At 36.0% G+C, this 72,089-nt stretch overlaps 1 protein-coding gene and 2 long non-coding RNA genes across 4 annotated transcripts; 1 reads left to right on the plus strand and 2 right to left on the minus strand.

The window, feature by feature from the left end:
* Positions 1-13,445: 13,445 nt before the first annotated feature.
* On the plus strand, positions 13,446-24,978 carry LOC149782832 (uncharacterized). Its single transcript, XR_016414470.1, has 2 exons — positions 13,446-13,900; positions 22,416-24,978. It is a non-coding gene; the product is annotated as an uncharacterized LOC149782832 (long non-coding RNA).
* On the minus strand, positions 20,295-33,338 carry LOC149782833 (aquaporin AQPcic-like). Of its 2 annotated transcripts, none has more exons than XM_089934357.1 (4): positions 33,172-33,338; positions 29,919-30,715; positions 28,278-28,358; positions 20,295-22,102 (listed from the first exon to the last, which is right to left on the minus strand). In XM_089934357.1, exons 2-4 carry the CDS (start codon positions 30,570-30,572, stop codon positions 21,977-21,979), a joined length of 861 nt encoding a protein of 286 aa, XP_089790483.1. In that variant the 5' UTR covers positions 30,573-30,715; positions 33,172-33,338; the 3' UTR covers positions 20,295-21,976. The 2 variants fall into 2 exon arrangements, with proteins under 2 accessions (XP_089790483.1, XP_089790482.1); XM_089934356.1 differs by lacking the exon at positions 20,295-22,102 and adding an exon at positions 24,662-27,162 and having other exon boundaries at positions 33,172-33,327.
* An 11,564-nt stretch (positions 33,339-44,902) lies between these two features.
* On the minus strand, positions 44,903-66,756 carry LOC149782834 (uncharacterized). The gene is made up of 5 exons (XR_016414630.1): positions 66,157-66,756; positions 65,516-65,637; positions 54,933-55,047; positions 45,466-45,572; positions 44,903-45,013 (listed from the first exon to the last, which is right to left on the minus strand). It is a non-coding gene; the product is annotated as an uncharacterized LOC149782834 (long non-coding RNA).
* Between the last annotated feature and the right edge of the window lie 5,333 nt (positions 66,757-72,089).

The raw sequence follows: 72,089 nt of genomic DNA on the forward strand, positions 1-72,089 counted from the left end.
GACAGCTTTTGAGACCTGCAAACAAAACATTCCGCGATAAATTATACGCCACCAATGATGTGCATTATTTTGCATAAAGTGTCTGATGACGTCATCACAATGCACTGGAATGGTAAACAACTTTAACATACTCACGTTTTATTGTTGACAATTAACACGACCTTCTCGTCAAGTTGTATAAATTTGCAATCAGTTATACTGTTTATATTTCATTTACACGAGTAGTGCAGCATAAGTAACCGATGTAAACCTGCCATATAAAACGTTTAGTGCATGTTATACCTGTATACATGTATCTGTAATTAGTCAAACTGCTTCACGTATTAAGCATTCACCTGTCTTACGCAGCTACTCTTTGAAGATCCCGTAAACCACGTAACCGAAGAAACAAACCCGTATTAGGCACCTATCTTTAGAGGTCACTTTTTTCACTTCCAAGACGTAGCTGCTGAAGGTCACTTTTCCCACTTCCAAGAGGTGACTGCTGAAGACAGGTTTGACTATTACACACACAAATTTTTAGCTGCTATCAATATATATATATATATATATATATATATATATATATATATATATATATATATATATATATATATATATATATATATATATGATGCAAAGAATGTGTCAAACATACAGGTTATCAGATATCAGAAAAGTAACTTATCTGTGTGATTGTATTACGCAGTTAGATAGCGGAATGATGTCTAACTTCGCGTGAGCTTGACCCGATATCCTTCCGCTATCAAAGAGGTGATAGAGCGCCACAGATCAAGTTACTGTACTGAAGATGAGTTTATTGTCGATCCGAAAGATTATTTCCGAATAAAAAGACAACATTGTTATAATGTTGTTCTTCATCTTTTACTTTTGATTCCATCTATCCACTCACATTATACATTGCATCTAACCTCGGAAACGGGAGGTCGTTTTGATTCCAAGACCGGCCGAGCTGCCTCGCTAGGCGCTCAGCATTAAGAGGTTAGTGCTAGGACTTGTCGGCCTGGTGTCAGGTTAATGTGATTGGGTGGGACATCATGCTACATGTCTGTTGCATGATGCCCCAGTGCTAGACATCACTATAAACTGCCTCACTGCAGATATCGTAGCGATATGACTGAAACATTGCTAAAGCTACATTAAAAATCCTAACCACACGCACACATTGCCTCTAAATATATTTACCTTTATGCGACCGTTGTTAGGTGACGGCATCCTTAACAGTTCTGAATCTCAATCTGTATCAGTCAGATTACAGCAAGTACAGCACAGTGCTAATTTCATTTCAGAGACAGTTTATGTTGGGAGATTAATACAGCAGAACCTAGGGATTTCAGGTCAAATTCTTTGTTCGAGTTTTTGACTGTTATATATTTCTGGTGTCTCAGCCATGAGAATGTATTCCATCTTGAACAAATTTATAGACTGAGTTCTACCTTCTATTTGATTTACTGACGTTTGTAGTTTCGAACTTTTACCGTTTTTTTTTATAAGTCACAAACACACACACCAAAAAATTATTTGGCGAGTTTGAAAATGTTTTCATATGAGCAAAATGTAACATTTTTATTTCAAATGACAGTGTTTAATTATTCGAGAAACTGTTGAATGCATTACGGTAAATACATCTGCATTCCGTTTTTAGAACGTTACGCTCGTGTCTTGTTAGATGCTGAGGTTCAAAACAGTCGGGGGCCCCGAGTGGCCGATTGGTCTAAAGCGCTCTCCGTCACGGATCACTGCCATCTCACCGCTGTCTGCGTAGATTCGAGTCTCGGGCTCGGCCAATGTGGATATGTGAGAAAGCTTGCCGGTAGGTTCTCATGGGTCGGTGGTTCTTCCCGGTGTTTTCCCGGGTTCTTCCTCCACCATTAATACTGGCCGCCATGTATAGCCTATCTTGTGCTGAAAAATGGCATTAAACCCTATAACAACAACAAAAAATCAAAACAGTCGATTGTTAGAAAGAGGCAGTGGGTGTTACATTTATATGTCGAAAGCAAAGCACGCATAAGTCAATCACTTCGTGTAGTGAATAGTAGGTAACTATCTACAGTAGGCAAAATCTTTAGCATATTCAGTGTAGCCATTGGTCACGTCACTGTCTGAAAACCAGTCACATGTTTGTTGTCACTAACTTTTTTTCTGTGCACGAAGTCGTCGGTTGTTTTACATTTCCACCAGCACCATTTTAAAATTCACCCAGGGTAATTGTTTTATCCTCAACAGCCACCGAGTAGAGTCTATTAATAGTACTGACAAAACTTTGTGAAGTTCTGAATATACAGGTATTCGTGAATACAGTCGCATTGAAATTAATTAACAGCACTGCCACCTATGCCGGTTATTATCGTTATGTCCCGGACAATACATTAGATTGGTTTGTCTATAATGGTTGTTCTGGTCACAATTCCTGCAAAACCAAGACCAAACGGTGGTCGCGACGGTGATTCCATAAATAACATCTATCACCAAACACGCATGTTTATATTTCATTAACAACGCGGTTCTCTTAGTGATTTCATGCAGTTGTTGTTCCGCTTCGATTATTTTCTCGCATCGGCAGCACTGAGGATCTACCATACATCTTCTATTAATAATATGATCGCGTAGTATTAATGTTTGACAATGTTGCCATTTTCTAGTGTAACACGCAAACGCACGTTTAACATTTTTACAGGTAAAACTGCCATGCAATTACAGAAGATATGTACCTGGTGAATATTTAAGTCTCCGGCATTTGTTCGTTCTGTGGACCAGCACCACTTTGATATAGAACCATACTGATTATGTCATTTAATGGTGCTTAACGTGATCGTTCACGTCTTCGAACAAACACTGATGCATTGACAAGTGCGTCCTTGTTAAATAATAGTCTAATGTTCACTTTTTTGGTTTAGTTATTATCGGTGCAACATAATCAACCTTAATGCAGTCGAAGTGGATTTGTTAGTGAACTCCACTTCCTTGTTGCAGAAACACTCCTAAAGTGTCTTCATGCCTGATAGTACAGTCAACAACCGGGAATTTTCAAGTGCAGAATACAACGATTCCAAGCTCGCTTCCATTTAGTATTGGTACATAAGGTACTCCTAGCTGTTGACTTAAATTTAGCCCGTAACAAAATTATATTTCAGTGTATACGTTTTTTTTTATAAAAAAAATAAAGTGTTCAAGAAGATTTGCATCGACACGTTGAACAGAATCACTATTGATAATGGTATGATTGGTTAGCTTATTCCATAGTCCGTCGAAAGATTCCGGAACTAATCACAGCGATCGATCAATTACATATAATGATAAATTTATTCTTAAACACAAACGCCATGGAGATTGAGATACCTGCCTTGATTCATACTGAGTCATTCGAACTGAATTTCATCTGCCGTGTCTAATGATAATGGTGTTGTTGGGCGCTTAAGTACACTCAACGCTTTAACAAAAATATATACATGTACGGTTCGTTCAGCCTAGTTTGTAATGGCAGAGATATATAAAAAGAGCAGTTGTAATCCTCTTCTCTCTGTCTCTCCAGCTTCTTTGAGTCATCAACCGTAGCACGCTTGTCTGTTGAATTTTCCATCTGCGTGGTACATATATAGGGCTATTTTTCCATTCTAAAATATATATATATAAATACGCAACCTAAATATTTGTCGGGCTTTTACCTTTAGGATCGAGCAATGATCCCCACTATTAATATAGTCTTATCGTAATTAAACAGATCTAAGGCTAAAATGAGTCAGTTTGCAACCTGACGCTGATACACAACCCTATTACCAGGAAATTAATGACTTCCACTATGGACTATTTCATAAATAAACCATGCTACTCCCTTGTGGACCATATATTACTAACTGGACTATCTGTCGGTCAGCATGTGCCAATTTTCCGATTGAAACATATTCATAACTTAATTACACGAATGAATTAATGGAGTTCACGTCTTGTCCTAGCATCATTACTTGCTACCTAGCAATTCCTTGACATCACATTTCCAGACATAGTAAAATCAATTCTTAGCGTACATGATGCATATCATTTAAGAGAGATAAATTCACATGTTCACACCAATTCATATCAATGAAATATTGTATGGCATTCTTAAAATACATGAGTCATATAACATTCAAGAAAAATGCCTGCAAACCATTAACGTAAAATTGCTGTATGAATTTAGAATGAATAAATCCAACAATTAATTCCAAATGATATCAATAAAAGAAATGTAGGTGATTGATACAACCCTTGTAATTTCGGAGACTCGCTTTCCTTTCTATGCAGCCGAATCTCTCTTTTACGTGTCCCTCTTTCTTTTATTTTCGTTATTATTAGTATTTGAATACCTTGTGTGTTTTCTCCGTTTTACTCTGTCGTACTTTTCTCACATTGATATAAGACAGTGATAGGAAATTACATCCACTGGATACTTTATCGCTATGTGTGCATTGGAACAAAATTAATTCCTATATAATTCCTTTTGCAAATGGTTAAAATAAAATAAACAGGTGCACAAGCTTATATATCTTATTACCAGATTACATACTTGAAATTGAGAGTATTATTTTTAATATCTATGAACGAAACACCGCAAGAAAATGGGAATGATCATCATCACACGTGGCTAATATTTCGCCAGGTCTTTAATATACAAAAAGGGAAATACGCATTTACAGTTTTAAAAAATTTGGACCTGGATTAGGCCATACAGAAATGAAAAATGTGCTCCTGGATTAGGCCATACCCTTAGCTGTATAAATTGGAAGCGTGGTGATACATAGTATCAGGCCATTTACATAATTATAGTTTTTTCCCTTCTGTATCACACTGTTGGTTACACTGATATTGTTGTTTGCACAAGCAATTATTGAGTGTCAAATCTGTACACGTAACACTGTCTACATGTTTCCTGAAGAAAATGTTGAGTTACAGCGCATGGATACTTGTGCACAAAATCTTCCACAATGATTATGCTTGGAAGTTTCACTGAAACTAACCCGCTGGCTGGATTATATTTGTAAATTTACACATTAGAGAGTGTCTTCTTGAAGGTTAAGGGAGGCTGTGGTTTGGAGTAGTGCATATTTGTCCCTCGCCAATAATTTGTCCATGATGCAGAATAGCTGTTTGTAGCTTGTACTCTCAGTGATTTTGTACTGAAGTAAGTGGATTGTGCTGCATGAACTATATTTGTAATATTCCTTTTGGCAGCGTCATAAGTATTGGTGGCACGCAGCTTGTCACCTATACTGTTGTAACATGACGCACATTTCTTGACTGAGACCCTACTGGATGTTTCAGAGGCGTGCTTATAAAGCATTGAACGCCAGTAGATGTGGAGTAGTTCATCAGTGTGAGTTTGTAGTAATGTCATTGGTTAGGTGCGTTTCGCTGATCGAGCCGATGTTATGTTTTGAGGTGTAAACATGTGGCGGGTCAGGGACAAACATATTAAAGTGACATATGATACATGTTCACGGGATACAGTAGTAGCTCTCAATCCCAGACACTCTGCCAGGTCAGTCTGCTAATTTTGTCCGTGATAAAGTGAAAGCTATCAGAGATTAACTTGATAGCATTATACAACCTGACCCATCCTTACCATACAGCTATGATACAGAATTTCAGCAACTCCCTTTCACAACTTTCAGCCTATATCTACTTTTTTCTACAAATGGTTCTAAAGAAGTATGTCCCCAAGGCATGTGAACTTCATCCAGTTGCTACAACACTGCTTTCTGAGTCTTTGGATGTTATACTGCCTGCTTTGACGACGTCATAAATACATCTCTTTCTGCTTGTGTTTTTCCATCACTTTCTAAAACTGTTATTGTAAAGCCCCGATTGAAAAAGTTGCCCCTTACCCCAAACGACCTGAAAATGTAACGACCAGTCCCTAACCTCTCATTCATGTCAAAAGTGTTAGCAAAACTTATTCTGTCTCAGACAGCATCTCACTTATATTTACATAATCCCTTCAGTAAGGTTCGTCGGCTTATCGCCCCTGTCACAGCAATGAAACTGATTTCCTGAACGTTAATGCTGATCTTCTATCTGATTTGATGGTGATAAGATTTCAGTTCTCACACTCCTTGATGTATCCACATCCTTCAATACAATTGACCATTATATCTTACTTCACCGTATGCAACATGTTTTTGACACCCACATTACTGCTTTATTATGGTTCAAGTCATCCCTAACTGAAAGAAACCTAATTGTTTCTGTACATGGTAAACATTCCAGCCCAGATAATCTTTGCTACGGTGTTCCACATGGTTCTGTTCTAGGGCCAAGTCTCTTCATTCTATGTACACAGTCGCTATCAAGTGTTCTAAATTGCCATCTATTGTCCCACCAGTTGTATGCTGACGACACTCAACTGTAAAAATCTAGCTGTTCAAATGAAGCTGCTTCCAGCATCCAAATCATTACCAAGTGCGTCTCTGATGTTAAGTCATGGATGAGGTATAATAAACTACAAAAGAATGATGATACAACTGAAGCCATGCTTGTTGCCTCACAACGAATAGCTAAAGCAGAACATGTGCCAGAATCAATTAATATCAGTGACATTCCCATTAAATTAATACAGCCAAATCTTGGTGTTACTTTTGATACCTCTATCTCTCTCTCTCTCTCTCTGCACCAACATCTCTTGAACACTTGCAGAGCAGCATACCTGGAGCTGAGACGCATCAGGACCATTCGCAATCTTCTCAAAGCTGATTCTACAAAAACCATTGTGTCCTCATTAGCACTCTCTAGACTAGACTGTGGTAACACTCTTCTTTCTGATCTGTCACTGCGTCTTTTGCAGAAACTTTAAAAGGTCCAAACCACTGCAGCTAAGACCATTCTTAAAGCACAAAGACGGTCCAAAACACTGCAGCTAGGTTCATTCTTAGAGCACAAAGAAATGAACATACCACCATAATTACTCACAAACTACACTGGCTACCTGTTCGCCATAGAATCAAACACAAACTCTCTTCTCTCTGTTACATTTCGATAACCGTCTCTGGCCCGAAGTGCTTCTCCGATCCCACTCATGTGTACAATCGAGTTACAAGCTTGCGTCCATCACGACCCAGCTACTTGAATTCAATTACTTCTAGATCTCAGACTCAAAGAGACCATGATCACATTCAAGAATGGTCTAAGACACGTCGTTTCCATCAGGAAGAATTGATTTCACATTCATCCATTTGACATTATGTTTAGAATATGTACTGTAAACTCATTTTGTGTTTTAGATTATTTTTGTAAACCCATTTATATGTTTCATGTTGTTATTTTATGTACTAATTAATTTGTTGTTTTTTTATGTATGTGAGACATTTTCATGTGTTTTATGTTATCTGTATGCAAAGTGTTCTTATGCCCTTTTGTGTCAACTTGACGCTATAAATCGCTTAGAGCTGTCTAAAAGATTAAGCCCTCAAATAAGTCGTCATTATTATTATTATTATTATTATTATTATTATAGCCATGACTTCAGTCTTAAGCTTCAGGTCAAAGTCAAGGAAATACTACTTAACTACTTCATATATTTTGATAAAGTTTTATCAGTTTCCCCACTTTATGATGCAGCTGCCAGATCAAAGTTATTGGTAGGAAAAAGGTCACGATATGGAGACAAAGTATGCTGTGTGGTACTCCTGTTACTTAAAGCCTCAAGGTTATGCCACTTCCACTGTTTTGGTGAAAAGATCAAAGTAGTCGACTTTTCTTGCCATCAACCCATGTGAAACTAATGTGAAACAAGGTGTACTTTGAATACGTAGCCACTTTTGCCATGGAAGTGTCATATATTTTCTGTGATTGCAGCTAGAGCAATACAAGGATAGTAGTGCATAAAAGGGATATTCTGCTTTTATATTTAAAGATTTATTTATTTATTTTTTAAAACTTTCCATTAATTTTTATATGACATTAAATCTGATGCCATATCTCTTCACATGAACACATTTGTGAAATAGGCTATAAATATGAGGAATATTCCAACTGCTAGGAGCTCACAGAGTAAGACACGCATCTTTAGTTGCCATGACAATTAGACTAAGATTACACTTTGACATCTAAAGGAATAACTATATCTAGTTAAACATTCAAGAAGTATTTTAGGCACGCTTTTTTTGACAGCTTCCATAGCCTTCATTAAAACTCCACAGTAATCAGGTAGAAAATACGTATCTCCCAAATACACACTGGTAACATTTTTTTTTCAAAGTATGGGAAAAGATATTTATTATGTCATTATCTACAAACGAATATGTGCATCTAGGTCCTTAATTACAGCCAGATAAGAAAAAAAAATTTCCCGCCTTCTTCAAAACCACTTCATTTAATGTCGTCGAACTTTCAACAAAATGTTCAATGTGACAGGCTTTATTTAATATTGTTTCTTATAGCCTCCATAGTAACCAACCATCGTTGACAGCAACAAGGTACAAACTTGTTTTAATATTTTTAGAACTATTATGGAAATTTAAACACAACTTAAGAAATAAACAAAATATTTCTTACATGTTCTAAAATTGATGTATAGATGGAGAACGATAGACTGTCTGCTATGGGACCAAGCAATTATGTTGGCGGAGGGAAGAGTGACCTCGGATTTATTTTCTTTTTTCGGGGGGAGGGGTGCACCAGACAGACCCCCACCCCATTTTCCAAAAAAAAAGTAAAAGTGTATTTATGTTTGTGTGTCCCCCTCAGATGTGTTGTTTGTTCTATTAAAAGAAGAATTTTTATCAAAGAATTTTAAAGTTGAATTTTTGATGGGGTATTCATTTTCTCACTAGTGTTATTTATAGGGTTGTTTTATTCACCTTGCTCGAAGTCCCTTCCCAAGAAAGTTTTGTGACCTTGTGCTATGTGTGTTAGTGCTATATTGTGTGTATTGTTATATTCCTGTATTTTTCGGATAGCAAAATTATATAAAAATTCTCCCAGTTGTCTTATTTCATTCATTTTGGACTTATATGTCCATTTGATAAAACTTTGTTTTATATACGATATTTTAGAATGATTTGGTTCTTCAAATTGGAGTTTAGGCGAGAAGAACGGTGTGCTACATTGTAACAAAAAAGACCTATTTTCTTAAATGAGTGATTATATGTGTCGTTCCGCGCATTAAAAGCTAAATATAAAAGGAGGTAGGCTGTGCTCGGGTCAGGGTCAACACTTCTTTATTTAAATTGTATTTCTCCTGCCTCGAGTTAGTCCTCCTCTTAATTATTTACTATGTCTTAAGAAAATTCCAATTTATAAAATTGTTGATATTGTAGAGGGTAGGCTATACAGTACGGGAGCTGTATAGTTGGATAGAAAGGGTCAGAGGGGAGAAATCTATATCCTTACTGTTCCGCTGTACTCTTATATTGTCTGTTTATGTACTATATGGGGTATGTTTCCAAATCTCTTTCATTGGCCTGTAACGTCATTACCTCGTACTTTCCCCATATAATTTCCGTCTCTCCCAATGCTCTTTTTTTCTTCCTCTGAAGGATTGAGATTTTGTATTCTATGTATATTTTGGGTTGTTCATTCTTACATAATGGACTTTAAACTTGATATTAAATTTCAAAATTTGAAATTCAGAATTTTAGATCTAAAAATAAAATGTATATCTATGGTGAGGGCTTGTGTCTGGGTTAGGGTATGAGGAGGGGGCTCTGGCCCGCGCACTGGCTGTAACACACCCTTAGTGGGTAGCATACCAAAGCGCTCCCTCCCATTCCCCCCTCCATCCAAGACCCGCCCTCTCCCGGTCTGCACCCCCCCCCATTTAAGTATTACAATTAGAATTTATCACTAAATTGGGTATAGGGTCCCTGTCCCTTCCCTACTCTCTTTTTGTACAAATTAAAGGGTTTTGATTTGGCCTTGGGATTCGGAAAGGGTTTTGAACCAGGGATGAGTTGAGGGCCCTGATACTTCGAGGTGAGAGATGAGGGCCGGGCTCCAGCTCGCTTTTGCGTTACTCGCCCGGATTTATTTTCAACCAGAAATATTTGTTCTCTATCAAGATCGTTAAATCCTTTAAAGTAATATAACTGGAAATAATATGTTCTTTTTCCAAAAATTAGAGCGAGAATTTTTAAAAGCTATTAGAATGCTGGAAATGTATAGTTTTGGGGTTAAAATATTCCAGCTTCCATCCCAGCTGAAAATTAAATGGCAGTCTTTGAATTTAATGCAACCAGGAGAATAATATATGAACCAAGTTTAACATACAGTTTACTATTTTCTTGCTGTTATTCCACTCTAAACCTAGTGAGCCATACTTGATTTTTATTGCAATTCCACTCTAAACCTTGTGAGCCATACTTGATTCTTACTGTTATTTCCGTTTATATCATCATATCATGCTCATACTAAAACTCATCTAAAATAAAGCGTCACTTATTAACATCAAACTTGCGCTATGCATGAATTTCATATGTCTATGTGTTTGTACCATATAAATAAACATTTTGAGAGCTCTTCGTTTCATTAGTTGGTTTTATTTTTTGTTTTACGAGAGAGAGAGAGAGAGATGCTATCTCATGACGTAAACATGCCATATGTAACACTTCGAGGTTACCCATATGAATCATCCCATTACACGACAAATTCTTTGTTTTATATACTAGTCTAACACTTTACTTTTTCTCGGGGTCGTTGGTTCTTCCCTGGGTTTTCCAGGGTTCTTCCTCCACCAGTTATACTGGCCGCCATGTATAGCTTATCTTGTGCTGAAAAATGAAGTTAAGTTAAGCCATAGAACAACAACAACAACAACTTCTTTACTTCAAGGTAAGTGCTATGTAAAGAAAACAACCTATATATCCTATCGACGATAACAGTGCATAGTCTTTTATCAATTTCAGCAACGTATAAATTATTATGATAGAATCGACATCCACTCTCACGCCGTTTACGCCTGGAATACTGTTTTCGTTTGCACGTGATCATATTAACGTAGTCAAGCTTTATTTTGTGACGAGGAAAGCCTTACGAACAGGGAAGTTTGGCCTTCTTTATGTAGCTTTTTGACATTTCGAATCAAACTGAGTAAATATAAGCAAAGTAAATTTTTTGCAATTGTATGAAGTAGTGAACATTTACATGTCCCACTATGAATAGCTGGACAAATATCTTATTCTGATTTATAACAAAATTATACCAAATTATATCCATTATAGTGTTTGAAAAAATCATCGTGAGATAAAAGAAAATAAATGTTTCGGTTCAAAGGAAAATCGCAGCCTCACACACCCCGCCTCCGAAAATCAAATAGTACCTTATAGCAGATGAATTTGCTGTGTATACATTAATTGTTGAATAAGGCGAAATCTAAAAGTTTTGACTAAAACAGGATGATTAAGGTTTAACTGTAGATTACACGAAGTGAAAGACATTGTGTTGAAATTAGATAGCATGTTGACAAAAATAGGAAGTGTTGACACCGAAGCCCACATGAAACAGCTAAGCAAGATATTTACCAAAGTGGATCAGTATACATGACACATCTGCTTCGTTTGTATACTTCAAGTTTCAACGCACAACCCTATATTTGTATACCTCAAGTTTCAACATTTCTCATCAATTAGAATTACAGCTGACATTATAACCTGTAATACGGACGCATCTTAGTCTTAAAACCCCAGAAAACCCTATCCAACATTCGCGACACCTAGCGTTCAAGTTTAGAGACAAACGTGTACTTGTTATGACAAGCTCTGCACAGAGAAGTATAGACGTGTGTCATTTGCTTGGTCTGGTGGGGCAACTTAACTGATTGTCTAATTTGCCCGAAATGAAGATGTGAATTGAGGAAACTTAAATGATGGTCTAATTTACTTGAAGTGGCAACGAACGTAAATTAATTTTTATCAGAGCGAGACAAATCAGTCGAGATTTTTATTACATTTGCCTCAAATATATAACAAACTAAGCAACCTGAGACATAATAGATAGTCAAAGGTTTCGCTGCCAGTGAAAAAAGAAACAAGTGTTAAAAGCTGAACAATGACATGCATCAGAAATATCCCAGGATGCTATTTCTATATTTAAATCATGTACCAATGGGTTTGGGACAATATATTAATGCGGAATTTCACTTTTTGATTTGTTAAACTCTTATTTTATGCATGTCCGCGAATGAGTGGACTTTCCAGCAGAAATAAATTTGATAATTTACGGGAGTGAATTATGAAGTATATTTTTAACTGCGGGCAGTAGACATAGATACAATTATGACCAAGAAATTTTGTCATTTGCTTTATCTAGTGGTAAGCATTGTCATATCTCATGTTGGAGTAGTAAAATCAAATCCTCGAAGAAGCTTATGGAATTATTTTTTTTGGGGGGGGGGGGCGGAGGATCAGTTGGAAAATATTGAGTTTCCCACCGTTTTTTTTTAGTCGAGAGACATATCAAATGTAAATTCATGTAATTGCATACATATTGTGCCCATAGTAAAGTAATGATAGAAAGATACTGTTTTCGATTCATTTTATTATTGTTATCAAAAGATAATTTGATTATCATGTGTCAGTCAGGTGTCAGTCCAACTCATTTCTTGCCAGACAGCACGCGCTGTTTCATTCTAAGATTGATTTAAAGCTTCAGATGCAGTTAATTATAAAGTTTATTTTTATAAATGGCCATGATACTTTGTTACGAAACCCAATGTGTTATGGTTTTTATTCTATCCTAATGATAGATACCACGCTGTGAGCTGTAGAGGTACTGACTCGAATCTTTAGGAAATATCCATTGAAATTACACCAGGGATCAATTGTTAGGCCATATTTTATAATGTCACACTATAACACATTTCTGTACCATTACTTACTGATGCCCATGGTATTCTTCCTGGTCTAAATCTCACTACTGTCTAAATTTCTGCTAAATAATGGTTGTCAGTGGACTAGCAACCATTTAAACAAAGTTATAAGTAACTGATATTAGTTCCAAGAACCTAGTTTGTGACCTTTCTTGACGTTGTTGCTTGCAGATTGATGGATACACATGTATGTAGATAAAGAGATATAATAATTATCCGTGTGAAATGTCATACGAGAAAAACTGACTGGCATACAGACGGATGAATAGCTATACTATTTTTGCCCTATATTGGCAAATTTTGTACAAGCACGAAACCAAAATCTGCATGACTCCCTCTCAATCAAACAATTCCAGATCTTACTCTGGAATTCGTGATTTCATTTTCACACAAACAGAGAATTTTGACTTTTGTAATCTTTCCACCAGTAATTGACGAATAACACAAAACAGAGATAACAACACCCACTAATCAGCATATTAGCTTTTTTCAAACACAACAGATATGTTTTTGAAAAATGTATTACTGTATAAAGATGCAATGTTCAGTTTATTGTCAAAATCTCACAAAAATCGAATAAAGAATAATAAAGTTACAACGACTTGAATTTATACATGTTATAATAGCACAACTGTTTTGTCATATCTCGTCAGTTAAACATGTGTAGGGAATACTTATCAAGATATTTGCCTCGGGCTTAATTGTAAAATGTTGAATACAAGGCCGGTTCTCTGGTCTTTGTAGAATGCAGAGACAAAATTAACCTTTTTGACTGATATCCGGAAATAAGTGGGTGGAGTTTGGGGGTTCGTCTCTTTATTTTCAGTACACCTTACTTGATTATTGTCATCTCACCTATGTCCTCGTGGGTTCGAGTCTCGGGCTTGGTCAGTTGTGGATATGTGAGAAAGCATGTCCGTAGCTTCCAGTGGGACGGTTGTTCATAACGGGTTTTTCAATGGTTTCGTCGTCCAACCGTTATACTGGCCGCAATGTATAGCCTATCATGTGTGGAAACATGGCGTTAAACCCACGACAACATAATGGAGCAAATCTGCTCAGGTTAGTTATTTTTCTGTCTTTCTTTTTCCCGAAGACATACGTCTTACATTGCTAAAGAAAGTAATCCTTTTGCAAAGAAGGTAGAAATTTATGACAGATATGGTCCACTATGAGGAATTTATCATTACATCTTATAGAGTCAATATTTTACCACGGAGCAAACTCACTATGAGTATTTATTAAGACAAAGACATGAATTATTTAAAAGTTATGTATCTTTTTCAAAAGTTCTTAAAATAGTTTTAAAACATACTTTTGTACTATTTTTGCTGATCGGATATTTTGCTTTCTGGTATAATGACTTGGCCTTTTAAAATTCATTTTTGAGAAAGAAAATAAAGCCCAGGCTCAAAAAAATTCAAAATCAGATAGTTTATCTGAGTACAAGGTTCTGACAGTTGCGTAATTTTAATATAATTCTTACGATATACACAGAATATCAAACAGTTCGGTATTGAAGCTTGAGTCTTAGTTCCGTGCTTAAATGTCCCAAAGTATCAGGGTTGTCGTATCTAATTGTTACGAGTCTTTGTCCTTAACATAAGTAACAGAAAAGAGTGAAAGACAACAAGCTTTGTAAAATTTAACAAATAATTTCTTCCCTAAAATACAAAGTGAAAATGAGAGAAAATAACTTACGGTATTGCGAAATAAATCCCAAAATAATTTGAGAATTAGATCAGACACAAGTCCTAGTAATTTAAAATTCTGAATAAAGTTCAGTAAACGTCCAAAAAATATCCCAAACTGAAGTCAATTACGTGTGTGTGATAACTATTGAAGTGTTGATGTATCAACAGTTGTTTGTTGAATCACAGAAATATAATTCCATTTTTGAATTCAGCATAAATTCCAGTGTGTGTCTCTATCCAAGCACTTTAGTATTTCCAGAGAAAATAATCATTTTACTTCCGCAATTTGAAGAAAATAAAATTTAGCCCAAACTGGTCACAACATAATACAACTTGAAGGTGCTAGATGTTAATGCACGACTGACTAAATCCTCACAATCACAAGATTATATTTTTCTCTGCTTGACTTCGAATCGCAATTAGCATTTTCTAAAATACAATATTACCTAGTGGAAAAAAAACCACTTCTAGACAGTTCTAATGAGTCTTATTTATTTACAGCACAATAACCTGTAACATTCACTTAGGAAACTCTAAAACCCTGACCCAAATCAGCATATTTACTCCATCTTGTTTACCTGAATAATAATGCTGATTTTAAGCTCATACACATAGACGAGAATGAATCTACTGTTAGTTGTTTGCATAAATGAAATAAAAAAAGTCCATCAGTTCAAGCAGAAATGAACTCAGTTTTGGACAAGGTCAAGTCCAGCATACAATGTTACATTACAGTAGCATGTAATGAAAATAATTAAACTAACAAACAAACAATTAAATTAAATATACATAACATAATACAAATAAGAAAACAGCCTACCATCCTGCAATGCCGGTTTTCTTTTTACAAGCAAACACAAGGCAAAATAAAATAGTTGATATCCAAAAAAAGAGCGCAGTATCCAAATTTTATGCCTGTTATTATGACTTTTAACTTAAATCCATAAAGGTCATTTTTACGAAGGAGCATTAGGGCCAAATGGATTTATTTATCCTGTGCCATTTAAGTCGAAATCTCGAGTTATTATCTCGCAATTTTGACTTAGCAACTCGAAATGTCGACATAGTATCTTTAAATTTCTAGTTATTATCTCGAAATTTCGACTTCGTAATTTGAAGTTTCGACTTACTATCTCGAAATTTCGACTTGGTATCTCGAAATTTCGGGTTAGTAATTCGTAATTTAAGTTGTTATATCATGGTACTTTGTACAGATACATATCCTGTAGCACTAGCTACAACATGTATGTCTCGTGAGACACTTAGATTGGCTCATTCAAATAATATGTACGGTCAGTTTGGTCACAACTGCAAGAAAATCTGACTCGCGCTTGCAGTGACTGATTAAGCAGGCTTATACATATTCGTTAAAATAGGTAATTCTCTGCACCAGCGGCCATGGTTTATGAAGGAGAGAAGAGGATTATCAACCGTGGTTTGAGACAATGTATTACAAATTATATCCAATGCTAATTAAGTCATATGTCACAAGGCAACACAACTGTTAAAAAATCAAAAGTATTTGACTAAAGATAAATGCCAGATGTCCACAAGGTTTTCGCAACTCACTTTTAATAAGATTACAGTAAATGGCATATTATACAACTTCCCCTTGTTTAAAATTTCTCAAAGTATATAACTTAACTCTTATGCAAAAACCATATTTGTTTCTTCCAATCACAGTGACCTAGACTGACCCTAAAATCAATTTGCTTTTTCCTTATCCCCATGTGTAAAACATCTACAAAGTTTGGTCTAAGTCAATGATGTGAAGAAAAAAAATGTTATTGTGCAGAAGCCATTTGTCTTCTTTCAGTCATGGTGACCTTTGCCTTTGGCCTTTGATCCCAAAATTGAAAGGCTTTTTATTTATCCTAAGTGCATGCAATTCACAAAGTTTGATAACTATACATTTTGGAGTTATTGTGCGGAAACTAATTTGGTAACAGATAGGCGAACCGATGGACATCATAACATAATATAGTCAACCCTATAGCGGGCGTAGAAAACGTTGGAATGGTTAGACTAGCTCTCAATACAAATATGATAGCTTTTTAAATTATTTCTACTTGAGAATACAAAACTATCTCAGGAATATTTACATGAGCAAGAAAATTAAGCAGTTTTTGTGGTGAAAAGGATACAAAACTCCTGAACTCATTTGCTATAAATGTTCTCGGATTCTGTCGCAGTGATAATATATTCAAAACAAAATATGAGTGTATCGTAGGTTAATCTACTGCGTCATTATTTTTTATTACGACCATTACGACAAATGGAACATTTTCAATTCAAAAGTTTAGACAGCTGATGAAGCTCAACAGCTAGAGAAAGTTCTGGCGGACAAATAACCACTTTAATTATCGTTCTTAAGCGCATTATCTCATTATCTTCTGTATTATCCAGTGGAAGAAAGGAACATAATACGATTACAGAACTTATCGTTCTGAAAGAATAACGATTTTTCATAAAGAATATAAAGAGATTTGTACATAAACACAATTCCTCTCGCCAACAGGAGCGCATTCATGCATCTGACAATATACAAACTGGATAGGATGGTTAAATTCGCACTATTATATATGAATAATACAGCATCACTCATACAAAAACATTTAAGATAAAAAAAAACTATTGATGCATCAATATATAGTTTAAGTCGTCTAATTATGATAGAGTGGAAGATAAGAAAAGGGCAACAAACGAATATCGGCAAATAAAAAAATCAGTCAACCATAAAAATCAGGCCATTGTCACCTACTTCTTGTATGCTGCATTAATGACTTTTAGATGCAAAATAGAGTCAATAACACGGGTTATAACAAACGTATGGCAAAGGAGTATACGAACAAATTTATAGGAATGAGGGAAGAAATCAACAAAGGAAATGTCATATCTTTACGGAACTTTGCTTGGGAAGGAAAGACTAAAATTTTAAACAGAAGAGAAAAGCTTTATTTGTCTTTCACCGCGCCTACTTGCTCAACGTTCAATTTATATATGCTGCATTAAGAATTAGAAATTCCGAGATAGTAAGTCGGAATTTTCAGATAGTAAGTCGAAATTTCGAGACAGCAACTCGAAAAATTTCTAGATAATAGCTGGGGTATCTTAGTTAAATCTCACCTCATTCGTAAATGGGATATCCCAGTCAAATGTCACCTCATCGATCGATGTTTTCATGTTCCTTAACAGGTGTATTGATGATAGGGTCTTAATGCTGTCACATATGTATCTGTTTGTGTGTGAAATTTTAGAAATGCTTTTGTTCAAGAACTGATTATAGATTAGTGCCAATTGTTTGCTTGTAGTTTTTAATTCTTTATTTCATTATTGTATGTTGGACTTGTCAAAAATTGAGTTTATTTTAGCATGACCTTATTGACCTTTTTTCTTCATTTATGTAAACAACTAATAATAACTTCCTTATTCTATATGTGTATGAGCTTATTATCACGATTATTATTCATGCAAACAAGGGTAAATATGTTGATTAGGCTCAGGGTTTTCGAGATTCCTAAGTGAATTTTGTAGGTTATTGTGTTGTAAATAAACAAGGCTCATTAGATCATTCTAGACGGTTATTTTCCATAAGGTAATGGTTGTTTTTAGAAAATGCTGATTGTGACCTGAGGTCAAGCAGAGAACTTTATTATCTTACAACTGTGGAGATTTTACCAGTCGTGCTTTAACATGTAGCACCTTAAGTTGTAGTATGTTGTGACTAGTTTGGGCTGAATCTTATTTTCTTCAAATTATTGAATTCAAGTGATTATTTTCTCTGGAAATACAAATGTACTCTGAAGAAATTCTTGGATAAAGACATTCACTGGAATTTATAATGAATTCAAACCTGGAATAATATTTCTGTGATTCAACAAGAGACAGTTGACACATCAGCACTTCGCAGGCCATAACAGACACGTCATAGCCTTCAATTGTGGATCACTTCTGGACTTGAACTGAGTTTTATTCAGGACCTTTTATTACTATACTTGTGACTTTAATTCTTGGATTATTTTTGGATTTAATTTGAAATACCGTAAGTTCTTTTTTCCCATTTTTCACTTTGTGTTCTATGGAAATAAATTATTTGTTAAATTTTACAAAGCTTGTTGTCTTCACTCTATTATGTTGCTTATTTTAAGAGCATAGACTCATAACGGAAAATTGGGCGCTCGTCCTTGGGATACGAATTTAGTTAAAATGTTTCAGAAAACTTTATTTTTGAAATTTTAATTCCCCTATTTTCGGAATTTTTAAATCCTAAATATTACTGCACATTTTAGAAATCTTTAGTGAACTCAACAAGCTTTTTACAATGTCATCAAAAGTGGGGATCGTTTCTTTTCAAATCCTATACAGGAACAGTTAGATTCTTTCGAAAAAGATGAAGTGATTCAGATTGCCAGAAAATATGATCTTTCTGAGGCAAAAGCTTCTTTAACGAAGCAAGAAATAAAACTATTTTGGTCCAATATTTGGTTGAAAAGAATGTCTTGGGTGAAAGTGCCTTGTTTTTGATTAGGTTTGTATCAGACTCTAAGATAAAAGTAAAGGAATTAAAATTAAAATAAAAGATGGAATTAGAGTTAATAAAGCTTGAACTTTAGAAATATGAAGTGGAAAAACAAATGCAAATGTAATTAGATAAAGAGGAGAAAAAGAGGAAAATGCAGTTGGAGAAGACGAAAGAGAAAGGAGAATGTAGTTGGAGTAAGAGGAGAAGCAAATGCAATTAGATAAGTAGGAAAGAGAGAGGAAAATGCTATTGAAGAAAGGGGAAACAGAGAAACAAATGCAGTTACAGAAAGAAGAAATACAAATGCTATTGGAGAAAGAGGAGAGAGAGAAGTAAATGCAATTGGAGAAAAAGGAGAGAGAGAGAGAGAGAGAGAGAGAGAGAGAGAGAGAGAGAGAGAAATGCAAATGCAGAAAGGAAAGGAAGAAAGGGAATTTCAATTTAGATTAAGAATTAGACCTGGCAAGTGAAATGCACATCCCCACTTTGCATACCAATTCAAGTTTTGATGTTACTAAGAACATTAAATTAGTGCCCCCTTTTAGAGAAAAGGAAGTGGAAAATAGTTTCCTCGTTTTGAAAAAAATTGCTGGAAATTCGAAATGACCAAGGGAGCATTGAACTCTATTATTACAGAGTGCACATTTTTGGCAAAGCCAGAGACATCTATCCTTCCCTGCAGTACATCAGAGTGCTGACTATCATCTGATCTTAAACGGTTATGAGTTAGTCCTTGTGGCTTATCGGCAAAAATTCAGGAACTATAAAAAAAAGAAGCTGGGGCGAACTCGTGTCGAATTTGCAAGAGAAAGAAAAAAAATAGTTCTTTGATAGGTGGTGCTTAGCCAGGAAAGTTTGTCAAGATTACGAAAATCTAAGACAACTCGTATTACTTGAAGAGTTCAAGAACTGTGATCATAGTGACATTAAGACTTATCTTGATGAACTTAAGGTCGAAACATTAGAAAAAGCTGCTCGTACTGCTGACGAGTATTCCATAGCTCATAAAGTTTCTTTTGTAAGTGAGTCTTCCACTCAGAAATCGTCTGGTAAAATAATAGTTCGGCCTAATACGAGCTCTTCCAAATTTCAATCTGGCAAAACTTTGAGAAATCAAGTTTTTGATAGGATTGATGAGACGTGCGTATTTCTTCCTACGTGTACCTATTGCAAGAAGAAAGGACACATTATTTCTGATTCCTACAAATTGACAAATAAAGCATAAGAATTAACACAGACCTATTCCAAATGCTTTTATTTCTAAGAGGTCAAGGTCACTGTCATGTATTGAAAACAATGTTAATTTTTTTATCGAGAACTATGAATCATTCATGCTGTTCTATATCACTCATGAGCGATTCAGCCAATTACAACCTTATTAAAATTTTAAGGGACAAAGGAGCTATTCAGAGTCTTTGATTATTAGGCACTTTGACCTTTTCTGAGAAGTCTTCATCTAATGAGAGTGTTCTTATTTAGGGAGTAGAGTGTGGCTTTGTTAATGTTCCTCTCCATTGCGTGTCATCAGACGTAGTCTCAAGACCCGTGACAGTCTCAACAGTCTCTTCTTAACCCAGTGAGGACATTCATTTATAACTAGGCAATGACCTATCTGGAGATAAGGTTGTGGTTAATCCACTTGTAACTGATAATCTTTATTTGGATCAGAAAGTTGATCATGTTGAAAAAGCATTCCCTAATTTATACCCAACTTGTGCAGTTACCAGAGCTATTGCAAAGAAAGCTCTTGAGAATGATGTTGATCCGGAAAGTATTCCTTTAACTGACACATGTATTGGTCAGGCTTTTGATGAGATCACCTTTACTCGTTTGAATCAAAGAGTATTTATCACAGTGATACTCTTTTAACTAATCATTCTCTTTATTCTAATAAGGGTGACAAACAACAATCACTTATCGTTGAACAGGAAAAAGATCCTGAGATCTCCTATTTGTTTCAAAGGACAATTAGTGAAATTAAAGCCACTGAAATACCTGTTTGCTATTTCATTAAAAATGGATCCTTAGGAGAAAATGGAGACCACCCAAGGTACTTGCTGGTGACGAGTGGTCAATGAACTATCAAATTGTAGTTCCAAAATTATACAGACAGGAAATTCTTAGTCTGGTCCATGAAACTCCTTTGGCTGGTTATTTAGAGGTTAATAAGATCTTAAGTCTTTTATATTAGCCAAAAATTAAAAGTGATGTTTGTAAATGCTGCAGATCTTGTCACACTTATCAAATGGTAGGAAAACCCAATCAAAAGATACTTAAGGCTCATCTGCAACGTATTCCTGAATTGGACGAACCATTTAGCAGAATAATGGTAGATTGTGTTGGTCCCTTATTTAAGACCAAGCCAGGTAACCAATACTTGTTGACCATAATGTGTGCGTCAACAAGATTCCCAGGGGCAATTCCTTTGATGACTATTAAAACTAAAACGATGGTAAAAGCTTTGATAAAGTTTCTTTTACTCAGTTTGGCCTTCCCAAATCTGTCCAATCTCAACAAGGGTCAAATTTTATGTATAACATATTCCAGCTACTTATGTACGAATTATGCATCCAACAATTCAAATCTTCTGTCTATCACCCTGTGAGCCAAGGGGCTTTAGAAAGATTTTCTCAAACGTTGACAAATATGATTCAGTTATATTGTTTTGATACGGGTAAAGATTGGGATGAAGGTATTCATTTACTAGTGTTTGCTGTTAGGGAATCAGTTCAAGAGTCTTAAGGATTCAGTCCCTTTCAACTAGTTTTTGGACATTGTGTGCATGGACCACTGAAGTTGTTAAAAGAGAAACTGCATTCTAATGAATATATCAAAATCAGTCTTCTCAATTATGTTTCCAAATTTAACTATAAGTTATCAAAGGCTTTTGAGGATGCAAGAACTAATTTGCACTCTATTCAGTCAACAATGAAATTGAGGTATCATAAATATACAAAGGAAAGGAGTTTTCAGCCTGGTGATACAGTTTGGCTCTCTTGCCCATACCACAAAATCCTCTTCAGGCGAAGTATTATGGTCCTTACACAGCTGAAAACAAAGTAAATGGTTTAAATTATATCATACATACTCCTGGGAGGCGAAAAGCTTTGTCATATACATATGTTAAAAGAGTATGTTGAGAGAGATAGCCAGATTTATCATGCAATTAATAAAGTTGTACCTGTTCCACTCAGTGAGCATTTAAGCGACGGAATGCAATCGAACCGTATTGATTTTAGAGTAACAAATCTTCGGAATTCAGAAATCATGAATAATCTGGACCAGAAACTTTCACATTTGCAACAATAAGAAAGGAATTAACCGAAACAGTTATTATTTGAATATGAGCACTTATTTCCAGATGTTCCTACAAGAACAAATACATTCTACCATGACGTTGAAATTTTAAATTCCACACCTGTGAAATAACACCCGTACAGGATGAACCATCTCAAACAGGAATGCTTGAAAAAGAAGTACAGTATTTGCTGGAGAATGATTCCATTGAGCCGAGTAAAAGTAACTGGAGTTCACCACGTATTCTTGTTTCGAAACTGGATAATACTTTCCGCAAGTGCACTGATTATAGAAAGGTAAACAGTGTGACTAAAACAGATTCATTTCTATTACCAAGAACCGATGAGTGCATTGATAAAATTGGAAATGCAAAGTAAGTCACCAAATTTGACCTTCTGAAAGGAATTTGGCAAATTCCACAGATGAAAGGGCAAAGGAAATTTCGGCATTCGTGACACCATATGGACTTTATCAATATAAAGGGATGAAAGGGTCGCCAAGAACTTTTCAACACTTAATGAACATGATTATCTCTGGTCTAGATAATTGTGATGCTTACATCGATGATGTTATCATCTACAACCACACCATGTTTGACAGACTCACTGCTGCAAATTTGACCATTAATTTATCCAAAAGTGGGTTTTGCCGTGCTTGTGTAACATTTCTAGGACATATCGTGGGACTTGGACAAGTTAAACCTATAGACGATAAGGTCAAGGCTATCTATGAATTCTCTGTGCCTATTAATAAAAAGCAACTGATGCTATTTTTGGGTATGGCTGGATACTATCAGAAACTTCGTTCCAAGTTTCCATAATTGCTGAACCCTTGACAAATTCATTGAGCAAGAAAACTAATTTTCATTGGACTGAAAAATGTCAAAGGCTTTTGATAAGTTAAAGGCCATACTTAAAAGAGCACCTGTTCTTACAGCTTTTAATGTCAGTCAATCATTTAAACTGTCTGTTGATGCAAGTGATGTTGGGATTGGAGCAGTATTGATTCAAGAAGATAAAAATGGTGTTGATCATCCAGTGTGCTATTTTTCTAAAAAATTAAATAAGCACCAGAGAAATTATTCCACAATCGAGAAAGTATATTTGGCTCTGATATTGGCATTACAACACTTGTAAGTTTACATTAGCTCAGCTCCTTCTCCGATCATTGTTTACTGATCACAACCCCCTTACTTTCTTCGAGAAGATGAAAAACAAATATCAGAGCCTATTAAAAGGAAAAGACAATTTGCTAGCAAATGCACTTCCACGTGTATAGAAAGATGTTGTTTCACGTATACCTTGTGTACTTCATCGTATGTTTTTTTTACCACATGCATATTTGATTTATAGTTTTAAAAAAACTTTATTGTGTAAATATTGCTTTTTCTTTATAAGAAAAAGTGTTATGTATATTTAATTTGATCGATTGTTTGTTAGTTTTATATTTTTTATTTCATACATCTTATTGTAATGTAACATTGTATGCTGAACTTGACCTTGTCGAAAATTGAGTTCATTTCTGCTTGACCTGATTGAATATTTTAATTTTTATTTCATTTATGTAAACAACTAATAATAGCTTCATTATTCTCTATTTGTATGAGCTTTGTATCAGGATTATTTATTATTGAGGTAAACAAGGTGTAAATATGTTGATCAGGGTCAGGGTTTTGGAGATTCCCAAGTGAATTTTGGAGACAATTGTGTTGTAAATATAAAAGAGACTGTTGACACGTCAGCACTTCGCAGGCCACAACAGACACGTCATCGTCTTCATTTTTGGATCTCTCCGGGACTTGAACTGAGTTTTATTCGGGACTTATTATTACTAGGACTTGTGTCTTTAATTCTTGGATTATTTTTGGATTTAATTCGCAATACCGTAAATTGCTTTTTTCTTCATTTTTCACTTTGTATTCTATGGAAATAAATTATTTATTAAATTTTACAAAACTTGTTGTCTTCACTCTTTTCTGTTACTTATTTTAAGAGCATAGACACTTACATAAGCGTATCGAGTTTGTTATCAAATGAAAATTAACTTCATGATAAGAAAATATTCTGCAAACTATTCCAATATTATACTTGGAAAATACATTTTATGTATGACAAAGATGTAACAACTTTCAGGTGTCTACTAGTATAGTAAACAAACGTTTTATCTACCCGAAAAGCACTTAAATCGTAAAGTGTTGTTTCCTTAAAACATGTCCAATATTTAATAAAATTATTAAGGTCATGATTTAAGAGCATTTGCTCCTCAGAGAGTGATGAATGGAATATATATTGATTCAGAAAATGAACACAATTGCAAGTATGACGAATGCTGATTTATTACACTAAATTTCTTATATCCACAAGGGCTTTATGTAAAATAATAAACATGTATTAATCTTAACTTAAAAGGATAAAAACTGTATGATACAGTTATATCAAAGTATCCTAGTCAAATATCAACTCATTCAAATATCACACATATATACATTTATAAGCCATGTTTCGTTTACAATTTGAGACGTTGAAAATTTCAAGACATTTCTTGCACAACTACATGAAGTTATAACTTAAGTGGGACATGTCTATTTACCCATCCCATCAATCAATAAGTCGATCATTCGATCCATCCATCCGTCCCCATCCGTCCGTCCGTCCATCTATCTATACCTATATATATACAACTATAGATACAAGGCATCACAATCTCTGGTATAGTGTGTGGTGTGTTACACCATTATATAGAAACAAAAAATTCTTACACATTTGAACAATATTGCACGTAATAAAATGTAATACGAAATACAATTTACAATTAGCTTTAAAACTGATATATGAACACACTAATACTTCAACGTTGAATTCCATGCAACTTCGAAAGGTTAAAAAGTAGTGAAACCTATCTCCATGCGCTCATGATAGGTAACAAAGTATTCAAGCCGATCTCCACGCAACCTTGAAATGTAACAAAGTATTCAAGCCGATCTCCACGCAGGCTTGAAATGTAACAAAGTATTCAAGCCGATCTCCACGCAACCTTGAAATGTAACAAAGTATTCAAGCCGATCTCCATGCAACCTTGAAATGTAACAAAGTATTAAAACTGATTTCCATTCAGTCATGTTAGGTTACAGAGTAGGTAAAACCGATTGCCATGCATACTTGATAGACTACATGGTAGGTAAAACGCATTGATGATCATCATTCATTCTGAATCAGCTGTATTGTTTATACTCGTTTAAAAGTGGAGACCAGCTGAAAACAACATAAACCCTGATCTACAGTCACATAATGCGCGAAAAGATCTTGTCTTTGGTACATGTTCTACTGATTATTCTTAACAAACTGCATAGATCCAGATCTGCCGTCGCAGACGTGTCTGCAGTTGGACTAGAATTATAGTAACCAAGTATGTTCGGTATTTATAGAAGTTGTATCTAGTTCATATGTTCTTTACTTAAAGCGATACAATTCATCTTTTTACACCATGTACATAGTTTGCCTTCATGATATCACAATTGCAATTTTTTTCGATAAACGCATATACTAATCGAAATTTTAAATTAGCATAAATTTAAAACACTGAAAACTAAGCAGATGATCAATTTATACAAAGACTTTTCACTAATAAAATGAAACATCTATAATGATGTTTTTCTTACACCCATAATTTGTCATTTTGATGAGCTGTAAACTGAAGCATAATAATTGCAATAAAGCTACGATTTAAAGAGAAGAGGTTAATTTGTCACTTTAAGATGCCAATCGTAGATTTGACTTAACAGAAATTAAAATTTTTAATGATTTAAAATTTTCGGTTGAGTACAGCAAGGTTGGTTGGCCAATAACTGTATTTTCTGAATGCGGAGCTGCGGTATAAGTTAAGGATTATCTGTGTTTTGTTTACCATGAATATGGATTTTTCCTTGTATAGTTGCAACCACCTTGTTTCAAAATTCTGTAATAAAGTGCAACTGTGAAAAACCCCATATGTTAATAAAGATCCTTTTTTGTGGTAACTCCCTACATTTCAAATGTAACCATAAACATGTTACACATTAATTGACCAAGCAAGCGGAGCTGTCTTATCTACCAGTCATACAAGATAAACCTAGCACAGGATCTAACCCCTCTATATAACCAGTTAGAACTGGCAGATCATTAATTCTTATGTCAAGCTTGATCTGTCGATAGCAGTGTCAGATGTTATCTTACACAAAACAGACAATCAGTTCCCGTAGGGAGAAATTTTATTTGACGACAGCCATGTTTGGACTGAAGCTTTGAGATGTTTATTTCTAACCCCACTTCCGCTTTCCTTGACAGATTCTTTGCAATTAACAGCGTTAAGTGCGCTCTCAAATGCACGTCTTCTTCTGCTAACCTGTTAAAGTTTAACCATGTTTAATTAACTTGAAATTAAATCTGATTTTGGGATCTTGAGCTCGGCTTTGAGTTAGACTCTGTTTTTACTCAACCTCTTCATCTTTCTTTTCAACCATAAAATTCATGACAATGTTTCCTTATTGTTGACGTTTGTTACAAAACATGTCAATGGTGTAGATGTTCATTTCTTCAAACTATGCTTTGAAATTTTTCCACAGGCAGATCCAAGTGTTTCATTCCATTCTCAGTTTGTTCGCCTCCTTCCTCTATCACCCTAACTTTGGTCATCTTTGCTGGATATCTGTCGTTGTCGTAATTGCTGGATAGAAATAAACCTCTACACTTGGCTAGGGAAGCGTTGACAGCAAACACATTGTCATACGTCAATCCAGCTATCATTCCACCAAGAATTGGACCAACCCAGAAAACCTAAGATAACAATGTTACAAACTAAATAATACGTGCACTGTAAGCTGCTGAGAGAGAGAGAGAGAGAGAGAGAGAGAGAGAGAGAGAGAGAGAGAGATTAGCAGCCTGGTTGGATGCTGCTTAATGATCAATGCTGACAATTCAACTGCATCGTCAATTTCCCGGGCACACTATACAGATTCCACGCAGACTTGCTGTTTCCAGCCTTACGACCATTATTTTGCTAAATATCTTAGCAGTGTGTGCATCTTTATTAAATCATTGTCAGGTTAATAAAAGTATGTGCAAAGTAGAGAATTCAGTATATTTCATACATAAGAGTTGCAAGCAAATATGAAGTAGTTTTATTGATTTGTATTTTATATCAAGAAACAGGCTTCATGAGACACTTCCCGCAAAGTAACAATTTAGTTTCAAAACACCAAATGTTCAAACTGTGTAAGACGTGGCTATTTTTAATCACTGAGTTTCTAGTTATTTAATGAAATTGTGTTTTAGATGAATTAATCAGTTTTATAAGAGATTGATTGCCGTGTCGGTTTTTAAATAGAATGCTTTCTGGTTAACGTGTTTCTTTCCGGGGTTTTCGCGGGTTCTTCCTCTACCATTAATACTGGCCACCATCTTTAGCCTATCGTGTGCTGAAAAGTGGCGTTAAACCCAACAACAACAATAACGGATGACTCTGAGAGTTGTTCATATGAACCAACAAGAAAACATGCGTGTTTCCGAAAAAGTGAATAGGTCCATGTTGTCACAGGTTCATATATAGAAATATATTTGTAAATCCAACATAAAGGATCACAATTAAATCAATTAAATTCATTATATATATATATATATATATATATATATATATATATATATATATATATAGTCCGAAATAAACGAAATCACATTCTAGTGTAAGAATGACCAGGACTGAATGGTCTTTATAGAAAAACACTTGTTGGACGTTTTACTTTAATTTCAGTACTTTGAAGACAAGGCCATGCCATTTGTTCGGATTTGCTGAGAACTAGAAACGAAACGATCCATAACTCGAAAGGTTGTGGAAATCCTTGCAGCATACGCAAATTTCAATATCTAAACTATACATCGCTGTAACAACTTACCCAATGTTCCTTCCAAATCCCCATGACTACAGCCGGGCCAAAGCTTCTGGCAGTATTCATACTGGAGCCAGTAAACCTCACCTACAGAAGAAGCAAACGACAGAATATATCATACTATATACTGGGATGCAGGTGTATATTTTTTTATACGAGCACATCTTTCCTTAGGATAGTAAATGGATAGAAAACACTAAATAGTATATTTGTTTACGTCAGGCTGCAATAATCCACCGATTCCAGCTTGTGTGAACAGGGAACAGTACGTACATGTAGATGCCGACTGGTTTGGTTGCCAAAATATTCGTGAACAATTCACTTATTCTTGGTAATCAATAACATGTAAATAATTATCGTAACATTTTCATAAATTTGAAATGCATACTTGAATTCTCAGGAAAGAATTTTTGAAATAACGGTTTTTAAATCTAAAGAGTGAGGTATAATGCGGACTTTGACAAACACACAAGAAAGAAAAGTCTGCATGGTACATGGCCTAGTAGAGATAGACAGAAAAACAATGGAAACATAACAATAGTGATGGTTTAGTAAAGGTTGCATGCTCCTGCTGTGTTAATCATTCATGTCATACCTGGATTTCGTGTATTATTAACAACATAAAGTAAACTGAAGATTATATCTCACGATTCCTTATCGAATTTAAAAACATAAAATGATTCTCCGAATTGTTCTTTCGGCACGATTCCAATTGCAGCTGTTATCAACATAAAACTCATTTGAAAAATGGTATTAATAAAATATAATTTTTAATGAAAACATGAATTTTCACAGGAGAACTAATATTTTTTAAAACATTTAAATTTCAGTTACATGACTTGCTTAAGGATTGTTTTTGTTGTTCATTTTTGAACATTTAGAAATTACGTAGAACATGTGCATTGGAATAAAATATCCATTATCACTGAAAACAGATATTTTTAAGAGAAGTACGAATTAAAAAAGTCACTGTCATAATTTATATAAGGCTGTGGTGGAAACAAAATATATGTGTACATCACTGTGTTCTCATTATGGAATGCATATTCTGCCGCCTTTTGAGTGAGCTAGTATGGAAATAGTAGTTTGAAATATAAAACATAGCATTTAGTTATCACTACGAGTTAAAAAATAGTTTCTTTAATATTTCAAAAAATCTTTTGTAGTTAGACGTAATATGAGACAAGCATCATGGTAAAACTCAATGGAGTTATCGCTGTTTTATGGATGTGAAGGATATATGTAAATGATATTTAATGGCGGGAATTGAGCCGTCATCAAGATACTAATTAAGTTTTACTCGTTCAGATAGGCGATGGTGACGAATAATAAGATAAATGAAACTTCCTTCTTCCTCGTGTTTTAATATTGTTTATATCTCTACTTATTTGTCTATATCTCCCATACAACAAAATACCTTCTCGGCTGCTATTCAAACGTAGTTGAAAAGAAACATATCTAGAATAGAGGTTGCATAACGTGGTTCAATAACACTCTACCATAGTGCAAAATGAGCTTGACGTTTGTCTTCGAGTATAGCACATGAACATATTTTATGGAGTAGATGATCCCCATTGCATGCATGTTTTAAAAAAATACAATTGTGTACTCTGTGTTCATTAAAAAAGATAAAACTGGACTATTTACAGCAAACAGATGACACATGGTCACGGACAGTCCTATCGCAAGGGGAACTGAGCCTCCCAAATCTTTCCGCCGTTTGTCAGATGCTGCAAACACCGTGAGAACAAGAATACATGTGATACATAGTTCCACACTGACACCCATGATGTTGTTAACTCCCTGGCCTAGGAGCGTACAACCCAGAGTCCCCTCCAATTCATCGGGTGTTAGTCCCTTCAAAATCGCTGCTCCAACTATGGCACCAAACAGCTGGACAACTATGAACAAAAATGCGCGTGCCAAACTGACACGGCGCGTTATCAACATGGCCCACGTGACGGCAGGATTAACATGACCACCACTAACGTGTCCGATAATCCAAACAATAGTTGCCACACTCAGTCCAAAAGCAAGCGCGATTTGGACAATGTCAGCCGTTGAATAATTACGAATTAACTGAACTGTAGAATTATCAATTAAAAGCTTAATATGATTGTCACTGGGCCAACCCTGAATGCAAGACCCGCAACCAACAAGAACTAGAAATAAGGTTCCAATAAACTCTGCAGCCACCGCTTTCCAGAAGAGAAGGGATTTGATGTCATCCAGACTGGTAAGCATTCTGTATTGTTGAAGATTTTCGAGACAATTAATAAGAGATAGAATGTTATTCGACATATGATGCCTCACGTTTGGTAATCACGCTTGCTTATACAAATTTCTTTACTGTCAGAACAATAGATCGATAAACGTTCGAGTTCAATTAAAGGATCTCCCAATTCGTCCGCTTTGTTCTTCTCCTCCTCTTTGATACAAACTGGCTGAAAAAGAGAAGGACTTCGAATTAGTTAAGTTTTCTTTTCTTTCAGCAATTATATATCCTTCATATATCTATAGTAGACACTAAAAATATCGAACATGTATGTGGCGTAAATATCATTTGACCATGTGCGTGCTGCGATGAAGAAAGATAAATTTTGGATTGTTTAGAGTAATCAATAGAACAAACAATGTAGACCCTGATTTGGAGGTGCATTATGCGACGGTATATTAGAGTCTATGTTGTTTGCAGTTGGAACTGAATTATAAGCTAGCATATTTGGCACCTTTATAAAGAGACCAATCAAGATGAACGATCATATTTTGGTCAACGTGGCAAAGAGTACTGGACTGTATGTAATAATGAATAATTGACCCATGACCGACTGTCCCACTTATTCACCTTTGACCTATTAATGGACGCAAATACTTGTTTAAACTAAGACACGGACTTATACTGACTTTATTAACTCGGGTGGATATGTACGCAATTCTTACAAATACAGAGTTTGGTTGTAAACCAATTTGTCAAACACTAAAAAATTAGCTCGAAGCCTAAATCATAATACCTTAATTTTCAAATACTTCCATTTTGCATAGAATTATGAATCTTAATATTTCATTGAATGGCCTATGATGATTTTGTAAATTGCAGTAATGTGCCCTTAAAAGTAATAAATGAAGATTTTATAAATTGTAGTAATGCGCTCTTAAAAGCTATACATTCGTATTTTTTATCACTATTAGATAGATTTCGAATGACTTATTCTTATCTGATTAAATGCAAAGTTTTTTATTTGCATAGCATAGTTGTTCATGGTCATTTAGACTTGAATGAAATTATATTGCAAATTTAGCATGCGAGTCACGCTAAATTTGTTTTCATGGGAAAGGAGTAATACGTTAATACATAGTAATACATGGGGCGTTAATTCATGACGAAGCACTCCATCGTGGAGTTCCCGGTAATATTTTGTTCGTCATCAACAATTTCAAGCGATATTGATAAAATTATAGTGAATGATGTTATCATATTTCAACCGTTTTCCTAATATCAATCATGGTTATAAAAATTTGTCATTACTGATCTCTTCCATTAGCTGTGTAACATGTACAGATGTCATTTTTTCAACGTTTTGACTTTCCTAGTATCTTGCCTAATCGCTTTTAAAATTATGCAGGAAAAGTTCATGAAGAGTTGTATTTTATTGATTCAAGGTCAACTGAAGAACGATTGAAATATCAGTGTACCAAGTGGGTCCTGGAGGGGGGGGGGGGGGGGAGGCGAGTGTTCCAAGGCTCTCGCCATTACAGATCACTCACACATCTCACCTCTGTACCCATGAGTTTGAGTCTCTGTTCGACAAACATGGGTATGTGAGAAAGCCTGACTTGCTTCCCAAGGATCGGTGGTTTTCTAGCGCATTATTGGGTTCTTCCTCCAAATACCATGGCCACCATGTATAGCCCATAATGTGCTGAAATATGGCGTTAAGCCCCACCCCCACCCCCACCCCAAAAAAACAAAACAGTCAGTGTACCAAAATATATGTCTAACAGTATTGTTCAATTAAAAATCAATCGCTGACGTGAAACTAAATGACTGCTACGTCCAATTGAAAGAAAGGTTATCTGGGGATTTTGAAGTCAGCTCGGTACCACGTGCACACCACGTAAAATAGCAAAACTGACCGTATAAGGCCAAACATTCTTCCCTTCGCGTATTACTATCTAAAACTTCGATTCATTATTCGTTTCCGGACTACTAGTTACAACTTGAATTATTTGTTTATGTCCGGACTGCTAGTTGAAACTTGAATTATTTAGTTATTTCCAATACGTAATATCATATACCATGAAACGCAAGTGTCGCTGATCAATTGTACCGTTGGACGAAAACTTTTCAAAACAGGACAACAACAATTACAAATAAAAGATTTTAAGAAAAAGATGGAAAAAGTAGAAACAAGCGAAAAGAAACTTTCTTCCATTTTCCATTTTAATCAATTGTGTTTCTTCGTATATTAACGTTGTATATGATTTATAACATTTTAATTAGGACTTTGACGTTGGTGTTAGTCTCCAACGGTGACAGAGCGAGAAACCACTGTAATATAGTATTTCGGTAAAATGTGATTAAAAAGACAAATTTTGCTAAAGATGTAAGATGAAGTAGTAGCATAAGTAGTAGTAGTAGTAGTTGTGGCATATAAAAGATAGTTTCAGTTTATCGTGCTGTTTTCACTGTATATATATATATATATATATATATATATATATATATATATATATATATATATAATCCTTATTGGAGTAATTATGCTTCTGAAACGATGTAACAAATTTTCTCAGTGCAATAGGAAAAATGTTATGAACAATATTTCCTTCTTACTTCGTCGCACAACACGCTGATTATAGGCCTATATATGCCTGCTTACAGGACATAAGACATACTTACTCAATATATCGTTCCCAAGCTATCTTGCAGTTATTGTTACTTTATTGTCCCATGGTATGGAAGTACCTTGCCGCTCTTGCAGTGATTTATAACTGGCATGCCTGTTCGTCAGCAGTAGCGCTTGATTTGATTGAAGTAAATTAATTAAGAGGCGGGGCAGACTTAACAATTTCTTGGTTCCACAAAACATTGTACGCAATATTTAATTTATATCTTATGACATAGATGTGGTTTATATAACACGATTTACGTCAGTTGCCAGAGAAAAGAATATTGAATACGTCCTTTTGTTTACTCTATAGTTTTCTCTTTTGCGACATGTGTGCATTGTTAATTAGTCGCTTTATCCTTTTTTAAAAAGCACCGGTATTTTATAATATATACAGTATGTAATTTGCAACGTATGTTTAAATTTCAAAACATTAATCACTGTCACTAAGGCGCATACTGTTGCTACATGTGTCGCATCCGATTTATCTCCACATGCAATTATAATGCTGTCTATATGCCTCTCTCTCTCTCTCTCTCAGCAGCTCTTATTATTTTCAAGTGCTTTAATTGTCAATTATTTTTCCCTGATACAAGGCGTAATAAGATATGGTTCCTCTTGATTTGTAGCTACAATGCCAATTCTCTGATTGATAGGAAAATTAACCCCATCTGTGGGAGAAGCACATTTTGACCCCGTATTTTATTCTTTGAACTACACGTATACACCTTCAATCTACGTTGTAAATAGTAGTATTGGCAGCAACGCAGAAAATTATGCTCAGTTCGTTCTGGATGGAATTTCTAGAAACATCTGAAAAATTATTAAGAAGACTGTAATATGAAGTAATAGCATAAGTAGTAGTAGTAGTAGTAGTTGTGGCGCTGGTGATAGTAGTGGCAATTGTAGAAGTAATAGTGGTGGATGTGATAAAAGTGTCAGTGGAGGTACTGCTACTAGTAGAAGTAGTAACAGTGTTGCGGGTGATGGTAGTAGTAGTAGTAGTAATAGTAGTAGTAGTATTAGTAGTAATATCAGTATTAGTAGTGATAGTGGTTGTAGTAGTGGCAGTATTGATAGTAGTAGTAGTAGTTGATTATAGCAACGTGGTGATTTAATGTGACTCTTAGAGTACAAGTGCAGTTCAGCTATATTAGGAAATAAGAGTTGCCAAACAGTCATCTGTTTTTTTTTCCTTTAAACCTTAATATTTCATGGATTTTTCCTAAACTTTATTTTCATTGTCAGGGAAGTCGCTAATATTTCAAGATCATTCTTAAAAAATATTATAGCAGCAGTAGTAGCAATTGTTGTTAAAGAATCTACATGTATCTTCTCCTTTTTTGTGTCCACAAGCAGGAATAATGAATATTGTTACATAAAAAATTAAATATTGTCGCCTTGCTTCGCTTTGATTGAATTACCCCTGTCTACAAAGGAAGTTCCAAAGCAATAAGTTGTCAGCAATCTTAATTGATGCCGGCCGGAATGACGCTAATGGTTGGAAACGGACGTCATCATATTCACTCTCCTTGTAATTGTTCTAATTTATGCATATCCTGGATGTCGCTGATGGTTTTGATAAAGACGTCATCAACTTCATTCACCCTACGATTCTTCCAAGAGTCGATGGAATGGCAAGGAAAAGAATCTTCAGCAGAAAAGTCAATTCTTTACTTACATTGGGTATGTTTTGTTGAAAATAATGTATATACATTATGCATTCATCATATATATATATATATATATATATATATATATATATATATATATATATATATATATATATATATATATATACACGTTTTAGGTGCGTTGTGGGCAGTCATCCCGAAAGTGGGTTTACGGGAAGGACATGATATAGTTTACATTTCAAATCAAAATACATATACATAGGTTGTATTTCTTACATAGTAATTATGTATATGTTGAAAATAAGTATATACACTTATGTTATAGTCCTATTCATGTTTTCGGTTCGTGGGCAGATATATATATTTCATGGGCAGTTTTGACCTTTAGGTTGAAGATGACAAAGTAACTGCCCAAAAATACGTTCACGAAGAACAAACATATAGCATTCTGCCCGTGAATACGGCCATGGGAACAATATATAGCGTACTGCCCACGAATACGTTCACAAGTAACAAATATATAGCATGACTTTCCGGTGTGCGCGCGCAAAATGGTTGTCAAGACACGACGATAAACATTAATCTATTAAAGCATCCTTTGCAATGGCCAGCGTACATATAGCGGACGTGAGGTTCGTTTTTCACAGCTTGTTTGAAATAAATGGATGATTATATATCCAGTGTAACAACTTGTCTTGACAGCTTATGGATGCTAATGTTTGACATTTATTGTGAAGATGATTGTTCACTGCTTGTTGATGAATTCGTAGCTTCTGTTAATCGACGCTATAGCTCAATTTAACTGTCATACACTGATATGTTTAAGTCTGCTTGCACAGTTAACTATGCAGAGTTATGGAAATATAACAAATTGGTTTTAATAACTTTCAGAGTTTGTTTTACTATTACTCAATATTTGTTTCAAGTACTATAAAGGCTGTGATAGGTTGGGTGGCTTAGATTACAAATCAGGCCCTTCTCACTTGGGGGGGTGGGGGGTGGGTACTGCCCATTATGAATATTACTGGTCCTAGATGTCCAACCTGATATTTATGACATATAGGTTCAACATCTTACTGCCAGCAGAAATGGTGTTCTGTAGTATTTTTCCCAGTCAATAGTTTATGGATATATTATGTCATGTACTATGCTTGTTTAATTCTCTCATCTCAGTTCTGACGTTACCATTGAATGCTATAATGTTCCCAGACATCCGGTATTCTTGGTTATTAAAATTATATATATACACAGATAACTGAAGGTGAGTTCTCATTATTCCCTAACAATTGTAATTAGTGGGGCTGTAGCAATTGATGGTCTGAGAATTCAAGTTAACTGGTTCAAAACTTGGGTAAACAACAAACTGTTTTCTTCCTTTGACAGGCATCATAAAGTTTTGCATCTTTGTCTCTCTGATGACTGTGGTACACAAGTTACAGACTTTGCCTTAGAATGAGCCTGATTTTTGATACTTGTTACTGAATGGGGTGGGGTAGGGAAGTAACAAAATTATTAAAGGTGGAATGTATGCAAACCATGCTGGAAATAGATATGTGCCAGCAACTGCAACATGTAAGCTTCAATCAATTTGGAAACTATAAGCTTTATCCTGTAAATATTAACAGTTCACACCCTGTATAAAAGGTGATTTTGTGTTTGATTAACTGGAACTGTTAATTTATTATGTTAAGGAATTTATTGTTTTAACCCTAGTAAATGTAATATAATTAGGTCAAAAGTTCCAGTTTGTTTATTGTTTCCAGAGTTGATTATTGTAACTGGAAGAACCTGTTTCTAAGTGTTAAATGAAACGAAAGAGATATTGTTTACTCAAGTGATATAAAATAAAAGTTTAAAATGAACTGAAAGAAATATTGTTTATTCAAGTGATACAAAATAAATGCAAAAGTGTATATTCATTAAGAAGTGTATTGTCAATTGCAAATAAATGAAGATTTATCTTATTTTGTTCTTTACTTGTGTACAAAATTATACCTGGATTGGGCAATAATTACTTGGACTCCATTTGGAAAAGAAAAATCTATATGTCCTAAATACCTAATGTTCATATCATAATGCTCTTTTAATGGATGATTATGCTTTTCAGCTGACGTTACCATATTGCCAAGTGAACTAATAGTATGGCCTTCGGTGTGGCCCACTAATCACATTTGTAAATGAATTATGCATACAATAGAGAAATAGCTCTTAAAATATCTTATGAGTTGAACAATCTGTGTACACAAATAAACTTGAAGCAAATCTTTGAACTTGTATGCCACACATGCAAGTGAATTGGTGGTTTTCATATGTAACTTGTGTACTCTTATGGCTTTTGTCTATATTACTTTTAGCCATTTCTATTCACACACCAGAACACAACCTTTTTTGTCTGATTCAGGTACTAATGCAAAACTTATTTCAGCTGTAACTGAAGTATACAGAATTTTTCCTGACGTTGAGGCCTACTGTGTAGACAGTATAGCTGTAAGTCATCAAATCAAATGGAAGACAACAGTGTGCAGTTGAAGAAAATGATATATACCCAGTACCATTTAGAGTTATCTTAAAGAAAAGTCACAATGCACACTGATACAAGTAGTTTTAGAAAATGCATTTGTTCCACATACATTTTAACTTAACCCAAAAGTTCAGTCTCTTGCCTAAAATTCAATCAGATGTATGCATTTATTCCATAAAACACAAAGATATAATGAACCAAATCATTTTCATTATTGAGTTAGGTAGTAGGCTATGTTAAAGAGTGCAATCACTTTATCGATTTTTTTTTCCATTACATTTTTATTTATTATAAAATGACATTTCTTAGTGGAGTGCTAGCAACTGTAACTTGAGGAATATTTTGTACATGCTGGCCTAAGTGTCATGAATATACTGTGCTACATTTTGCTTTATTAGGTATAATACTATCATGAGACTTGCTTGATTAAATCCTGAATTTGTCAGTTACACTTACAAGTCCACTGGTAGAATTTAAAATCTGTGACAGTTTGGGAACTTTTTTGCAGTAACTGCAAATCACTTTGCCTTCACAGTCAATGAATTCAAGCCATTGATAATTGTCAAACCATTGTGACTGAAAATGTGATTGTCTCTTAGTTGTGTCCTATTTGATAATTTTGCTGCCACAGAGTCTGGATTGTGTCTCTGAAGAAATAGTTCATCTAGACTCTGTTGCAGTATTACATTTTATATGTTCAATTTAATGAATTTTCTTTCTTTGAATCATTCTTATGTCATAACTTGCGAAAATAGTTTAGTTAACAATATTTATTCAAACAGAAAAGATAACCTCACTTGACAAATCATCCTACTAAAGTGATCATGGCATACACTTTTATCTTTGAAATTCAAATATTGCCCACTCGTTAATTAACATAACTAATATTGCACATTGAAGGTGGTCATATGTATCATCAGTTTTAAAAAAATAAAGACATAATACTATCATTTAATCACTGCATACAGGAAACAGACACTTGTGTCTGTAAAATGCCTTTCATTGGATTACTTTGGTTTATTAAAACCAAACAGCAATCCACTCAGGATTTTCTAGGATAGATACAGAGAATATATTATGGTCATTCAGAACGCTATCAATACATCAGACCAGATTGTTTTTATTATTTAGGCAAAATAACTTAGTAAGTCAGATGGCAAACATGAGGATGGTGATAGGTTATGTGGAATTTGCATTGAATCATCTGATCCCAGAAGATTTGATACAATGTCACTGGCTGTGGTAATCATCAAGTGCAGTTGCACGGCACCATAAGACTTATCAAGATACCATAAGCTAGAAAGATGAAGAAAAAGAAAAACGATGACCCAAAGACAAATCCTGCAAACTGTGTGCAAAAATGATTCCACAGATTATAGATGAAAACTTTACTATATTTAGCTTCAAGATATTAATAAATTCGGATTACTTCCTCCAGTCTGCTACAGTAATTCATGCCCATTGCACTCATAAATTGATTATAGTCCTTGCAGTATTTTGTGTGGGCCACAATATTTTAATTGATGCAGCTGATGCTCCATTCTTCAGTTCAGTGTTGATTCAAACATAGCAATGTCCCTTTGGGATGTGTGCATAAATAAAGAATGCCTGTCCCTTCATTACCACACTTGTTGAATTTATCGTGTCTCTCTGAAAACTGTACCATGTGAGAAAGAATTTTATAAACAAACTGGACATAAGTACACCACTCCCTCGATAACTCGCGCACATCGGGGTCCAGAAACATCGACCGCACTATAAGCGAGGGGCGAGTTATCGAGGGACCTATAAAATAAGCCCAAAACCAATAAAGTGATTGACGACATAACGGAAAAATGGGGGGGGGGGTAGGCAGATTATACTGTTGAATATTCACTTTATAATCGTTCTGAGATTAACTGTTAATAAATATCTCTTCATAACGGTGTACTTTATTATTTTCTCATAGGACAACATTAAAAATTTCAGGATAAATTACAGTATATTGAGGCGATCATCGAAAACATTATTCCACGTGGTTTCCGTTCGCTGAACATGTGTACCACTTCACGCATTGTGTACTACGTCACTAATTTTTATGTTGAATTGTATACATTCTAGTTTTATTGTTTGAGCCAAATTATATTTTTTTTTTTACACAAAAGATCGACTCTTTTCGAGAAACAGTGTCGATCGAACGATAGATAGATAGATTTGAATGCGATAGAAGTAAAATGGAAAAAAAAAAAACAAGAGTTAATCAGTACTAACATATTTAATTGGTCTCAAATTTAAAACAACGTAAATTAGAACAAGTTAATACTTGCCGTTTGTGCCACGCTTGACAAATATCAATTCACTTTTTGAAAAAATCAGTTAATTTTTTTTGTGTGTGTTACTCCTTGGTTTCTCTGCCGCCGAGCAAAATCCCTCAGATTTCTCAACTGCATGAGCTTTACGTAGTCAACATTTTGGGTCTCCAGCCACCTTATGGCAAGATCAAAATATTTGCTTCCTGTGCAGAGGGGTGGGGTGCAACATCTGTGTCTGCATCACTTTCAACACTTGTGTTATTCCAGTTAGAATCGTCTTCTGCTGCAAATTTGTTCTCTATAGAAATAATTATAGTTTCATCTGACATATATGCGGCTGTAGGGCAATCATTGTCAGAACAAATCCACTCCTCCATCAAGAGAAACGCCCATCTCAGGACCATGAGTCTGTACTAATTTCTCCCAAACAGCCTCGGCATTAATGACATCAGTTTCACTGAAACATTCGAAGTCACTATCGTCGTCGTTGTCTCTGTTACTGTTTTGCTTTACGTCAAAGGCAACTCCAAGACCCTTAATCCAGCTCCCGAGGTCTCTTGTAATCGATTTTTTTTTTAATGCAACAAACACTTCCCCAAGTTGTTGATCAAAACAAAGCCGGCATGTACATGTAATTAGGTCCTCACAGAAGTACTCACGGGTTTCGATGTGACGGTCGATTGACTCTTTTCATGTTTTCAATGAACAGACTATGTTGTAATTATAATGTTTACACTGAAACGGAATTAAAGGATTAGAACGTGACTTTCTTCACACAGGAAGTCGTTTAATTGGTGTTTATTTCATTCTCTGTTGCCACCTGTTAACATTTACCAGAAGTTTTCATTGATCGCTATTTCACCAGACTGTTTATTTACAGTATAATGACAACTATTTATCCTAAAAACTGACATAATATATGATATCTTTAAACAGAGGTCTCGCTAGGATTTTAAAACTGGGTCTTTCTGCCTCTGAATTCAATCACTAAATATCAGTATATTTTTTCACTCGGCCGCCAAGTCAAAGCCTTTGAACTAGCCGCCTGGCTGTTGCATCATGTTCTTTTTTTTTTTTAATGTACTCTTATGAAATAGCAACAGTACATCAAAGAGTCTTTCAGTCACTGAATTCTGTCATTGTAAATATCAGCACAGTAAACTGATCAACACATTTTCCCACAAAGCAGGTGGCTGAAACAGGACCGGCAAATCTTTGAATTTTCCCGCGCACCTATTACATGCGTACGGAGGACTCCCGTCTTTTCTGCGTCCCAGATCAAAAATTGGCGTCCAAATACGCGTAATTAAGCGTTTTCGAGATCTCTGAAATTAATTCTTCTCTAGAACTTGCAAATTTCAAAATATGGATTATATTTTTACGGGCATTAATCACCATTTTCGATGATAAAACGAGCAATGTATCAAGGTTTAATTTATCAATTCTTATCGTAATTTTTTTCATGTTCAGCATATTTTAAAGATATTTTAAATACATTTTCTCTGGAAAAAATCGGGAGCCAAGACGGACACCGCGTTATAAGCGGGATCGCGAGTTATCCGGGCGCGAGTTATCGAGGGAGCGGTGTATTGCTAGACATATACTCAGACCTGAGACTTCATAAAAGACTGCTTACTTGTGAGGCATTATTAGTGCTAGGGCTTGAGGTAATAACTTGCTATATGTTTGGTAAGGCAAAATAAGGGGCCTTATGACTTAAATTGAAACTGTGAAAAAACAAAAGGTTCAAATGCAATAAACTTTTGTTTTTCCTCATTTGTTATATTACAGTGCCATGAAAGGTCATTTCTTTTATCTTTTTAATCCCTTGCCAATTTTAAGTCATCATCACTAACCAAGTCTCTAAATCAATTCTTGGCATATTTAGCTAAAATGGTGTCTACTGTTCCATTATATCATTGATTGTTTAGCTTGCTTGTATGGAGCTTAACACCATTTTTCAGGACATCATAGACTTTACATGGCAGCCAACATATTTATTGGAAGAAATCAACACACATAACGCTACTGGCAAGCTTTCTCATATACACACATTGGTTGGACTAGAGAGAGTTGATTAGTGATGTGTATGCCTAGACCATTCTATAATCCAGGGCCCCATGATTGAATACAGCTTAAAGAAATTAACCCTAATTCAATTTCCTTGTTGCATTTAAATCATAACACCCACCATGCAAAGTGACACATGTCTCAAGATTTTCAAATTTGTATATGTTTTGCAACTTTTAATTCTGAGTTGATGCATGTGGATGTGGAAATTCAGTTACTGAATACTTAGCTACTTATATAAGGAGCTCTCACACTGGTAAAAGCATGCAATTGGGATTGTATTTGCAAGAGGGCAATTAATTGTTCAAAATACTGTTTTAGCTAACTACATATGCGAAGGGTTGATGTATAAAAAAGAGGATCAAGAAATCCTAGCTGGTAAAGATAATTGTATCCAACTTGACAGAAAGTGAGAAGGCCTTTTAATTTTGTACAGCAGTTTCATTAAGGAACCAACTATAATACCATTAGAAGTTTATGAGCAGCAAAAACCACATTTAGGACCAACTAGACATCAAAACCATATGCATAGTTCCATTTACGGCCAACCAGACATCAAATAGGTCATCTAGTGAAAGCACAATGTCAAAATGACCAGCCATCTAGGAGAAGTAGCAAGGAAGGGGTTTTCCAGATGCCCATTAAAACAGCCATATTGGAGGTTAGATTGGCACTATTTTCATTTACGTCCAACTAGACATAAGAAGTCTTTCACTGATATGACGATTCATTCAGGAGAAGTAGTTATACCAAGATTTTCAGGATGGCCACATTGGTGGCCTTATAGGATGTCTGTACAGCACCATAATTCTCATTCAGGACCTGCTAGACATCAACATAAGTATTTTGTACACATGTTGACACGCTGACACAATTATCCATTCAGAAGTAGCGATAAAAAGTTTCTTAATATGGCTACTGTGGCAACCACATTGTATGTGTGAGTGGCACCATCTTGTTTTTTCTTCCAGATATTTTCACACAAATATCATATTTAAAGATAACATGAATTCATACAAGATCTTGTCAGTTTATTTCATAACAGATTTTTCCCTCATATTAATATAATCTTTTGAAAACATTTATACATTATAGTTCTAGAAATTTTTCATGCTCTCAGAAACTATTAAAATCACAGCAGAAAGTGTTATGTTATATCTTTATTCAGCACTGAAAAATATTTATGAACTCTTAAAGTTTTTTCCCCTATATTAACTTAATTTAATGAAGATTTTCAGACTATAACCTTTCCATTGGATTTATTTTTTCAAACATGGCGTAAAAAGTATGTTATAGTAACCAATTTTTACATTGCCTTCACCATTGCAGAAATCTCTATAATCAATTTCCTAGTAAAGAAAAGCCAAGAAAATAAATGGACAGTTAATATTCACTTCAGGATCACAGACCTGAGGCAAATATGTCATTGTTAAATCAAACATTTTTATTGTGTTTCCTTAGACCTAAATATATATATATACTTGCTGTTACTCTAAACGAAGGCTGGTGATCCAGTTGATAACCTTTTGGGGGTTTTAAGGATGTCTTTAAAATTAAGGCCTTAAAAATGTTGAGATCTTATATTAAAAATGACAATTTGAGCCTTGCAGATTCATGTCCACAGGTGCCCAAATAAAATAAAAAGGGGGGGGGGGTGCAAGGGGCAAGCTTGTTGGTGTGTTATAAAATAACTGACTTATCATCGGTGTGCTGACAGGTGATGTGTAATTAAATCACTGTTGTAATATTAATAATGAGTGAGTCTGCACAAAGGAATTTCATACAGCTAAACTAGCTCAACAACTAGAGGCAATTAAGAAATATATCCACATTCGTGATTCTGTCAAATGGCAGATACAACAGCATCAGGAAGCTCAAGTGGCATTTACAGAAGGTAAAGAGCCGCTATACTTGTTATCTTTTTAGGGATGTGCTTGGATTTTGCCCTCAAGCTGGAGCAGTCATAGGATATATAATAAATCGCCACGGTCGGAATTTATCCCCAAGCTGGGGTAATCGATGGGTAAAGTCTTATCCACAGTCGGGGTTTTATTCAAGCTTCAGGTGCAAGTTTTTGTGCATCTCCATGCCCTTGCATAAAACACAGTTACACGTTTTTTTATATAGATATTTTTCAGTTGTAGACAGGAATAATAAGTATTTGCGAGTGTTTGAAATGAATGGGTTCATTATGAATTGAGTGGCACTACATTTCAAAAGCAAAATTGGATTGAAATGCAAGAACTGTAGTACGGAATTAGTGTTGGTTCTGGATCGTAGAATGGAATTGTGTGTGTGTGATTGGATTTTTAACGTAGCTTGAATAATTTTTCAGTCATATTGCTACGATGTCTGCAGTGTGGCAGTTTATAGTGATGTATAGCACTGGGGCATCATGCTGCAAACATGTAGTATGATGTTGCACCCAGTCACATTATCCTGACACCAGGCCGATCAGTCCTAACACTAACCTCTTAATGCTGAGTGTCTAGCGAGGTAGCTGTTAATACCATTTTTGTAAGTCTTTGGTATGACTTGGCTGGGGTTTGAACCCATGACCTCCCGCTTCTGAGGCGGACGCTCTAACCACTAGGACACCGGAGTGGTCAGAATGGAATTGTAACAATTACAATGGAAGCAATTTGTATTATGCTTGTTGGGGCATTCCTCACTGATGGCTGTCAGTGACATCATCATGGGAATGTGTAACAGCCACATTTTGTAAGAACAAGGTGTAGTTGGTGAACAATACAGACACTTTTCTGCCATTTCCACTGGCATCATCTCATATGATGTTATTTAAAAAAACTTCCTACAACATACTCACAACATATAAAACCTATATGCAAATCTGATGAAAGCTGCTTGTGTTTCTGAAACACATATTCCATACTGGTGGCAAGAATGTCCAAATCTACATTACAAAAATGAAAACATTACCATCCATCTAGGAGTTGCAAATGTATGAAATCCTCTTGTTGGGTAGTTTTACTAACAGGCTTTACAGCAGGGCCTTCCATTAGATTTAAATGTGGCAGGTAAGTTGACAAAGTAGGGTGGGGGGTTGGGGGGACCTACCCCAATGGGGATAATTCATTTTTTTTTTAAAGTAGCATGGTGTAAAGTAAAAGTAGATGGGCTGATAAGGAATCCACTGAATTTACAGACTAAAGGTTCAGACATTTGTTTTTAAGAGAAAAATGAAAGAAGGAAACAATACAACAGATATTTTAATATGACTTTAATGTTTATTTTCTAGATTTAATTAAGATTATGAATCAGAATCAGTCTCCAACTCCACTGTAAAGTTTATCTATTACTTCTTCTGCTCAGGCACCTGCAAATTAAAACAAAATTGTAATGCTTAAATAAAGTCATATCATCTCAGCACTAGTTACATATGCAGAAGTCATGTTAATCAGCATTATAAAAATGTATGAAATTTTCTTCACTGCACTTGTGCTTCCCTTACTATCGTTAAGCCATGATACAAGATAACTTTGCACTTACTTGTCATTTCTGGCAAGTGGATGGTGCAATCAATTTGCACAAAGATGAATTTATTTCATCCAAATATTTCATGTGAATAAAAATTCCAAATGGAGGCACTTGTCCGATCAGACAAGATATATGCATATTGTAGTTAGCTGGACTCTAGCTCTGATAGTCCTGGGCAATAGGATAAGCTGATTTTGTTATCAGTTTAGAAATGCATCCGCTTTGCAAATACTATGCTTTAAAAGACGAAACTGAATCCAATATTGATGAAATAAGAGTCATTTGGATTACCTTGTTTTTTATCATTCTGCGTTGGTTGGGTGCATATTTGAGGGTCTCTGATATGGTCTCTTCCATTCCATTTGCCTTTGCTTTGCCATTAGTTTTCAAGCAGGCTTCTGCATGAGTAATACAATGTTTTAAAATAAGTTTCACAACAAAGGATGCATTGCATTTTTCTAAATGCCAGCAATAATCAATGGAATATTTTTAAAACATGTACTTTGAAATGTGTCTCAAGTTACTTTATCAATTCATTTAAAAATCTCTGGCAAGTCACATGAAAAACACAATTTAAATCAAGCCATACTTACTTATCAAAGACTTTCTCATTCACATCCTTTACCTCACACAATAAATATCAGCAACACCAACATTAAATTCACACAATCAGTACAAAACCTAGGTGTTACTCTGGACAGTACTCTCACATTGCACCAACATGTCATGAACATATGCAAGGCTGCGTATCTTGAGCTGAGACGCATCAGCTCCATTCTCAGATATCTTTCAGTTGATGCCACTAAAACACTTGTGTGTTCATTACTGCTTTCAAGACTGGACTATGGTAACTCAATTCTGTCTGGTTCATCTTAATATCTACTGCAGAGACTTCAAAAAGTTCAAAACATAGCTGCTTGGATCATACTTAGAGTACCACAATCAGAGCACACCTCCCCGCTGCTCTGTACCCAACACTGGCTATCCATTCGATCCAGAATCAAACACAACATTAGTTCTCTGTGCTACGTTTCACTGACAGACTCTAGTCCAACATACCTATCCGACCTCACCTATGTGTACACACAAGCAAGATACTTACACTCCTCTTCCGACAATCATATACTCATTATTCTCACTATGAAAACAAAGTCACATGGACAGCATTCTTTTGCATACCAGGGCCCAGCAACATGGAATGAATTGCCCACTGAACTTAGACACAAAGACGCAGTGATCCCATTCAAGAGTGCTCTCAAAACTACTTATTCTGACTACAAAAACAAACTTAATGACTTAATAATGTTAACTACCTTAAATATTCTCAGCATGTTTTTTATGTTTTCTAATTTCATGGTGTTTGTTTTTGTAATCATATCATTGTGTATGTTTTTATGTTGTCTAATGTTGCAAAGCGCTTAGAGCTTCTAAAGATTAGGCGCTATACAAAGTCCTCATTATTATTATATTTAGCCTGGATGAATATTTTTTAAATCAGTGGCCATAACTAAAAAATGGGATTTTGTTTTATGATCATAAAAGTATGTTGGACACCATCCATGATGTACAATGCTGTCTGACATTTCTATGCACCTAAGGTTTCCATCTCAAATATTAAAGCAAAATGCATACCGAATTTGACAGATTGATGAAAATAAAAAAAAGCAATGCTTACCATTTGAAAAGAGGCAATTGTCACTAGAATATTCTATTCAAAATGATATTAATTTTGGACACAGGGGATACCACCCCCATGTTTTCCTGACTCGTGATATGTCGGCCTATTCTGTGCACAGCTTTAAAAGATGTAATGTTTATCCATCGAGCTATAGAAATGAAATACATTTACTGTAGACTGTTTCTGTCAGCAGTTAAGTTGAGTAATTAGGTCAGGTTTATAGCTAGTTTACAAAATTCAATGTAGAATGCCAATAAATGACAAGATATATTTTTGCAAACTAAAGTGATCTTGAAAAAAGATTAGTAAAGTTTAACATTTTATAAAAAATAAGCTATTATGTGGAAAAGAAACAACAATGAAATAGGATGCAATGTGTTTATGTCTAGTTTTGGAAGGTACCGTCTCTAAGGTACCGTCATAATTGTACCGTAGTTTAATGGGTGGAAAGGCCATTGAAAGGTAAGGGCAGTGCGGAGACCATCGAGTATGTTCCAGAATAGCTGAATCTTTGTAGATACATAGATCCATTCGTAACTTCAGTCCGCAAGCGAAACACTGTACTTCATATCCCAATCCTGACTCGGGTCCGAAGTAGACAAATCCTGTTCTAGCTAAAACATACGAAGAAGGTAATCCTTCCCTATCCGTAGGCCATTTTTGAAACGTGTCCAATCGACGGGCACAATCACAATAGTCAGGTAAGAAGACTGGAAAATGGTAGGGTTTGAACTTGGAGTTCTCACTGGATTTCTCACTCGATTCTTGCTGTGGCGAAGTCATCCTTCTGGTGGGTGGCTATCCTCTTACAACCAATGTTTTATACCGACATGTCCATACAGCAAAGTAAAGTGGGTGGGAAGCCGCACTCGCTTCTGCTACACGATTTGATAGACTTTTTCCAAGGGTCGACTGACGATGTGGTGTGTGGGTAAACGTACAATCTTGTTGGGTTGATAGGTGGTCACTTTCTCTAGACTGCAAGGCTTCTTTCAATATGCCAAAGTTGACCACTCGACTGGTACGATAATTCAGAGTAAGTCCTTTCACTTTACACTTCGTGTGCACTTCTCCTTGTTTGTCCCAGTATTCGTAGCCGTAATTTTTGGGACCACCACTAACGAAACTTAGAATCTTGTCATCGGGATGCTTGTCTGTCCAGGCTCCTAAACGGTCTCCTTCGATGTCAGGGTGCTGTTGACTCTGGTGATCGATATAAATGCAACTGTCCATGTCAAAGTACAAGACACGTTCCCCTAACAGTTCTAAAGCTTCGTACAATTTTAAGCGAGCATGAGCTGTCATGTAAGCTGCAATGATGACATTTCCAAAGGGGTCATCTTCTACAAAGTTCAGATCTTCTTCGTAATTCACCAAGATCAAATCCTCACGAACGACGTCCACGTGTTTCATGAATTTGGCTTTGTCGTGAATCATCTGAAAGTAGCGGGAAGGTTCGGTCAAATACTCCGTCTTGGGTAAACACGGTCATTGTGCCATTTTACCCCACAAGCAATTTAACATCACTTTGGCAAACGATCGCCTGCCTTCGTTTTTCTCAATGTGATCTAAAGTAATGCCTTCTTGTGCCCAGAATTTCTCTCTGAATGTCTTTTGGTCTTCGGGAGTGTGACACCAGGACAGATAGCCACTGGCTTCTTGCTCAGTTTCAAAAAGGCATCCACGTAGTCTGCGAAAATGCCTTTCTGTGTGGGGTCACCCTTGTGGAATTATTGTGTCTTGGGAAAGTGGCAAATTTCGTACACTTCTAACAGTTGGTATCCCATGTTCAGAGCTTTGAACAATTCTACGCTGACCCATGTCCCCGTCAAGGCCCATTCTTCCTGGGTGTGATGACAAGGTTGATCTTGGTTGCACGTTTCAGCACAAGTACGGCACAAAGGAAACATAAGTTTGCCTTGGCAATGGCGAGGTAAGACGGGATGGTATAGGTTCGTGGGAGGCAAAACTTTGCACTTGATCAAGCCTTCGTATTGTCGAATGTTTTTTAGGTCGATGTGTTCGGTGAACAATTGTGGGTGCCCTGCAGGAAAGCAACAATATTTGCACACGTAGGGATACAGTGAACACACGTCCAAGTATCTGATTTCTTCTCCTTTCTCTTCGTCAGCTTGGTATAGCAAACAGGTGGCATTGGTCCTTCCTCCGTACAAACTATTACTTGGGTTCAGGGGGTCCATGAACTGGTAACTTTCCATGAGGCGTTTAAACTCGGGATCGGTGTTCAAACAGTGATTGTATTTGTGTTCCCACATTTTCACCACTTGGTATCCTTCCTGTTCTAACTTTAGGCGTGGCTGACAAATGGCCTGGTACAAGTCTTCCATGGTTCGTTGTAAGAACTGATTTTTAGTGCCGCGGTCAGGGTAACAGACGGGACATCCGTGAAATAAGCAACCGTTAAACTCGTACATGATCTTGGGGTTTTCTAAGTCCCAGCCATTGACCGAATGCATTCCGATGATCTTTCGCCCTGTCCGTTGCGGGCATGCTGAATCCATTTGTCTTCCTTGTCGCACAAGTAATGCAACCAGCATGGGGCTTTGACCGAGTATTGACGTTTGACATAGTTGGTCGTTTGAGGACTGATGACAGCCACAGTGTTTTCAAGCATGAATCGTTGTCGGTAGACTAAGGAACACGCTTTGGCAATGGTGCAAGCCTCTTTTAAATGATCAACCCCTCCGTGTTCCATGAACAGTTCTCGAAATTTTCCACAGCATCGCCGTAAAATGTCCATGTCGGAACGACGATACTTTAGCATTTCTTCCTGAAAGTCGAAAGGGTCGGAGGCGTGAGCCTGGTACCAAGCGTAGAAAGTTTCTCGTTCGGTACGCATGTTGTCAGGGTCGTAATAGTGAGCCTGAGGCAAATGGGGTAGAACGGCATGTTGATTGGCTTCTGTATTGAAAAAGTGTGGAAAGTACCCTTTAGCCATTTCTGTCATTCCAAACATTTTAGGCATTCGACTCAAAGGCATGGCTAAGTAGCTCATCGAATCTTTAAACTGCACTTGTCCCACTTGCATGAAAATGATTTTGGCTCCGTTCAAAGTGATTTTAGGACGCTCGATGCCACGTTCCGTATAACATCTCAAAAGAAACTGTCCATCGTATCCGGAGAAATTGTGAGCCATCACTGTGGCATGGTGATGACAATCTCCATAATAATGTTCGATGTCCTCTTGGCTCCACGTCTTGTCGATGGGGTCTAAGACCCATTGTGTGAAATCGGCTAGTGTGTTCGGTCCTTGAAAGATTTTTTCACGCCCTCCAGGAATCTTACTGCAGTGAGGGCAATAACTCAAGATAGGTTCTTGAATCACTTCTCGCACGCTCGATGAGCCACGCAGAAATTAGGAATGTGAATACTGGTCTCTTGCATGCATTCGAAATCGAAAAAGATGAAATTGCCTTTCTTCTTCTTGTGACCATCCTCTTTCTCTGGTTGGGATTGGTATTTTTGTATGTAGCATTGGTGTTCCAAGTCCACAATGCAGTGACAAATGTGACATTTTTTCTTTCCTGAACATACGTGTGCCTTGGTACTGTTGATACATAGACCTTGTCCACACATTGGGCACAATCTCAGGAGTTGACAAGCACATTTCTTCTGTGAACCTTGCATCTTCAGATGTTGTTGGTAACAGGCAGGGCTGACAAATGTGCGCAGACAAGCAGGACAATGCACTGGTTCTTGCCCTTCGCTCAGACAGGGTTGAGAGGCCAAACATCCTGAGCATTTCGATCCACAATGTTTGTGTTGCTCTCGATTATTATAACCATCATAAGTCACATTTCTCACAGTAATATTTGTATCCCAGGAATCCAGTGATAGTGGTAATGGTATCGAAATGGTCATCGTGATGATAGAGGTGAATGTATTTTCCATCCTTAAAGTCTTTCCCTCGAAACAACAGAGACCCGCACACTTCTTGAGGGTGCACTTTCAAGGTGTATCGTGGAGCTAGGGCATCTTGCAATTTTTGCATCTCAGGAATGCCACAGGATGTGTCTTTGGACAGGCATGCTTGTTGTAACAGAAGTTCTGCTTCATTTCGTTGTTTGACTCGGTTCGATTTTCGAATGTTCTCCCAGGCTCTTTTCCATTCTACCATGTCGTTCTTGTCGGCATAGGTTCATCCCACCACAATGGCTCGGGCTAAACACATGTGGTCTTGAAAATTGTTAATTTGGACAAGACTTGTTTTGGTAATGCGAAGGTTGTTGACCAATAAGGTCTTTCTGCATTGTCTGGTCCCTTGAGGAGGAGAGACGTGGGTCATGTCCAGTGTGGCTTTTCCATCGGTGATGTCAAACTGGTCATTAGATTGTTGCACGTGTTGAATCTTGTCCATGACTTTGGAAGTGGTCAATTCTGCAGGGCTGCTAAACTCGATCCAAACAGGGGATTTCAAGCTGTTATGTTGTATGGAAAGTCTCAAGCGATCATCTTCTTTGGGTTGACATTGTCGCTTGAGTGTGGTGAGCAAAGAATCCCACATGTCGGTGATGAACCCTTTTGCTTTCTCTAACAGTACTTCAGACTTGAAATCTTTAAACTTCACTGTGTATTTGTAAGCCGTAGTTCTAAATTTTCTAGAGGGACGCTTTTCCGTCTCTCGAATGTCATAGTACTTTTCAGGGTTGACTAAGGGTGGTAAACTTTGTTTAGAGGGTTTGGATTCTGGTTCACTCATGTCCTCTTCAAAATCACTGGCATGAATTTGTGCCAAGACTTCAGCCCTAGTACGAGGCGATAGATCACGTTTCTGCCTCTTACTTTCTTCTTCTTTCTTCTCAAATGAATTGGATCATTTCATCTCGATAGCAAAAAGTCAAATGACTAAAGTTTAAACACCATGGATTAATTTATAGTCATAGCAGACCAGCGTATATAAAGGGTATGTGTCTTGTCCTTTCACTATTCATTTCACTCTCAAACTGAGCACAACAATGGAAGAGACTACCAAGATCGAACGTTTCATCAGAGCTTTGCGAGGGGTCATTAGAAAATTCTCTTCAGACCAGCCGAGGGACTACTCTCCTTCCTTTCAAGATAAAAGTCAAGATACTTGCTATATCTGTCAGAAGAAAGGGCATTGGTCTTCAGAGTGTCCAGACCGTCAAAAAAGAAAAAAAAGGGGTTAGAAGAGACAAAAGTCAAGATACCTGTTATTATTGTCAAGAAAAAGGACATTGGTCACCAGACTGCCCAAAAAAGAAACAAGAGGAGTCAGAAGAAGAGAGGGATTCTTCAGAGGAAGAGGAAGAAGAAGAGGAAGAAAACAGACAGGTGAAGAAAAAGAAACAGGAGAAGAAAAGAAGGGAAGAAAGTGAGGAGGAAGAGGAGGAAAAGACTATGACGGTGAAGAAATTAAAAAAACAGAGAGTGAACAATGAGACAGAATAAGTCTATGAACTTTTTAAAGTGCTCTGTTGTGAATTGTGAATTGTAAATATGTATAAAAGAATAAATTAATTATAAAAGGTAAGTGTCTTTGGGTTTTGATTTTAAAATAAGAACCTACACTCACGCACACTCATACACAGACAGGTACTATTGGGTAAAATGGTTTTTATTAGTTATTGGCAATTGAAAGCCTATCTCTTTTCGAGAGACGTGGATGGCCCTGAAAAGGGCCTTTTTTGGTGTAAGGGGTGAGTTTAAACAATCAACTTTAACTGTCTTAAGCCTTTGCCATGGCCAAGGCCTACTTCTGGACTGCGTACTGTTGATGATTTCGTTGAAATCACTAAGGATGGTGCAGTAGGCGTAGTCACAGGGTTGGAGTGTTTAGCTTGGGAAGGTCGTATTCTCTTCGGCCGTAATAAAGAAGTCTGATACATCTGTTTCAGACTTCTTAACTAAAATGTCTAACAGTACCGTGACCGTTTGATTTTGACACCCTTGTTTCTTTGCTGCTGCGTCTTCTTCTTGTTGTTTTTTTCTTACCTCTTCTTCTTGCTGCTGTTGCTGTAGGAGAAAAGCTTGTTCCGCTTCCTTTTGCTGTTGTATAAATTTCTCCAATTCTTCTTTCTGTCTCTGTCTAAAATTTTCCATGTGCGGTAATGAAGGAGAAGGTGACGAAGGTTCAGGAACAAATTCTTGCAAGGTAAAAAAATCCACAAAATCCCAATTCACCTCTTCTGAAAGTAAGTCTGGGTTCCCTTGGGTAGTCTCCACCATCAGTGCACCCAAACTGATCGTTTTCTGAGTTTCCGTCATGTTGAAAAACTGTCGCTTAGATTGACTACGCACAGGCGCTAGCGAATCTATATAGACTATGTGACGTCACAGACTGCTCTCTTCGGATTGGACGTGGGCTGACTGAATTTTGTAACGCGTGTTTGGATTGGTCAACAAACTCAATCCGTTTCAATCCTTCCTCCCCCTATAAATAAGTACAGTTCACTGCATTCCTTCACCTGTTACTCAGCACCCCAACATGTGGACCGATGTACAATCTTCAACGCTTGTGTCTTCGATGATGTTCCGGACGGACATATCAATGTATGTCCGATCCAACTGGACAGTTATCCACAGGACAGACACCAGCCTGTGGATGCGAAGAATCTTATGTGGAGCATCAAGGATGCCTCAAAAGAGTCTTAATCTATGGTCCTGCAGTCAGGCACAGCCTAAGGTCAAGAAGAAGATGTCACAGATGCCCTTTATGTTAAGGGTATATTAACATAAAACCAAAGGCCCTTTTCAGGGCCATTCCTATCTCTCGAAAAGATCTTGACTTTCAATTGCCTACCCCTTTTTTTATTTTTTTGTTTAAAAAAATAATAAAAAAATAGAGACCCCTCCCTGTTTCAATTTGCGCCTGTTCCATTTTCATAGACCCATCAGGTCGGGACCTTATTAAAATAGGGTCCCGACCCTGTTCCATTTCCCCTAGTCCCAAGACAGTCCCACGATTTATTCCCCATGTTCAATTTCCCTTGTCCCTAGAGTGAATAGTTTTTTTTCTTTCTCCCATGTTAAATTCCCCTTGTCCCTAGAATGGATATTTTTTTTTTCTCCCATGTTAAATTACATAGTCCCCAGAGTGGATATACCCTTTTTAACATGGAAGTTCCCTAGTCCCTAGACCGTCCCTATTCACTACTACCATTGTCATTACCAGCCTGAAACCCAATTTAATGCCATTTGTATAAATTCATTTCAAATAAATATTATGATATAGTTGAAGTGTAAAGTCAAGCAAGTATTCTGTTTGCAGATTTTACATTTTAGATATTAAAGTCATATTTTCTCTTGTTTAGTAAACTTTATTGCAACTGGTTCCAAAATAGTAAATCTTATTTAATGTTCATTCACCAGAATAGGTATTAATACAATCCCGAATTAACTGTATGGTACTAAAATATACCCTGATCTTGTGTGAGATTGTAATATACAGAACTATACCTCAAGACAACAATAATATATTGAATTTATATTGTATCAAGACTGTCATGGTTATGAACTCCAACTTTATTCAGGTTTTTTCATAATAAATGATCATCTTGTGCTATGGTTGAAAAGAAATCAAAGTTCAGTTTAACTCCATTCTCTCCACATTTGTAAGTTGTTAAGAGGCATACTCATCCTCAGTGTTATAGTAAAATGTAATCTTATTTGGATCAATCTTGGTGGTGTAATATATGAATGGAGAAAGAATATTATCATCCAGATTAAAATATGTTTTATTCAGACTCTACTAAAATTTTTAGTTGGATATGGGTTACGGAGCCTGATGTGTACGAACAAAGCAATGTGTACCATGACCTTTTTAATTTAACATTTTAAACTCCTGCAGAAGAAAGAGATTTTTTAGATCCATTAATCTGTATTAACAAAAACATTTCTTCAGTATGATTTTCAATTACTTAGTATTGACAAAACTCATATTTTAAAGTTGTTGTTTTTTTGTGTTTGGTTTGGCCTTTTATGGTAAACCAACACAAGTAAGTTATTTAGTGCCAAGGCACTTTAAGTATAGTGCCTTGCCCAAGGACACACCATGGTAGCTAACCCAGGTTGGTCTGATGGTAGAATTTGAACCTACCTTATTTCACAGGTCCAGAAAGCTAACCACTGAGCCACTACAGCTCCCCATCTTATAGTGGAATGCTGGTATACTTTATGATCAAGAAGGATGGGTTGGGGTATGCATGTTGCATCTGAAAAAAGTGATGGAATTTTTGTTTACATAATATTTTAGTCATACAATATGAATCATTTTCTATAGATTTAAGATGTATCAGATCAAGTTAAGAAAAATCATATATTCTGTTTCCTGGGAATGTACTAAAATTCACTGTTATTGTTTGATTTTTTGGTAGTAAGCTTACTTGGTATTTTTTTCTTTTTAACTTGAATACCTAATTTGTTAACATCCTATTCTAAATCTTCAGAGTTCTGTCTATTAAGTGACAACTGTTGATACATGTAGGGAAGTTTTTGTTTATATCTTTTGATTTTTGTGATTCTGGAAGTTGCAGTATTTGTTGTTGTATTATAACCATTTCAGTAATTTAATGAATGCAGAGTATACTGCTCTATAAATGAAATTTAAGTGAAAATAATGTAAAAGTATGTTTCACTGCAAATATAAATTGTTTAAAATAATATATCATTTATCATATGACTATTCAATTGTGGTAACTAGTATTCTATCCAATATCTATATATTAAAATATGTCTTTTCATACAGCTGGTGATCATTTAGATACAAGTCCAATTGAACATAATCAAATTATCAATGCAGGTGTTTTTATTAGTAGTAGTATTGCAAGTATAAGTGTTAGTATTAAGATTTCATATACAGGTATGATAAGTGTATCATAATGTTTAAATGATGCTCCTTGTTACAACATAAAATATGTTCATTGAAACAAATGGTTCACTGGTAAATTGGCAGCAAAGGTCTTCACTGAATTATGTTGCATAAACTATTTTACAATAAAACATATATGATGCATCTCAATTATGATGAATGTGAGGAGGAGGATTAATAATAATGCAATTTAAGTTATCTTCATAACATAAGTTCTAGCAGATGTGTAATTTTTATGTGGTTCATCATCAGTTTGAAACTGGTCTGTGATTTCTGGATCTGGACATACCTGGTCCCCTGCTGTTGTGCTGCTATGGTCTTTACAGTTCATTAGGATATCAGTTACACTTGGTTTACATTTAGAACCCCATGGGATGGAATGCCCAGTTTGAAACTGAGAGAATGGTTAATTATCCATAATATAACTCCTGCAGTTATTATTAGGTTTGATATCAAGGTCTTTCTTTAAAAGCTTTTCAACTCAGGTTCTGTTCTACCATACAGATAAATAAAGTCAAATTCAAGGCTTTCAGATTTGTCCAGTTTGTTTCATGTGTTGCGGCAGACAGACTGTATATTGCCACTGTACCATATAAATATCAGTGCTTAGTCTGCTCTCAGTTGCTGTGGTTTGATTAGTTACAAGTGTCATCACATGTGACTAATTATTGACCAATGTAATGAAACTTGTATAATTAGAAGGCTGTATTTAAAAACTCTAAAGATCTTAAAAAGAAAATTGGATCGGGGTAAGTAAAACCTTTTACTTTGACCATTTGGCTAGAAAATAATTTTCAATAAGTTTAAATTGGATAATAGTAATATAATAATTAATTACACAAATCAGAATAAAAGCTATTTGCATATCCCCTTACAGCTGTTGCTTTTTCATAGTACTAAGTAGAATAAAGTATAGTTAAGACAGATAGCTTTAAGCTAGAATTAAACTCAAATAAATTGCAAGAAATCAAAACAAACCCAGGATTAAAACTAAAGAAATATCCCGTCATATATACCTTACATCAAATAAAGAAACTCAAGATGGATAACAACAAAATTAATGTCACATCATCAAATAGTTATCTCAGCTGCCTGGTCAACCTAAAGGCAGATAAACTAAGGCAAACTTACTCCGAAGCAGTCTCATCCCCCCTAAGAGAAAAACGACAGATACAGTTCTTAACGCCAATTTTCAACTCGACCCCAACTGACTCGATGAGTAGACTCTACCTGTCACCAAGCGTAAACGAGAATGTGGACAATCTACCGAGTAACCGCAAAACTACATCCGACATGAGTACCCAAACTGAGGAACAATACTCAACAAGCAAAAAAACAACCCAGACCACGCTGGTTAAAAACACTAGCAGCCAGGGGACTCAAACTGAGAACCTACTAGATGAAACAGAACGCCCTCACCCTACCACAAATAAAGCAGTCACACACGACTCAACAAAAGGTAAGAATAATAGGAAAACCAAATCCCAAATACCAGTTAGAAAGAATAAGGAACACACTAACTGTCAGAATACAAGACCCAGCAAGCCGGTTATGGACAACGAAACAAAGTCAGCTAAAGAGACAAACACCAGGGGAAAAAAGACCAGTCTGCAAAATATCCAAAACAAGAAACACCCCGCTGAACTGACTCTCTTCGTCAAGGGAGTAAATTCCAAAATAACGAAGTTAGCCTTTAAAACCATAGCATGGCAATTGAACAAACATCACCAAGGAGAATTCACGCTTAAAAGCACTAGAGACGACTTGCTGATAATCAAATGCACCACTGAACAACAGATTGCCAAATATATGGAAATTGAAAGAATAGGCCAAATAAATGTTCAGGTCACTAGACACAACAGAACAAAACAACACATAGACCCAAACCCCCCAAAAACACACAACAAAGGAGTCATATACGTATCAACTCAAAATAAAACCAATGAAATAGTAGACTACATAAGGAGTAAAGGACAGGAAGTAGAGAAAGCAATCCGCCTAAAAACAAGAAGGGGAAAGGATAGCACTGCAGTGGTACTCTTTTTTAAGGGCGCCACCCCAGAAACTATCAAAATAGCCGAAAAACTCGAGGCTAAAAAAATTTTTGCTTTCAAAAACAAACCACGGTTCTGTGGCAACTGCAAAAATTGGGGGCATTACTCTAAGAGTTGCGGAAACCTATTCCGGTGCAATCAATGTGGTCTTCACCACCCAGACCGGAAAACATGTAGCGCCACCAATCAGCACTGCGCTAACTGTAGTGGCAACCACAAACCAAACCACGCAGAATGCCCCAGGGCTCTTAGAGAAGCCCTAATAGTTGAATATATGATCTCCCATGGGGTAAACTATAAGCAGGCCAAAACAAAAATCAGGATACCAAAAACAAAATAAATAGGTAGTACCCTCACTGGTAGGAAACACGCATAAAACGAAAACAACAGTAAATTAAACAAACTATTAAGACTTTTTGCACTAGAGATGGATTCCAGAGCAGAAATCAAAATATGGCAATGGAATGCACGCGGCCTTAGGGCCCATGCTGACCAACTAAATAACAAAATACTTGAACAGGAAAGAAAACCAGATGTTATATGCATACAGGACACCCACCTAAATGATACCTCACGTATCCCAAACATCATAGGCTACAACACCAAATACCTAAAGCATCGATCCCCCACAGCAAGAGGAGGGGGGTTAGCAACCTTTGTTAGAGATGGAATTACATCAGAAATGCATAAATTAACAGATAGTAGACCGCCCAATGACTTCAAAATACAGATAGTCAAAATAACCGCTCAAACTAAGCAGGTACTAATCGTTAACCTCTATGAAACAAATGAGCAGCGCAATTTAAGTGCAGATGAAACAATCAAAATGATTAAAGACTGTGGAGAATGGGTGGTAATATGCGGGGACTTCAATGCGCACAATGAACTATGGGGGAGTCAAAAGACGGACATTAAAGGAAAAATTGTAGAAAAATGGGCACAAAAATGCAACTTAGTTTTTCTAAACAACGGAATGCACACCCGGATAGATGACAGAACAGGCCACACATCAGCAATAGACCTATCTCTATGCACACCAAGATTAGCAGGCATTTCTGATTGGCAAGTTGATGAAAGCGACCCTATGGGAAGTGACCATTACCTTATAAATATAGAAATACAAATTAGAATACCTCAAAATAAAGCGTCCTTCACACCAAGATGGAAATACGAACAGGCCAACTGGATTAGGTTCAAACAGATAGGTGACTCAATCGACCCAGAAACCATATATCACCGGGACATTGACACCTTTAATGACAAATTAATAGAAACCATTAACACAATGGCCCAAGAAACAATTCCTAAAACTAAAGGAGTAGCACCCAAACCCACGGTGCCCTGGTGGAATAATGAATGTAAAATAGCAATTAAAGAGAAAAAAAGAGCTCTAAACAAATTCAAAAGAACTAAAAATAATAGGGACTTTAACTACTACAAGGAAAAGGAAAAAACTGCCAAACAAACTATTATGATAGCTAAACAAAACTCATGGAGAGAATTCTGCTCAAAACTAGATATTAACACAAAATCGAAGGAGGTGTGGCAAAGAATTAAAAAAATGAGAGGCAAAACTAAATCAATAACCCCCAACATACCTGGACAAAACAACAAACATAAGGCAGAAATATTCACAAACTATTTCGCCAACATGTGTAGCAATACCAACTTAGAGGATAAGTTTAAAAATCATAAAAGGCAATTTGAGGAAAGCAACTCTGACAACATAAAGGAAGCAGGAAATAATGACGGCCCACTAAACCTTCCGTTTACAGAAGCCGAATGGAGAAAGGCCCTCACCGGCAAAAAGACCACATCCCCCGGGGAGGATACTTTGGGGTATGAAATGTACAAGAACCTACCCAAAAAACTTGTCACAATTGCACTTAACCTCATTAATAAAATATGGGAAACCGGTACCATACCTATAAGATGGAAAAAGGCAGTAGTGGTCCCGATTCTTAAGCCTGGAAAACCCTCAAGCGATATAAAATCATACAGGCCCATATCACTAACAGACAATATATGTAAAATAATGGAAACTATGGTAAACAACAGGCTGAAATACCATTTAGAAAGCAAAGGACTACTAGCTAATACACAGAGCGGGTTTCGCAACTACCGAAACACAATAGACCAACTCATGAGACTAGAAACCGCTGTCAAATTAGCATCTAGAGAAAAATTTTAAAAATCCAGATATGTTACAGCCATCTTCTTAGACATGGAAAAAGCATATGATCTAATGTGGACTAAGGGACTGATAAGTAAACTTAAACCATACGGAATAACTGGCAATATATACAAATTTATTGCTAACTTCCTAACCGATAGAAAGATACAAGTCAGACTAGGACAAGACTACTCCGAACGATACAAACTGGAAAATGGCACGCCACAATGAAGCGTAATCAGCCCAACTTTATTTAATATAATGATAAACGACCTGGAAACAGCAGTAAAACCCAACCACCTTGACTTATCCCAATTCGCCGATGACAGCGCCGTATGGAAAACTGGCAACCCGGCCAGCAGAGAAACGACCAAGCACTTACAAAAAGGACTAAACGATATAGGAAATTGGACAGATAAATGGGGATTTAAATTGTCACCTCTAAAAACAGTAGGCATAGTTTTCAATCCGGGAGGTGGCCACCCCCCACCCACTCCAAACTTAACCCTAAAGGGGGTACCCATCAAATTCGAAAAACAAGCGACACTCCTAGGTATGGTATTCGACCACGAACTCACGTGGGCAGCTCATATCCAAGAACTCGTAACGAAGTGCAAACGAGACATCAACCTCCACAGAAACCTCAGAGGGGTGAATTGGGGGGTTGATCAAAAAACACTCGTTACCCTATATAGAGCACTTATAAGAGCAAAATTGGACTACGGTTGCCAGGTATATGGAGCGGCAAACGCCACGTTACTAAAGAAACTAGACACAGTCCAATCAAAAGCGCTAAGGGTATGCACCAGCGTCCTAAATGGTACCCCCACACAAGATATCTTAATAATAGTAGGAGAACCCCCGCTAGACCTAAGGCGGAAGGAATTGATGCTGCGATACTCGACTCGAATATCAATACACCAACCCAACCACCTCACGCTACAAGCCCTCTTAGCATGCGACAAACCATTCGATACAAAAGGAAAAAATAAAAAAATACCTAGTGGGAAAATAATTATAGAATTAAAAAGGAAAATTCAAATCGCAAATATCAACCCAGAAAAAATAAGGTACTACCCAGACCCCCCGTGGACCTGTCCCACACCACAAATAGATCTTAGCTTACGTAAACTAGGACAAAAACAAAATGACCCGATAGGACTAAGAGCATCAATACTAACGTACATTGACAACAAATACGAGACATGCACGCAAATCTTCGCAGATGGATCAAAAACCAAAAATCCAAATAAAACTGCAGCAGGGATAGTGATCCCAAAATTAGATGTCGCCGTTGGAAAAAGACTCCCAGACCAATGCGCTATATACACGGTAGAATTCATGGCAATACTAATGGCATTAACATACGTCAAAACATACCCCACAACTAAGGCAGTCATTCTAAGCGACTCTTACAGTGTACTACAATCGTTAGCAACGGACCAATCCAAGAGCAGACCTAATATGATTAATCATGCAAGATCGCTACTTAAAGAGATTGAAAAAAACAACAAACACGTTGAATTCGTATGGATACCCTCTCACATCCATAATCCCAGGCAATGACAAAGCAGATGCAGAAGCAAAAAACGCCACAAACGAACCAAAAGCCCAAAATATAGCATACAGCGTCACTGAAATCAATAACATGGGACAAGATCAATGACATGTGGCAAGAGCTATGGGAAAAATCGGATGCAAACAGTCTAATACACACGATGATGAAAAAAGTAAGTAGAAAAGTCGAAAGTCCGACCTTCAAAAATCCATACGATATAACAATAATAAATAGAATAAGAACAGGTAAAACACTATTGGCAGGATGCGCAGGGAAACACATAAAAAGGGGACCAACCGAAAACTGCCCCTACTGCCCAACTCCAGAAACAATCGCACACTTAATAAATATATGCCCCAAATACAACCAGGAAAGGGCCGAACTAAAATCTCAACAGGAACAAATAGGAGAACGGTGGACATACCCGGAGTTACTTGTGGCAAAAAACAATAACATAGGAATGACCTATAATAACATCATGACATTCATTAACAAAATAGGCAAAAGGGGACAAATCTAAACCGAATGAAGGGTTGGGTATAAAGAGAGACCATGTAAAGAAATTAAAACCAATAAACCTAAAAGATCGAACCAAAAAAGAAAAAAACCAATCAAAATATTACAAATCACTGTTTGGGAATTGTGACGGCCGGCTCGGGCTAGTGGGTTCACAGACTGACACCGCCGCTCATAACCCGAACAATAAAAACCAGATAAGGACGAATATTACAAAATCACTGTTTTGGAATTATAATGGCATGCTAGGCCCCGTAGGTTCAAAAAAAAAAAAAAAAAAATATAAAAAAAAAAAAAAAAAAAAAAATATACATTAAAATAAATCACAAATAGCTAAGCTAAACAATAATAACAGGTAAATAGCCAAGTGGTCAAAGCGAAGGGAAACAAAGGCAATCAAACCACCTCCCTCGAAGAAAACATCTCACGGCGAACATGGCAGTATCAAAAGGACGAGAAGACCAAAACAGAAACGGACACGGGATAAGGCAGAAAGAGCTGAAATAAAGAAGAGCAGGAAAAGGCACAGAATGAAGTTAAACGTCCTAAGGCAGTAAAAGAAGAAAGAACAGGACACTTGCAGACCTTGGGGAATGAAGGCAGAAACAATGAAAAGAGTATGCCTCAAATAATCAAACCACCCCCACCCCCCAGTATGAAAAGAATTGCCTTCCCGAAATCAAACAAAAGAAATAAGGCCACCCCCCCCACATCTACTTATAAGTGTGAATGAGAAAGTGAGCGTGAATGTGTGTTGTCGGGATATGTGGGAAAAGCAGAAAAACGAACAAAAATGTCTATAGCCATCACACAAATATAGCATACACACTCCCTACCCACCTTTTTTTTCTTTTCTTTTCTTTTTTTTTTTCTTTTTTACAAACAAATTTTACCACATAGGGCTTTCATTCTGACCCACGAAAGCCCTCTTTTGACCAACAACTTACTGGCCCTGAAACACACTGATTGGTTTAAAGCCACACGTACGAAATACTTAACCAAATTGAGATCTCCAAAACAAAATAAAGGGCTACTAAAAGCCTACTAGATGTGAAAATATTTTCGGAAAATTCAAGTACGCAAAGTACACAAAATTTAATAGACCTTACAAAAGATAGGAAAATTCACAACTCAGGAATATCTGAAGCGTATGTGACAATCACATGTTTGGCAAGATAGTACAGGAATAGCCCAATAAATACAGGGAACTGGGCATTGATTGCAACGAAAATTTAATAATACTGCTGCTGGTGTGCTTCGGTTACTGCCTGAAATGAGAGAGGAAGGAGATGCAGGATGCAGAAACAGACCACCAACGGAGTACAACGATGGAGAAGGTTGCAGCGACGAGAGCCTGGGCGGGACCTTTTGGGGCACCTGGGCTTCGGCTTGCTTGCTTGGGGGCATTGTATAAGTTAATCGCTAAATTCAAAAAGTACACAAACGTGTACAAACTAAACAGTCGCACATACCGAAAGGTGCACGTGACTTTAATCCAATGAATGAATGAAATGTGTGCTAGAGGGTAGGGTTAGCAGTTATACTCCCAATTATGTTTGTGATGAGCAAAAGCAGCTGCACAAATTTGAGCTTTTAGTTTGGTTCTGGTAGGGTCAAAGGATGCAGGTACATTTTACATTCATTTTTTACTAGAAATAGCTATTTTCAATATTTTTCTGTGACAAGGCAACTAAAAGAATCAGTATGTGCCTTATGCATGAATAAAGTTCACTAGTACTATAACAAATTAGCATACTTTTCATCACCCCTCTACCATCAAGATTTTTTTATATTTACCTCTGTAGCAGACACAAATAAAAGTCGGCAGCTCATTTGCAGACTAAGTTACGCATATGATCTCCAATGCTCATCTAACTGTGACAGGCAGTCACCAACAAGCCAACCTATTTCCATGCCTAACTCAAAGTAAATCTGAACCACATTATAGATTTAGCTTATGTGTAAATTTATAAATGCTAGGCTTGTGATAATTAGGTTCATGCCTTCTACCTTAAAAATTAGAGGGATGTCAAAATACGAAACTATCCAGTGAGACCTATGATGTTAATTTTAATCCCTATGGGATTTGTGACATAAAAAACCCAAATGCTTTATGTATTAAAAGGTAACTAATGGGGGCAGGATCTGCAGTGAATCAATGGTTAGTATGCTAGACTCCTGATAAAAAAGTTTGTGTTAAAATCCTGTTATCAAGTCAACCAGGTTACCTACTGCAATGTACCCTTGCCTTACTCCAATTCCCTCAGTACTCAGTAAACAACTAGTGTTGCTGTACATAACAAAACCAGTCCATATTGATTTTACATATTTTACTAAATCCTGACAAAAATAATTCTCTAAATAAAGAATGATTAATATGTGATGGTCTCGCATGTAATCAAACTCTTCCAAGCTTTTAATGATATGAACCGATTTATCAATGTTTATCAAATTTGCATGAAAAACTATTTCTTATTTGTCATCAAATATGTTCAATGTTTTGATCATATAAGCATTTCTGCTACATTAGATCAAAATAATCTTTTTGTCAGAAATAGAGCCCTTATAGTATTTGCAAGGTCAACCAATCAGATGCAGAATTTGAGTTTAATATGAATGAATATTTTTTTTACAAAATTGCTCTTTTGCTATGTCTTGATGAGATAAATCTATTCACCAAGTCTGATGAAATTAATGAGAAATAGTTTTAAGAGCAGTAGCAAGAATGGCTAGTGAGATGTAGAACCACCACATTATATGCATAGATTTTGCTTATAGCCTCAGACATACAAGCAAATAATTAAACAAGTCAGATCTAAATTGGATCATAAACACTGTTGTGCAAATCATAAGAAACTCTGCCAATCAGATGCAAGGTCACTTCACTACCATACCTTTATCACACTCATAATAAGCATCATTGTGAAACTTGACTCTATAAGCCCAATGGCCAAGCATGATCAAACTTGAATCAGCAGTAGTGGTTATAACCTCATGTATTTGTATGCATCTTCACTTCTTCAATCTAGATCTCATTTATATAAGCATGTATTCTATGTTTAGTAAAAACTGCACTACATGTATAAATATTGCATGCGGTGGTAACATACTCAGATGAAAGATCACCTTATTATTATTAATGGTTAACACTCATCAAACTTCAAGGACAACTTAATGATTTTAGCCTATATTGTGGAAGTATGGCTTTTAGGCTGGTTAAAAAACTCAACTAATCTTATACATGATCACATGTATATACTTGGATTTTGCTCATTATTAGATTTATCCAAGATGTTGATTTAAGCCCAAAACCAAGTTTTATATAAACAAATTGATCAGAACTATGGACTCCAAAGTAGCTAATTTCTTACTGTTGAAAGACAGAAGGGGATGTGAAATAAATAACACACTCTGGACCATTACATAAACCCACTTAGCCTTTTGACCAGTTGAGATAAAATATCAACAATAATGTTAAATAAGATTGATAAATTATGTTTTCTCACATTACCTCTAGCCCTTTTCAACATGGATGGTATTTTTCTTCCACATATGTCAGCTCTTAATTAGTGGCCCTTTCCCATCATGAATGTTGTAGGTGAAACTCTCAGAATTAGGCTTTTTAATTTATATCTGTAGAAGAAAAAAACTATTGGTCTGCATATATCAATGTCACCATTTCTGTATTAGATTAAAATACCATGTGTGTGTGTGTGTGTGTGTGTGTGTGTGTGTGTGTGTGTTAATTTTAGAATTTAAGCAAACTTGTCTCCATGTGTTTATTTTAAAACTGATGATGATAACACATAACAGGTTCAATGGATAAAATGTTATTTCTTACTTCTTACAACTGCTCATTATATCTGAATTTACATTCAATGTTTGTTTTAATTAACATATTTGGGATATTGGGCAAATTATTTATTTTGTAGTTTATCATTATATCATTTACCAGTCTTTTATCATTCAAATATGTAATATAGTACCATTATACTGACTTCATATTCTATATGATATCCCAGCAATACATATTAAGCAGATAAGTGCAAATTAAAATGTTCAGAATGTAAAATTTACTCCAAGCTCAAAGAAGATCAGCAAAAGATAATATCCAACAAATTACCAAACAAAAAGCGAAGTTAACGCAGTTACCTTTATTATGATGTCTCCAACACCAACGGTACTGTACAGCTACGTCTTCTGAGTTTTACCGTCATCTTGTCTTTCAAACCAGAATTAATTTCTTGAGCTCTTACAAAATGAAGAAACTTTTAAATACTATAATTTAAGCAGCTTCTTTACATGCCATCAGATAAATTATGGCACAGTGTTATGTCTGTCAGCAAAACGCAACTTCACATTTGGACGGCGCGCTGTGTGGGCATCGCCGACACAGCAACTGACATGAATTCTCTATTAGCAGACAATGATTCGGAATAAATCCTTCGCAAATCTAACATTCTCGATTTTTCATAGTTCCACTTTTCATTGTTGCATCTGTTTGATTGTACAATTGCTAATGATGTTCAATGAATCAACTTCAATTCATCTGCTGTCTGAAATCCCGGTTCAGTTGGTATTTTCTTCCGCGCATGATGCCGTGTAAATAAAAGATACGGTCGACATTCAAAGTGGTTTAGGTTAATTTATTATTTTTCTTTATTAAGGTCATTTGCAGAAAGTGTTTCGCTAGGGTGAGAAAAAAAAATATAACAAAAAGAAAACTTTCTTTTCCAACGCTAATACTGTATATATTTCAATTTGTGATTGATGCTATAAATAAAAAAAAATGATAATAAAGCATTTTAGCCCGTGGCTTCGGCACGGCACTCGTTTTTGTGGGTTTTTTAAAATGTTGTTAGTGTTGTTTTGGGGTTGTTTTTTGTGTGTGTACCACACTAAAAAACATACCAGGTATTAGGCCTAACGTAGGAAAAGAAATTATCCTCTATTTATTACTATTCTTACTGTCAAATGACGCAAAAGTGATCAAATTGCTATTAAGATTTTGTTTTGTATAACACTTACCGCTCGTTTTCCTCGAGATAAAGCAGCCACTTCAAAATGATTATAAAATCTGTGACAGATGAAAAACGTGGTTTAAATAATTCGTAATCGCCTGCCTTAAAATACTGTAGGAATTTGCTAATGTATTTCATGGCCCTCGTTTGAATAGATACCAACGATCATGTATATCGACCAAATTTTGTATATTCCTGCCCACAATCATGTATTTTGTATTAAACCGTATATTACACGAGCGCTCTGTGGCAAACTCCGGGGGGGGGGGGGGTCTCTATTATACCCAGAGGCGTAGCTATGATATTTTGCGCCCGGGGACGAACTATAAAATTGGCGCCCCAGCCCCCTCCCCGTTTAATCACATTTTTGAATATTACCCTTGTTTACTTATTATAATGTAACGTTGTAAGCCTCATTTTGGCGCCCCTGTACCTTGGCGCCCGGGGACATATGTACTCCCCTTCCCCCCCCCCCCCCCCCAGCTACGCCTCTGATTATACCTGCTGTATCAGTTGAGAAATATATTGAACAGATCAGGCCCCAATACTCTAGCTCCGAAAAACATTAAAATAATTATATGCAGAATATCGGTAGGTCTCCCTCCTGCCGAAAATGTCAGCACCATATATATTTTGCAAGTAATGTAATGGGTATAATAACACACACACACACACACACACACACTTTTGGGGGGGGGGGGCAACGGACAGATGCCCCCATTTCCCAAAAAAAATAAAAAGTATTTTATATTTGTGTATTTCCCCCTCAGATGTGTTCTACGTTTTATTAAAACAAAATTTTATATAAAAAATTTAGTTTTTAGAATTTTTGATGGGGTATTTATGTTTCCATAGTGTTATCTAAAGGGTTGTTCGTCCGAGTCTGGTTTCCCTCACCTTGCTCGAAGTTCATTCCCTTGAAATGTTTTGTAACCTTTGCTATATGTCGCCTAGGTCTCAGTGTTTGCTATATGTAATGGTGTTATATTGTGTGTATGCTATATTTTCTTTATGTTTGAGACAGCAAGTATAGATCAAATATCTTTCCCAGTTGTATTTCTTCCTTTATGATGTTATATTGTATCTTTTAATTTGTTTTATGGTTTTCTAATTTTGACGATGGAATGGTGTACTATTTAGATTTTGTTTAAAAAAAATAATTTCCTATTTTATTATTCGAGTAATAATATGTGTCGTTCCTCATAATAGTCTTTAAAGATGTTGATAGGTAGGTTACGCTCGATCCAAGGTTCACGCTTCTTTATTCTCTATGTGTTTTTCCTGGGTCGCGTTAGGCCTCCTTTATTTAGTTTATCTGATTATGCTTTATTGAAAGATCCAAACGTATTTATGAGACCACATTATTCTATAGTGGTCAACCATGCAGTGCGGGAGAAGTTAGTAGGGTTTTAAACTAAGTGTTATACAGTATGTATTTGTGTCTTTATTTTGTCTGTTTATGTTCTACATTGGGTGTTTTCAAAGACTCATGATGGACCTATGCACTTCACTGAGCCCTGTGACTTAGCCCCATGATGTCATCGCCATTTACTTCCCCCTTATATTTTCCCTGTATCCCTTCCTATATATGTCTTTAGAATTTTCTTTCAGAGAAAGAAGAAAAAAAATTAAATTACAAAATTCTTTTATTTTTTTCTTTCTTCCTTTCTTCCCTTTTCTCTTTTAAAAAAAAAAGTTATATGGGTTTCTTTGAAATATTTGAAATAGAATTTGAAATTTTCTTTGAAATATGGCTGTTGTGGGGTGCGAGGAGGGGGTATGGGTATGGCATCAGCTCGCAATTGCGCTACGCGACCCTTCGGTCTGTAATACCTATTCCTCCCTCCCCCTCTCTCCCCCAATTCCAACATCAATTGCGTTATATCAACCTGACGGTAAGTATCTATTCGTTGTAAGACGTACTGAGTTCTTGTTGTGGTTAATATTCTTATTTTTACCACGTATCTTATTTAAAAATCTTTATCACCTGTCCACAGGATATCATCGTAGTTACTATATAGTCTATACATTTTAGAACGATTTTGTTTTCGTAGTCTAAATCTATGAATAAAATGTTATTTTTGTTATACTTATATTTTTTGCAAATTTTCATTATTAACTTTATCCTATTATGTTTAGTTTTATCACATTGGACAATCGTATGTAGTTTGGTGAAGTTCGCTGTTTTACATAAAGGGCATTTCGGCATTATCCTCAGCATACGATGTTTGATTGTTTCTTCGCCTGTTAGCCAGGTGTTGTGCAGGTATTTAAAAATTATACTTTGTGTTTTGACAGATCTTATTTTCCCCAATTTTTCCAATTTTTTGTCCAATTTACCCCCTCAGTTGTCCTGCTCTACTCTACATTTTATATTTTTGGTTACCTCCTCCCTAATCCAAGCGTGACTTTTACTTATTAAATTTTGCATAAATCTGTTTTGTCTCTATATTTTAAAATTAGTTCTCATATGTTTGCGTGGCACTTCGATTTTTTTATATTAATTTGTTATTTTTGTATATCTCTGGTCGGTTTCTCAAGGTGAAGCCGAACCAGTAGATGTACGGTGCTTCTCACGCTGTAGCCGGGTCTGAGTGCATTTTTTTTTTTAATCTATTGATTATGTTAGTTAATTATAGTAGTAGAGGGCTCGGCAACCCCAAGCCCCCTCTACTTTTGGCCCTATATAATGTCTCTTTTTTTACATGATGCATTTTATGATTCCATATATAATCTATTATTTCGTTGTCTGTTTTGTTTAAAATTGTATTATCCATATCTATGGATTTAATTATGTAGTTAATATTTGAGTATAAATAAGTCTTGGCCACTTGGGCCCGCTCCATGATAGGTAATGGCGCCATGGCCAGATTTTCACATTTTCTCTTATTTTATTGATAATATGTTCATAATTTTCTACAGCTTCTTTTTTTTATTACCAAAGTAAACCCCTAGAGCCTTTACAGTGTCTCTCAGTAAGTGTGTGTGTGTGGGGGGGGGGGCGATAATCCAGGGTGGTTGCCCCTCCAGTTAACTATTTTTAAGATTTCGTGCTTGTTGTGGTTTATTTTGGAACCCGACGCTTATAGCATTTCCCCTCTCTTATAAAGATGTTGCAATCATATGCATGTTAGAGCATTTTTTAATTCTTTTTTAGGTTTGGTATTTGTATGCCTTGTATAATCAGGGGCGGATTAAGGCTCACTGGTGCCCTAAGCACTGACAAATCTTGGCGCGCCCCTCTTTTCCACGTACACCTGAGAAGATAACCCTAGGGTGTACCATGATCAAGAAACAGAACATCATGATCAATTTGCACTAGTTGTATCAGTTTTTTTTACAAATCTTCATTCTTTTTTCTTTCTTTCTTTTCACCCTTTTCTCAACTTTGTGGTGCCCCCTTTGGCCCTGGTGTCCTATGCACGTGCTTAGTCTGCTTAATGGTTAATACGCCCCTGCTTGCACATCTGGGTTGTTTCTTATCGTGTGACGTAGGATTTATATTGCCATTACGTATTCTAGCATTGATAGTGGACATCCTTGTATCACTGATCGTTGTATTTCAAATTCTTTCCTGCATTTCCCGTTTAATTATCCCAGTGTGTAGGATTTTGGTCCATTTTGGAAATTGGGTCCGAAACCAAATTTTTTAAAAACATTCTTTATACAGTTTTGTTCAAATCAGTCGAAAGCTTTCTCCTGGTCGAAGAGTACCATAGCACTCATCATACCAGTTTCATTTATGTAGTTAATTATAGTTTTAATGTTTAAAATATTGTTTTGTATATCCCTCCCCCACAAGTTTGATTTACATTAATTATCTTGTTTATCCTACCCTTTACTGTATTTGTTAAAATCCTACTTAAAATCTTATAGTCCGTGTTTAAAAGTGATATAGGCCTCCAGTTTTTAATCTCGTCTCTATTCCCTTTCCCTTTGGATATAATTGTGATAACTCCCTCCCTCATAGATTTAGTCATTTTATTTTTACTTAAAACTATATTATTATACAAAGCGTTTAAGATCGGCGTCAGTTCACCGTGGAACTTTTGGTAGAATTCCACGATGAGTCCATCTTTCCCTGGTGACTTTTGTGAGTGTTGATATACTTTTTGTGATTTCTTCATCTGAGATGACATCATCACATTGGTCTCTATGTACTGCTGATGTCATCTCACAGTCGACATTTTTTAAGTAGCTGTCGATTGTGCTGAAGTATATGTTCTGTGTGGTGTGTGGTGTATAGTTCTTTATAATATTTGGAAATATTATTTAGGATATCTTCTTTTACAGTATGGGTTACATTGTTTATTTTGATATTGTTTAAAATTGTATCACCCCCTTTTCTAAATTCTTCTCGCTTATATACGTTTTTCGCCTCGTTGTAGATCTTTGTAAATTTTCCCGCCCTTATTATTCTCCCCTGATTTTCGTCTTCTTCAACGATTTTAATTTTGTCTGTCAATCGTTTTTTTTTTTTCTTTCTCCATCGTCGTTTGTTGTTTTGCTTAGTTCTAATTTGAGTTCGTGTTTGTCTTTTTTTTCTGGGGTTTTTCCGCCCTCTATTTGAGTACTGAATATTTATTCCTTTTATTTTGTTTTTTAAAACATCCCAATCAATTATTATATTAATATTTTCTTCATTTTTGACGGTTTCAATTTCTTTTTTTAATTATTATTTCGACATATTCTTTGTCATTTAAAATCTTATTATTTAGTTTCCATAGTCCTGACCCACATTTTTCTATTTTTTCATTTTTAGGTCAATAGTGAGCATGAAATGGTCTGATAGCTTTTGGTTGGTTATTGCAGTATTAATATATATTAATGGATCATAAAAATTTCCGTAAAATTTATCAATCCTGCTAGACTGGTTTAATTTATAGTTACCCAGTTGAAATCTCCCCCTATGATTAGATTTTCCATCGAATATTGTTGTAGGTAGGTGTATAAGTTTTCTTTAAAATTAGTTTCTTATTTCTATTAGCTGGCATGTACACATTTATAATATGCCAATTAAACATTTTAACACGTAGCAACCGTCCCTTAAAAAATTCCCCCCTC

The sequence above is a fragment of the Sinohyriopsis cumingii genome, chromosome 15 (assembly GCF_028554795.1).
Source record: "Sinohyriopsis cumingii isolate HCF-2022 chromosome 15, ASM2855479v2, whole genome shotgun sequence".
NCBI lineage: Eukaryota > Metazoa > Mollusca > Bivalvia > Unionida > Unionidae > Sinohyriopsis > Sinohyriopsis cumingii.

Coding starts and splice junctions, on each gene's coding strand:
- LOC149782833 (XM_089934356.1), bottom strand. CDS start 30,572: ATGTCGAATAACATTCTATCTCTTATTAATTGTCTCGAAAATCTTCAA. Junction 28,359..29,918: donor CCATGTGTCATCTGTTTGCT/GTAAATAGTCCA, acceptor CTTCTTCTGTAG/GTGAGGTTTACTGGCTCCAG. Junction 27,163..28,277: donor GGATTTGGAAGGAACATTGG/GTAAGTTGTTAC, acceptor TTGTTATCTTAG/GTTTTCTGGGTTGGTCCAAT.